We start from the raw sequence: 56,894 nt of genomic DNA, 5'->3' as shown, positions 1-56,894 counted from the left end.
TCTATATATGCCCTGTTTGTGAACACAACTCCTCACTGACCTGAAGAATGAGCGAGACTCTGAAAGCTTGTGCTACCAAATAAACCTGTTGGACTTTAACCTGGTGTTGTGAGATTTCTTACTATGTAACTACACCCACAGTGCTACTGGGGAGGGAGTTCCAGAATTTTGACCTGGCAACAGTAAAGGCGCGGCTGATATATTTCCAAGTCAGGATGGTGAGTGTTCGGACATTGTGATAAATGAGAAATTTAAGAAATCCAACGTATTCTTGTGGTTGTCTTTTTAAAGCAAAAACAAGCTCTTTTCAAAATGGAAATGGGAAAAAAGACAGATCAGCTGGATGGATGGAACTAAGGCTTTGATGTGCTGATTAGGTTAGCAACACTGTGAATCAATGTTTACCAAAGACAAATTGGTAACAATAGGTATGGAGTGTCAAAAGTTAAAGTAGAGATAGTAAAACTTCAAAAGAGAAGATGAGCTGAAATTCACATTTATATTCCAAAAGTTGAGCTCATGTAATAAAGGTAATCAAGAGGGATTTCTGAGAAAGTTAGTTCAGATAATGGAAGATCCAAAGAGAAAAACAGCTAGTCAGAGGCAAGTTCACCCCTATGTAAGGGAGCTGTTTTGAGCCCACAGCAGGAGGAAACTGTGCCCACCCCCAACAGGCTATGTCTGAAAAAAGCCTGTTTTGAGAAGCAAATTGTCTCCATCCTAAATTGGAAGCAACACCAAAAGATACTTGGTGCCTGGTGTGGTATCAATTGCTGGATTTTGCTTATAGTTTTAAAACCTTTTGGATGTTGTTTGGGGAGGCTTAGCTCTGAGGCTGGGAAAATAGAGGGGGTGGGAACAGGGTAAATTTAAAGATGTTGTGGATAACCATGAATGTGTATTTTAGTTGACTTTCTTGTGTGTTTTTCTATTTAATCAGCACTTATTTTTAAAAAATTATCACAAAAGAGTCTGGGACAGCTTTCATTGCCGTTTACATTTTTACTCCCATTATACCAAATTGCGAAATACAACTGAGGGCAGGAGCTCGAGTTCCCTTCTGGGTTTTGGATTACCCAAGCATTTAAAATCACTGTGCTTTTCACAGTGAGTGGCATGGGGGGAACCTCCAGGTGGTTGTGTTCCCATGTGTCTGCTGCCCTGGTCCTTCCAGATGGTAGCGGTTGTGGGTTTGGAAGGTGCTGTCTCATAAGCCTTGAGGAGATCCTGTGATGCATAATTTTTTACAGCACTGAAACAGGCCATTCGGCCCACTTAGTACCTGCTAGCCCAGAATGGAAAATCAGCAAAACTTTGGAAATGGATGCTATTTGTCTGAACTGGTCTTGTAAACCTTGAACTGGACATCCAGTTTGAACCAGCACCAATCATTTCACAAGTTTTACTGGTTTTTCCTTCTGGGTGCTTTGGTGCCTTCCACTTAATCCTTTGCCCACCCTTCCTCAACTCACCCCAACAACAACTCCGATTTATTTTTCCCTCGTGTTTATCTAACTTCTTCTTAAATGTATCTCAACTATGCACCTCAACCATTCCCTGCAGTAGCGAGTTCCACTTTCTGGGTAAGGACGTTTCTCCTGAATACCCTACTGAATCCCTTAGTGATTATCCTTTATTATGGCTGCCAGGTTCTGATCTCACCTATAAAAGGAAACACCTTCCCTAGGTTTACTCTATCAAACCCCTTCATTGTATTAAAGACCTCGGTGGGATCACTCCTCAGCCTTCACATTAATCCCCAAGGTTTATGAGACAGTACATAGAACATAGAACAGTACAGCACAGAACAGGCCCTTCGGCCCACGATGTTGTGCCGAGCTTTATCTGAAACCAAGATCAAGCTATCCCACTCCCTATCATCCTGGTGTGCTCCATGTGCCTATCCAATAACCGCTTAAATGTTCCTAAAGTGTCTGACTCCACTATCACTGCAGGCAGTCCATTCCACACCCCAACCACTCTCTGCATAAAGAACCTACCTCTGATATCCTTCCTATATCTCCCACCATGAACCCTATAGTTATGTCCCCTTGTAATAGCTCCATCCACCTGAGGAAATAGTCTTTGAACGTTCACTCTATCTATCCCCTTCATCATTTTATAAACCTCTATTAAGTCTCCCCTCAGCCTCCTCCGCTCCAGAGAGAACAGCCCTAGCTCCCTCAACCTTTCCTCATAAGACCTACCCTCCAAACCAGGCAGCATCCTGGTAAATCTCCTCTGCACTCTTTCCAGCGCTTCCACATCCTTCCTATAGTGAGGTGACCAGAACTGCACACAATATTCCAAATGTGGTCTCACCAAGGTCCTGTACAGTTGCAGCATAACCCCACGGCTCTTAAACTCCAACCCCCTGTTAATAAAAGCTAACACACTGTAGGCCTTCTTCACAGCTCTATCCACTTGAGTGGCAACCTTTAGAGATCTGTGGATATGGACCCCAAGATCTCTCTGTTCCTCCACAGTCTTCAGAACCCTACCTTTGACCCTGTAATCCACATTTAAATTCGTCCTACCAAAATGAATCACCTCACATTTTTCAGGGTTAAACTCCATTTGCCATTTTTCAGCCCAGCTCTGCATCCTATCAATGTCTCTTTGCAGCTTACAACAGCCCTCCACCTCATCCACTACTCCACCAATCTTGGTGTCATCAGCAAATTTACTGATCCACCCTTCAGCCCCCTCCTCTTAGTCATTAATAAAAATCACAAAGAGCAGAGGACCAAGCACTGATCCCTGTGGCACTCCGCTAGCAACCTGCCTCCAATCCGAAAATTTTCCATCCACCACCACCCTCTGTCTTCGATCAGACAGCCAGTTACCTATCCAATCGGCCAACTTTTCCTCTATCCCACACCTCCTCACTTTCATCATAAGCCGACCATGGGGGACCTTATCAAACGCCTTACTAAAATCCATGTATATGACATCAACTGCCCTACCTTCATCAACACACTTAGTTACCTCCTCAAAAAATTCTATCAAATTTGTGAGGCACGACTTGCCCTTCACGAATCCGTGCTGACTATCCCGGATTAATCCGCATCTTTCTAAATGGTCGTAAATCCCATCCCTCAGGACCTTTTCCATCAATTTACCAACCACTGAAGTAAGACTAACCGGTCTATAATTACCAGGGTCATTTATATTCCCTTTCTTAAACAGAGGAACAACATTCGCCATTCTCCAGTCCTCTGGCACCATCCCCGTGGACAGCGAGGACCCAAAGTTCAAAGCCAAAGGCTCTGTAATCTCATCCCTTGCCTCCCAAAGAATCCTAGGATATATTTCATCAGGCCCAGGGGACTTATCGACCTTCAGTTCATTCAAAACTGCCAGGACATCCTCCCTCCGAACATCTATTTCATCCAGCCTATTAGCCTGTAACACCTTCTCTTCCTCAAAAACATGACCCCTCTCCTTGGTGAACACTGAAGAAAAGTATTCATTCATCACCTCGCCTATCTCTACTGACTCCATACACAAGTTCCCACTATTGTCCTTGACCGGCCCTAACCTCACCCTGGTCATTCTTTTATTCAGTAAGAAGTTTGACAACACCAGGTTAAAGTCCAACAGGTTTATTTGGTAGCAAAAGCCACACAAGCTTTCGGAGCTCCAAGCCCCTTCTTCAGATTCACCTGAAGAAGGGGCTTGGAGCTCCGAAAGCTTGTGTGGCTTTTGCTACCAAATAAACCTGTTGGACTTTAACCTGGTGTTGATAAACTTCTTACTGTGTTTACCCCAGTCCAACGCCGGCATCTCCACATCGTGACTACCATCCCCGTGGACAGTGAGGACCCAGAGATCAAAGCCAAAGGCTCTGCAATCTCATCCCTTGCCTCCCAAAGAATCCTAGGATATATTTCATCAGGCCCAGGGGACTTATCGACCTTCAGTTTATTCAAAACTGCCAGGACATCCTCCCTCCGAACATCTATTTCCTCCAGCCTATTAGCCTGTAACACCTTATCTTCCTCAAAAACATGGCCCCTCTCCTTGGTGAACACTGAAGAAAAGTATTCATTCATCACCTCGCCTATCTCTACTGACTCCATACACAAATTCCCACTACTGTCCTTGACCGGCCCTAACCTCACCCTGGTCATTCTTTTATTCAGTAAGAAGTTTAACAACACCAGGTTAAAGTCCAACAGGTTTATTTGGTAGCAAAAGCCACACAAGCTTTCGGAGCTCCAAGCCCCTTCTTCAGGTGTGAAGAAGGGGCTTGGAGCTCCGAAAGCTTGTGTGGCTTTTGCTATCAAATAAACCTGTTGGACTTTAACCTGGTGTTGTTAAACTTCTTACTGTGTTTACCCCAGTCCAACGCCGGCATCTCCACATCATTCTTTTATTCCTCACATAAGAGTAAAAAGCCTGGGGTTTTCCTTGATCCGACCCGCCAAGGACTTCTCATGTCCCCTCCTAGCTCTCCTAAGCCCCTTTTTCAGCTCATTCCTTGCTAACTTGTAACCCTCAATCGAGCCATCTGAACCTTGTTTCCTCATCCCTACATAAGCTTCCCTCTTCCTTTTCATAAGTACCTTCCAAACCCACAACCGCGAGCATCTAGAAGGACCAGGGAAGCAGATACATGGGAAGACTCCCACCTGGAGGTTCCCCCCAAGCCACTCACTATGAAGTGTACAGTGATTTAAATGTTTTGGTGTTCCAAAACCCAGAAGGGAACTCTGGAGTTCCTGTCCTCAGTTGTATTAATAGAAAACAGCCTCTGCCTGTTCAGTCTTCCCTGATAGTTGCAACCTCTGAATTCTGACATCTTTCTTTCCTGATTGGCATAGCCTTAACATCCCAGTGGCTGTTTCATTCCCCCTCCCTTCCTTTCTTTATTTATATGTTTGTACATCATCATGAGGGTGTCATTGGCTGGGCCAGTATTTGTTGACCCTTCCAAATTGCCATTGAGAAGATGCTGGTACCTGTACAAAACCATTGGAGTCCATGTGGTGTAGGAACTCCCAACACACGGTCCTGAAGGGAGGTACAAGAGTTTGACCCAACGCTCATTAAGGAACGTCTGTTTTATTTCCAAGTTGGAATGATGTGTGTGAGAGGGATTTTGCAGATGGTGATGTTCCCATTGTCCAAGCTAGCTTGTCCTTCTGGGTGGTAGAGGTAATTGTTTAACAGAGAAATGTAAGTTGACAGTCAAGTGGAACAGTGTGAAGAATCGTTGATGGCGCCCCTTCGCTTTGCAAAAGGAATATATTTGTGTGGAGTCTTTCCTGTGCCTCTCGTGGAGGAGGTTGTTTGGGTTGGCTCTGCTTGGACTGGGCGTGAAGGTCATCCCCTTGCTTTCTGCTGATGACGTGCTCCTCATGCTCACAGACCCAAGTGATCAACTGGTGAAAATGTTTCGGATTCCCAGTCAGTCATCGCTATGTAGGATCTCAGCCCTTTTGCCTGGAGCGTCTGCCATCTCCTTCACTTAGGTGGGCGGCGCAGGAGGGAAGCGGGGGGAGGTGCAGTGGGGGGGAGGCTATCTTCCCCTTGCTGAGGGATCCTGGTCAAGAAACTGGCATGAAATTGAGGCTAAAGTTACCACTTGCTCAGGGTGCTGGATTGGACTTCTCCATTGAGACCCGACAGGGGCTGGGCGCTGGTTATAAACCAACTGATTGCCATAAAGTTGTGGTATCAGTTGCTCACTTTGATCCCTCCCCCTGGAGAAGCTCATCAACTTTTTCTGGGACAAAAGGATGCACTGAATCGCTGCTGAGGTATTGAGACTCCTGCTTCAGGAGTCTGGTCAGACTCTGGTATGCCTTCGTACCCAGGGGGTGACTTTCCACCTTCAGACCCTGCAATGATACCCCCTCTCCAATCGTGTGTCCTGGTGATGCATTTCTTCCGCCAATTGCATGGCCTCAAATCTGACCTGCCCTTCCTGTTTATAGGCCTGTGAGGACACCAGGAAACCCATGCAGACACGGGGAGAACACGCAGACTCCACACAGACAGTGATCCAAACCTGGGTCCCTGGCGCTGTGAGGCAGCAGTACTAACCACTGTGCTACCGTGCCACTCATCCGGACCTCTTACCATCGTCTGAGAGCCACTGCTCAGGAATCTGCAACTCCGTCAGTATGGAATCAGATGGCTGGCGAAAGGAAGGCTTGGGCCTGTGGAGTGACCGAAGTTGGAAGATGTGCAGAGGAACGGAGGTTGGACGACGCTGCAAGAATCTGCTAGGTGCATGTCTGTTAATGTGCAAGTCTCAGCCAACCCCATCCACAGCCTTAAAACCATGGTGCACAGCCCCAACTGCACTCTCTAGATGTTAAGTCTGCGGTGGACTCCCAACTGAACTGACCCTTTCCCCCACCCTGTCCAGAGAGAATTTCACATTGTCCCTGTGTCTTTAAAGATCCCTCGTGAACCCCACAATTTGAGCTGAATCATGGAAATTATCTTTGCATGTTTCCACTCTGCATGGTGGAGTTCCCTGAACAGGCTGCTGCTGTACACCCTTCACTCTCTCGCTCTTGTCAACCACCCAGACACAATGTGGTGTTCCTCCCTGCCAACTGGGAGTGGCAGGGGAGCCTCCAGTGGAGGGCACCCTACGTGGGAGTCTTCCCCTTTACCATCGGGGATTTGGTGTGGAGCATCTCGCGGGCAGCCGTCCCATGCAAGATGCGACGAAGATGGTTCAGGGACCTCCCAGTCTGCCTGTCTTTTCTGCGGCCTTGAGGAGTCAGTGCCCTTGTTTATTGAGGTTGCCAGCAGTTGTGGCCCCTTTGTTTTTTTGACTATTTGAAGGGGCTGCTCCTCAGGTTTTGGTTGCACTTCAGCCCCATGTGTTGGCCACCTGGTGTGGAGAGAGAAGGTGGTGGGACGACCTCCTCCTGGAGCTGGCCAAGGTGGCTTTAACAGATCCAGACAGCAGGCTGTGGAGGGTGCAATCAGACCTGACTATCTGCCCCTATTCTGTGGTTGCGGTCACACATGGGTGTCGCTGGACAGGGAGCATGTGCTTTTGCCCATACACTTGAGGCCTCCAGCCATTGGTGGACACTGCAGGGGCTGAACCAGCCCTGAAAACATTAAAGAAAACTTCTAAAATTAAATTGAAATAAAGTTTTTTGTCTTTTTGTGACACAGCACAATAGGAGCTCCACAATTTTATATCCAGATTATATTATGTGAAGAATCTTTGCCCTCTCTGCACTAAATTGATTTTGTGTTTTTTTATGAGGTAAGTGAAAAATGCAGTGAAACATCTTGGAAACATAGAATAAAACCTTTAGCATGATCCAGAGTATACTGTTAAACATTGACAATTTATTGCAGAGTATATACTTACAGATTACAGCAAAGTTTACCGATTCCCATTCTGATTGTGATTAATATCCGATAATTGAATCACATTTATATATTGCAAACTGAAATAATCCCAAACTACAATCTCCAGTCGGAATGATTAATGGAACTCATGTACAGTATCTGGTGACAGACTGAACGCACCAACTTCCTTTTCCAAATCTCAATCCCTTACAGCATTTTCACCTCATCAACCTGTGTCCACAGCAGATCTAATCTAGATACTGAAGAGGAGGCAGTGGTGTAGTGGTATTGTCCAGTGACAATCCAGAGACCCAGGATAACCCTCAGGGGACCCGAGTTTGAATCCCACCACGGCAGATGGTGAAATTTAAATTCAACAAAAAATCTGGAATTAAAAGTGAAAAGGTGATTTGAAACCATTGTCGATTATGAAAAAATCCATCTGCTCAACTAATGCCCTTCAGGGAAGGAAATCTTACCTGGTCTGACCTATGTGTGACTGCAGACTCACAGCAATGTGGTTGACTCAAAAAATATCCTCAGGAAGAGCAATAAATGTTAGCCCAGTCAGTGACATTCACATCCCATGGATGAATGAAAAAAGCACTTTGGTGAGACCCAAAGGCAAGTTCCAGTTCCAGAAAGAGAGATGAGATAATGACAAGAAAATCTGTTTTTGTGATGTTGGTTGAGGGACGAAGACAGTGGGGAGAACTCCCCAATTCACTTTTGAAGAATCTTTTATCCATCTGAGGACAGGTTCGGAACCAGTTTAACCTTTCATTTGAAAGACAGAATCTCTGACAGTGCAGCACTGACCCTCTGACAGTGCAGCACTCTCTCAGTACTGACCCTCTGACAGTGCAGCACTCCCTCAGTACTGACCCTCTGACAGTGCAGCACTCCCTCAGTACTGACTCTCTGACAGTGCAGCACTCCCTCAGTACTGACCCTCTGACAGTGCTGCACTCCCTCAGCACCGACCCTCTGACAGTGCAGCACTCCCTGAGTCCTTTACTGGTTGCGTAACCCTTGACTTTGTGCTCAAGTTCCAGGAGTGGAACTCAAACCCACAACATCCTGACTCAGAGCTTAAAGCGTGACTAAGTGAACCATGATGAACATGGGGGAATATCAGTGCAGATGGTGGCAGACGCAGAGAGGGATTATTTTGCTGGACCAAGTAGAAGACAGGAACTTGATCCATGGATGGGTCTGTACAGAGATTCTATACCAAGAAATATCATTGAGAGATTCGAACCAAACCAAATATGGAGACCTAGAAATGAGATATAGTTTGGAATTAGCAAGGGAAGTCACCCCCTTTTATGTCACAGATCCCGACAGATCATTATCTTAGAGCACAGAAAGAAGCCATTTGGCCCATCATGTCTCTTCTGGAAATTCCTAAGTGTCATCCAGTTAGTCCCACTCACCCATAGCTCTGTGAATTTCTCTTTCTAAAACAGTTATCCAATTCACATTTTCAAAGCTCTGACTGAACCTGCTTCAACTGCTCTTTCTGTGAGCGCACCCAACATCACAACATCGAATAAGAGAGAAAAAAATTTACCTCACCTCCAACAGAATCTTCTAAAAATTTACTACAGCTAAGACTGAATTTTTCAGAGCCCTGGTTAAAACAGACAGAATATCAGACCGAATATTGTCAGGATAAGGAGGGTCATGGTATGAGCGGGTGTAATCTATGTTGCACTGCTCCCTGGATTGATACTCCAACGATTACACCCATTCCCTGTGCAGCAGTAGAAGTCTTGCTTCGATTGGATGTTATAAAAGCTCAGCACACTTGGGTTGTTGCAGATACTCTCAGAAGCACAGCCTTTAATGAAGCCATCCCTGGAATTCTCTAAGAAAGTCAACATTAGGATGAAGTAAAATTGATGGAGTAATGTTGCCAAAACATTGTTGTTAATTTGGTGTTGCACTGATGTTCTGCCATTGTTACATTAATGTTCTGTCCGTGTTACATTGACGCTGTGTCGGTGTCACATTGACGCTGTGTCAGCGTTTCATTGATGCTGCACCGGTGTTACATTGACGCTGTATCGGTGTTGCGTTGGTGCTGTGTTGGTGTTACATTGACGCTGTATCGGTGTCACATTGACGCTGTGTCGGTGTTACATTGACGCTGTATCGGTGTTACATTGACGCTGTGTCGGTGTCACATTGACGCTGTATCGGTGTTGCGTTGGTGCTGTGTTGGTGTTACATTGACGCTGTATCGGTGTCACATTGACGCTGTGTCGGTGTTACATTGACGCTGTATCGGTGTTGCGTTGGTGCTGTGTTGGTGTTACATTGACGCTGTATCGGTGTCACATTGACGCTGTGTCGGTGTTACATTGACGCTGTATCGGTGTTACATTGACGCTGTGTCGGTGTCACATTGACGCTGTATCGGTGTTGCGTTGGTGCTGTGTTGGTGTTACATTGACGCTGTATCGGTGTCACATTGACGCTGTGTCGGTGTTACATTGACGCTGTATCGGTGTTGCGTTGGTGCTGTGTTGGTGTTACATTGACGCTGTATCGGTGTCACATTGACGCTGTGTCGGTGTTACATTGACGCTGTATCGGTGTTGCGTTGGTGCTGTGTTGGTGTCACATTGACGCTGTGTCGGTGTGACATTGACGCTGTATCAGTGTTGCGTTGGTGCTGTGTTGGTGTTACATTGACGCTGTATCGGTGTCACATTGACGCTGTGTCGGTGTTACATTGACGCTGTGTCCGTGTTCTATTGCAGTTATAGATGAATTAACATCTTAATCATACCTATTGTTGAGGAGTGGAGGCACCTCGTTTGCTTCCCGACACATTTCACCAAAGTGTTGGGATCAAAACAATTCCCGGTTGAATATCGTGTGCATCCATAACATTGAAGGCCATTAAAGGCGTTTGGTTGCCCTGACCAACAAACAGGAAAATTCTGGTCAGATTCCTTCAATTGCTTCTAAACAAATCAATTTATACATGCAGGGGTTGGAGATCTACCTTGGACAGCCGTACTGATTGTATTACATTCGTTGTGACATATAGCATTTCCGCACCCTTAACCTCCCGAAATTCTATTCCATTGATCTTATCTGGACTAGCACAGTGGTTAGCACTGCTGCTTCACAGCTCCAGGGACCTGAGTTCGATTCCTGGCTCGGGCCACTGTCTGTGTGGAGTTTGCACATTCTCCTCGTGTCTGCGTGGGTTTCCTCCGGGTGCTCCGGTTTCCTCCCACAGTCCAAAGATGTGCGGGTTAGGTTGATTAGCCAGGTTAAAAATTGCCCCTTAGAGTCCTGAGATGCCTAGGTTAGAGGGATTAGCGGGTAAATATGTGGGGCCTGGGTGGGATTGTGGTCGGTGCAGACTCGATGGGCCGAATGGCCTCCTTCTGCACTGTAGGGTTTCTATGATTTCTATGATAGTACACGGACTTTGACCCAGACCATCGTAAGAATTCTCTATTCAGTTTTAGTGATCTGGAATTTTGATCCCCTCCCAAGAAGTTCCAGGAGGGGTGCGGAGTCTACATATTGTGGTACAAAAGGATCACAATTGTGTGGGACAGGCTGGGTGAACAAAAGGCTCATAATTTCTCATTTGTATTCTTTTCTTTTACTGACCTTACCTGCCTAACCCTGTAACTACCTCCATCCCTTACAACCCTCCCTCTCTCTGTAACCTCCTCCAGTCCCTACAACCCTCCTTCTCTCTGTAACCTCCTCCATCCCCTCCCTTACTCAATAACTTCCTCCAGCCAGTCCAACCCTCCCTATTTCTGTAAACAGCTCCAGCCCCTCCATCCCTCCCTAACTCAGTAACTTCCACCAGCCCCTCCAACCCTCCCTATTTTTGTAAACTCTTCCAGCCCCTACATCCCTCCCTATCTCTGTAATATCTTCCAGACCCTATATAACTCTCACTATCTCTGTAACCTCCTCCAGTCCTCCAATCCTCCCTAACTCTGTAACCTCCTCCAACTCCTACAACCCTCTCAATCCCTGTAACTTCCACCAGCTCCTACATTCCTCCCTATCTCTAACCTCCATCAGCCCCTACACCCTTCCCTATCTCTGTAACCTCCTCCAGCCCTTACAAACCTCACAATATATGTAACCTCCTCCAGCTCCTACAACCCTCCCTATCTCTGCAATCATCTCCAGCTCCTCCCACCCTCCCTATCTCTGTAACCTCTTCCAGCCTCTACAACCCTCCAAGACCTATGTGGTCTGCCATTTCTAGTCTCTTGAGCATCCCCCAATTTTGATTGCTCCAGCATTGGAGGCTGTGTCGTCAGCTGGCTGAGCCTTAAGCTCTGGAATTCACCCCCTATACCTTTGCAAAGATTTATCCTCCAAAGGCTGTATAAAAGCAACCTCTTTGACCAAGCATTTTTGTTACCTGGCATCATGTCTCCTTAACATTGACACCCCGTGCCAGATAATGAACTGCTTTGGCACATTTGACTGTATTAACATTGGCATTATGGGATCTGGAGATAGGGTGGAATAGTGCAATTGAGTTAGACCATCAGAGAAGGATTGAATGGCGTGCTCCTATACTGTAGAAAGTTTCTAATCATTTGACATGGATATAAAGTTGAAACTTCCTATGCATGTGTTTGTTCCATACCTGTGATGGTGCCAGTGTTGCAGTTGTCAGATGTGCAGCAATTATCAACTCTTTCCACTGAGAATTCACCAGCGTTAAAGGACAGAGTTCCAAAACAATTTCCGCAACCCTTAATAAGAAGCTCTTGGGATGTTCCACCTGTGAAAATTGAACCATGAAATTGTATTCAATTACAGACTGGGAGGACCGTGCAGCCTGGTTTCTGCCTTGTCCTCCTGAAGACAGTTCATTCATGCAGCACTCCACCATTAAAGGCAGCCTTCAACCATCTTCCCCATGTTGGTGTCCTTCCGGACTAACACAGAATTGATGGAGACAGACCATTTGGCCCATCGTGGTGCTTTTGCTCCAGACTAATTTCCTCCTCCAGCCCCTACAACCCTCCCTATCTCTGTATGCTCCTCCAGTCCCTACAACCGTCCCTATCTCTGTAATCTCCTCCAACCCTGACAAATTTCTCTTTCTCTATAACCTCCTCCAGCCCCTACAATCCTCCCTATCTCTCTAACCTCCTCAAGCCTCTAAAACTCTTGGTATCTCTGTAACCCCTCCAGCCTCTACAAATGTCCCGATGTCTATAACCCCCTATAGTCACTACAAACCGCTCTATCTCTGTAACCTCCTCCAGTCCTAACAACCTTTCCCATTAAAGGACAGAGTTCTCCAGATCCTACAACCCTCCTTATCTCTGTAACCTCCTCCAGGGCCTACAACCCTCCCTAACTCTGTAACTTCCTCCAGCCCCTACAACCCTCCCTAACTCTGTAACTTCCTCCAGCCCCTACAACCCTCCCTATCTCTGTAACCGCCTTCAGTCCCTACAACCTTCCCTCTCTCCGTAACCTCTTCCAGTCCCTACAACCCTCCCTATCGCTGTCACCTTCCCCAGCTCCTACAACCCTCCCTTATCTCTGATTTGATTTATTATTGTCACATGTATTGGGATACAGTGAAAAGTATTGTTTCTCGTGCTCTATACAGACAAAGTATAGGGTACGTAGGGGAGAAGGAAAGGAGAGGGTGCAGAAAATAGTGTTGCAGTTACAGATAAGGTGAAGAGAAAGATCAGCTTAATATGTTATTGGACCATTCAAGAGGCTGATGGTAGCAGGGAAGAGGCTGTTCTTGAGTCGGTTGGTATATTTTTTCAGACGTTTGTCTCTTTTTCCCAGTGGAAGAAGGTGGAAGAGAGCATGTCTAGGGTGCGTGGGGTCCTGGATTATGCTGGTTGCTTTCCCGAGGCAGCGGGAAGTGTAGCTGAAGTCAATGGATAGGAGGCTGGTTTGCATGATGGACTGGGCTATGTTTACAACCCTTTGTAGTTTCACATACCAAGCCATGATGCATCCGGAAACAATACTTTCCACGGTGCATCTGTAAACATTAGTGAGAGTCAAAGAGGACACGCCGAATTTCCTTAGCCTCCTGAGAAAGTAGAAGCATTGGTAGATTTTTACTCCAGTGTCGGCGTGGAGTGACCAGGACAGATTGTTGGTGATTTGAACACCCCATAAACCTGAAGCTCTCGACCATCTACACTTCATCACCTTTGATGTAGACATGGTCTCACTATGTTTTCTGAAGTCGATGAGTATCTCCTTTGTTTTACTGACATTCAGGGAGAGATTACTGTCATTGCAACATTGCACCAGATTCTCTCCCTCCTTCCTGTACTCTGTCTCTTCATTGTTTGAGATCCGACCCACTACGGTGGTGTCATCAGCAAACTTGAAAATGAAGTTGGAGGGGAATTTGAACATACAGTCATAAGTGTATAAGGAGTGTAGTAAGGGGCTGAGGAGACAACCTTGTGAGGCACTGGTGTTGAGGATAATCGTGGAGGAGGTGTCGTTACCTATTCTCATTGATTGCAATCTTTGTGTTAGGAAGTCTAGGATCCAGTCACAGAGGGAGGACCTGAGCCCTCGGCCACAGAGTTTGGAGATGGGTGTTTTGGGATAATAGTGTTGAAGGCTGAGCTGTAGTCAATAAATAGGAGTCTGACATAGGTGTCTTTGTTATCCAGGTGTTCCAGGGTTGTGTGTAGGGCCAGCGTTTTGGCGTCTGCTGTGGACATGTTGCAGTGATAGGCAAACTGTAGTGGATCCAGGCAATCTGGGAGACTGGAGTTGATGTGTGCCATGACTAACCTTTCGAAGTACTTGATAATGATGGATGTCAGAATCACTGGGCAGTAGTCATTAAGACATGCTGCCTAACTTCCTTTTGGTATAGGGATGGTGGTAATCTTCTTGAAGCAGGTAGGAACCTCAGATTGGAGAAAGCTCAGAGGTTAAAGACGTCTGCAAATATCCCCACCAGTTGCTCCCCACAGGATCTGAGTGCTCGTCCGGGTACCCCATCTGGGCCAGTTGCAATCTTGTCACCTCCCCCAGCCCCTGCAGTCCCCCAAGACATCTGCACTCCTCCAATTCTGGTGTCTTGCACATTCCCTGATTTCCATCGTTCTACCATTGGCGGCCCTGCCTTCAGCTGCCTGAGCTGGAAGCTCTGGAATTCCCCCCCCAAAACCTTTCAGCCTCTCGCTGTCTCCTCATGTAAGATACTCCTGAAAATCTAACTCCGCAACTAAGTTTTTGGTCACCTGTCCAAATATCCCCATAAGTACTGAGGGCAGGAATTTTCCAACCCCATCCACCTATCCTAATATCTCCATTATTGACTCGAGGTCAACATTGTTTCACAACATACCTATGAAAGACTCTTTACACCTAAAGGCATTGTCTACAGACAAGATGTTGCTGGTATGTTGTTTGAGGCTCCATAAATATCAATGTACTGCAGTAACACTGAATCTAAAGTATGAACAGTTAATGTTTTGAAAGAACAATGATACTTTTAAGCACCGTTTGCCTTGGGTCACTTACTGATGACTTGTTTGAAATAGGCTGTTATACAGCTTGAAGAGATGCATTGTATTGGAAAGGAAGAGCAGTTTCCAGGCGGCCCGATACAGGTGTGACATTGTCGTCCTTAAGTGGAAGAAAAACAGACTATTAGTCTCAGTGACTTCACACATTAACTTCAGTACCCCGTGTATCCCGTGCCTAGTAATGGGTACCTGGGAGGGTCGTGCCCTTGTTGCACCGGTTCCCCTGACAACAATGGATGTCTGAAGCGTGTTGTACTCCGAAGATTGATAGTTTGGGCAACTGGCAGGTGCTCTCTGATAGACAACCTTTGATAACAGCGCGCACCCCAACTGTTGGTAACAGAAAGATAAAAGTTATTTTTGGCCATTCTGATGTTTGTCTCTTCAATCAAATCCCAGCTCCCCTGAGGAATTCTGCAAACTGTAGAGTACTAAAGATCAAATTAAAATCTTCATGTGTTTACAAAAGAAATCCAGCTCCACAGACTGGGATTGGAATTCAGGTGAGGTTTGCACTTGCACAATGAGAATCCCCCCTCCCTCCTCTTCCCAAACTTACTCTGAATCTACAGGACAGACACAGGCCATTCAGCCCATTAGTTCAATGTCAGCCTTTATGATGCTCACAGTCCCCTTCCCATCTTACTTCATCTGAACCTATCAGTGCAGCTTCCTGTTCCTTTCCTCTCTCTTGTCCTTATCGAGTTCTGACTGTGGTGACCCACTGTAATTACATGTTGTATGCCTGGACACACCCATGCTGCATCTGGCCCGAGACTCCTCCCTTTCCACCTGAGACTCCTCCCTTTCCACCTGAGTGAGGTATAAAGGTGATGGTTCCTCCTCCTTGCCTCAGTCTGGGCCAGGTTAGCTGCAAGGGTGTGCTCCAGTTCTTTGCGATTAAAAGCCTGTTATTTCACTCACTCGCTGGAGTCCTCGTATCGTAATTGATAGTGCATCACTGACCTGAAATGAATTTGGGCGATTTTCACCTCTGGCTCAACTGGATGCAAACGTACAGATCAGCCCTGCCCCTAATTTAGCAGAAATCTCATTCTCTCTCCCCAGAAATTGGTAACCAACCTGTATGGGTAAGGATGGCAGAGGATTGGAATGTGAAGTGTGTGTTTGTTTGTAGCCTGTAAATTGCTCCAACCCTTTCAATCCTCCCTATCTCTGTAACGTTCTGCAGCCCCGATAACCCTCCCTATCTCTGTAATCTCCTCCAGCCCAAACCTTCCTTACCTGTGTAACTTCCTCAATTCCATCCAACTCTCCCTATTTCTTTAACCTTCTCTCCTACAACCCCAAGATCTCAATGCTCTTCCAATTCTGGCCTTTTGCACATTCCCTGATTTCCATCACTCCACCATTGGCTGCTGGGTACTAAGCTCCGGGATTCTTTCCCTGAACCTCTCCAGCTTGATGATACACCAAATGTTACCTGCTGAATCAATTTGATTGATTCAGTAGAAGGTCTGCAGAGAGATTTGGACAGGCTGAGTGAGTGGGCGAGGATCTGGCAGATGGAGTATAACGTTAACAAATGTGAGGTTATTCACTTTGGAAGAATTAATAGCAAATTGGATTATTATCTAGATGGAAATAAATTACAACATGCTGCTGTGCAGAGGGACCTGGGGGTCCTTGTGCATGAGACGCAAAAATCCAGTCTGCAGGTGCAACAGGTGATCAAGAAGGCAAATGGGATGTTGGCCTATATCGCAAGGGGGATAGAATATAAAAGCAGAGATGTCTTGCTGCATCTGTATAGGGCATTGGTGAGGCCGCAGCTGGAATACCGTGTGCAGTATTGGTCCCCTTATTTGCGGAAGGATATATTGGCCTTGGAGGGAGTGCAGCGAAGGTTCACCAGGTTGATACCAGAGATGAGGGGTGTTGATTATGAGGAGAGGCTGAGCAGATTGGGTTTGGATTCGTTGGAATTTAGAAGGCTGAGGGGGGATCTTATAGAGACCTATAAGATAATGAAGGGGCTGGATAGGGTAGAGATGGAGAGATTCTTTCCACTTAGGAAGGAAACTAGAACCAGAGGGCACAGCCTCAAAATAAAGGGGGGTCAGTTTAGGACAGAGTTGAGGAGGAACTTCTTCTCTCAGAGGGTGGTGAATCTCTGGAATTCTCTGCCCACTGAAGTGGTGGAGGCTACCTCATTGAATATGTTTAAATCACGGATAGATGGATTCCTGATTGGTAAGGGAATTAGGGGTTATAGGGATCAGGCGGGTAAGTGGAACTGATCCACTTCAGATCAGCCATGATCTTATGGAATGGCGGGGCAGGCTCGAGGGGCTAGATGGCCTATTCCTGCTCCTATTTCTTATGTTCTTAATTAGATACAAGTGATGGGGCAAAGTTATTTTGCTGACTCCATTCCTAGAATAGTTCATCGATTTATGATTCACTCCATCCCTACAAATATAAATGAAATAACATTTCATAACTCATCTGGAAGTCACTCCTCAATTTGATTCACATTCAATTCTCTGGGAGATCCCTTTCATCAAACGAGAGATCTCTCCTAATCCAGGATACATTTTAACTCTTACCATGATATGTCAACAGGGAAACTTACTAGTGGGTAGTTGAGTGTAAGGGTAGCTACAGCGATTCTGATTTCCTACACATTTCACGATGCTCATACTGTTGGCACAGGCAGCAACAGAATCACTTTGGCATGCATAACACTCCAGACCATTCGGTATTGTGCTCTCTTCCACTGAAATAGGAAGACAAAATATTAATGATTCCAGAAGCACTGTCTTGGGGGTGGAGATACCCAAGTTTGTTAATTTCATTGAGAAGCACTCAGTGTATCATCAGTTACATAGAACCGCACAGCACAGGAAGAGGCCATTCAGCCCATCATTCTCATGCTCGCAGCATCTTCCCCAGAGCTCTGTAATGAGTTCCTTTTTGAGTATACAATCCATTTGTGGGTTCTGACTGGCTTCACGTGCTTAAGACCTTACCTTTGTGACTGACATTGTTACATAAGTCAGAAGTGGAACATTTGGATCCTTTGAAATATGTGAATGAACCTGTGTTGAACGAAACAGGTTTGGCACAATTCCCGCAGCCTTTGGTAATCTGTTTCGCAACATTTGAACCTGGAAACATGCAGAGTTTGGTCATGTTCAACTCGATATAACAACCACTGTCCATCTATCATTCATCTATACATCTTCTTTTCCATCTACTTACTGTCTATTGGGTGGCACAGTGGTTAGCACCACTGCCTCACAGCGCCAGGGACCTGGGTTCGATTCCCAGCTTGGGTCACTGTCTGTGCAGAGTCTGCACATTCTCCCCATGTCTGCATGGGTTTCCTCCGGATGCTCCGGCTTCTTCCCACAGTCCAAAGAAGGTACTGGCTAGGTGCATTGGCCATGCTAAATTCTCCCTCAGTGTACCCAAACAGGCGTCAGAGTGTGGTGACCGGAGGATTTTCAAAGTAGCTTCTTGCAGTGTTAATGTTAGCCTACTTGCGACATTAATAGATTAAAGTTAAACTTATATTATCTGCCAATCTTTCTAACTTTAATTAATCTATCTATTTGACTATCAACCTATCATTTATCCATCTCACTGTCTCCCTATCTACCTGTCTATCTATTAGCCTGTCTTTCTGTCAATCTTCCAATTTATCTATATTTCTGTCCATCTCTCTGTCTATTTCTCTATTTATCCACTGTTGTATCTGTGCAGTATGACAAGGATTTATCAGTTATTTGGAGGCATTCTCACCAACTCTTGTTGTGTTCCTCATTGTTCCACTGGAGCAAGCAGAGAGGGAGTGATTGGAGGCAGGAGTGCTGGTGAGAGATTGATTGAATTATTTATTTATTTAATTAGTCAGCTGGTGTGTGTTTTTTTTTGGCCTCTACTTTTGTAGTAGTATTTTTCTTAAGTTTAAAGTGAAAACCGGAAGTGGGCTGCTAAGGAGTCTGGGAAGGGTTTTTATTTTTAACTTTAAAAGTCAGTTACCTGGGATACCTACATATGCAGTAGAACTCCATTCCAGCTTATCATATTAATTTTATCTCGAGGCATGTTATAGTCCAATAACATATTCTAATAGGTTTGAAACAGAAATCAAACATTCAATTGATTCCAGGCATTAGCATTTTTTCGTTGCCTCATTCCCTGAAACAGCATTCTCCTTTTCTCAAAAGTAACCATTAGACTGTGCCTGGCCTTTTCATTTTGAAAGTATCCCAACTTCGGAAAGCATGCTGCTGAGCTGGCTCCAAGTATATTTTAAACCTTTCTTTTGTTTTAGCCCAGAGAGTTGAAGCCGTTTGAAGTAATGTCAATTATTGTCAAATCTTTTAAAATAAATGTTCCCTTTCCACTTTGGGATCAAAGCACAAATCTTCTTAAGAGGTTTCTAACCCAATGCTAATCCAACTTGGGATCAGTTTTCAACATTGCAATTTACACTATCAAAATTAAAATGGTTCCCCCCTCATGTGAGAATTGTATCCTGACTTATCAACACATAGGGCGAGATTTACTGGGCCCGTTCACAATGGCCGCAAATCTCGTTATGGTCACTAAATCTCTCGAGAGGGCCATAATGGTATTTGTGCCAGCGAGCTCATTCCCAGCCCCCACTGGCGATGTAGTCAGGTTCACGGCACGATGGCACAGTGGTCAGCACTGCTGCCTCACAGCGCCAGGGTCACGGCTTTGTTTCGTGGCTTGGGTTACTGTCTCTTCTCCCCACGTCTGCGTGGCTTTCCTCTGGGTGCTCCGGTTTCCTCCCACAGTCCGAAAGGTGTGCTGGTTAGGTGCATTGGCCGTGCTAAAATTCTTGCCTTCAAACAACCGCGCAACCTCAAACAGACCATTGTCCGCAGCAAACTACCCAGCCTTCAGGAGAACAGTGACCACGACACCACACAACCCTGCCACAGCAACCTCTGCAAGACGTGCCGGATCATCGACACGGATGCCATCATCTCACGTGAGAACACCATCCACCAGGTACACGGTACCTACTCTTGCAACTCGGCCAACGTTGTCTACCTGAGACGCTGCAGGAAAGGATGTCCCGAGGCATGGTACATTGGGGAAACCATGCAGACGCTACGACAACGGATGAATGAACACCGCTCGACAATCACCAGGCAAGACTGTTCTCTTCCTGTGGGGGAGCACTTCAGCAGTCACGGGCATTCAGCCTCTGATCTTCAGGTAAGCGTTCTCCAAGGCGGCCTTCATGACACACGACAGCGCAGAGTCGCTGAGCAGAAACTGATAGCCAAGTTCCGCACACATGAGGACGGCCTACACCAGGATGTTGGATTTATGTCACATTATCAGTAACCCCCACAGCTTGCCTCCTGGACTTGCAGGCTATCCTGTCTGGAGACAATACACATCTCTTTAACCTGTGCTTAATGAACCCTCCACCCACATTGTCTGTATCTTTAAGACCTGGCTGGTTGTAGGGACTCGCATTCTAATCAGTATTCTGTAACTTGATTTTTGTGTCTCTGTGCCCTGTTTGAGAGCACATTTCCACTCCATCTGATGAAGGAGCAGCGCTCCGAAAGCTAATGGTATTTGCTACCAAATAAACCTGTTGGACTTTAACCTGGTGTTGTTAAAACTCTTACTGTCTACTATAAGATTGCCAGGCTCTGCTAGGGTATTTGTTTAATCAACTTAGATGTAGAGGTCACTTTATCAATGGGGACCAAGTTTGTTAGTAATTGTAATGAGCTGTTTTACATACTTTGTAGTTTTAAAGGTACATGTAATACATTTAATTAGTCATACATATAAATATATCTTCTGTACATTTTTAGAAGTTAAACAAATAAGTTTTGCTGCACAGTTACAGAGTGCCCTTTGATACTAAACATATGTCAGATACATTCCTTTAAAGCACCCAACTGTTGGAATCACAAGGCCATAAAGGAGACTTAATTGCCTCACCAGACACCTTATCAGAAACAATTGATACAAGAGTGAGTTTTAATGAAGCTGCCTTCACAGTTTCTAATCAAAACAGAGTCAGAAAGACATTAATGTCACAGCTATCGAAAGAGCTATGGTCGGGAATTTAGTGGGAACTGACAAGAATTAATGGTAACATGATGATGCCCCTCAAAATTGTAGGTCGCTTCTCGGCCTTTTGGCTAAGATCAAGTGTAGTGTGGTCGGCAGCCCATGGTCGGCCGCACTTGGTTGAGGTCATTAGGTTACACTGAGGCTTCATATGTTTCATATGAAGCAATTTTTTAAAGCGGCATCTCGGCCTTTTGGCTAAGATGCAAATGGGCTCAAGTCTTGGAGGAGGAACCTCCCCCTTCTCCAATCAGCTTGGCTCATGTAGATCAGGCCCAGGACAGGGTGGTTTGGTCGCTCGCCCTGTCTTGTCAGCCTGGATCTGAAATGTCTCAACTTGTTGAGACTCTGAACTGGATTTGATTTGATTGAATTGGAAAAGTATTTTTTTTTAAATTGTAGGTAGTGATAAAAAGCTCAGTCATTGAATTGATAAGCAATGTATACATGTGTTTAATTATGTTGGCAATAAACAAACTTATCAGGGCTATAATTGGGGAATATCGTGAATGCAAGTTGAGTTGACCACATCCCTTAGAGATTCAGTTAACTTCACTGACAAGGCCATAAAATACTAATGGCTTTTGTAGGCCCCTTTATCAATTAAAGGATACCCATGTGAGACTGCTTTAGTGAAGATGCTTTGTGAGACTGCTATCAAAATAGAGACATGATGTCTGACTAAGAGACTAGAGGACAGGATTAGAGATGATATATTGGGGTATCCCATGGGATATCGTGATCTCATAGGTCAGGGTGGTTCAGTATTTTTTCTATTTGGATCAATACGTAAAGTATGTCATTTGTAACACTTTTGATTGGATTGTGTCCAACTGACTGTGAGCTGCAGGATGATTTTCTTCGTCTGGCGGAGTGGTGTCTCGACCCATTGTGTCAAGACGCTCCCCTTGCTAGCAAGTAAATAAAGACAAACTGTTGGTTAAGTATCTTGTGTTAATGTGTGTTTGTGTTAAAGTCAAACTCGGAAGTCGAGATTTCGACAGTATTCCTTGGAGGTTCCACGGAGATCGCTTGCTCCTCGCTGGTGAGTAAACAGCACAGCGACTCTCCAAGGAATGACTCTAACTGGCCAGTAAAAAAAAAAGGGGCCCTCCCTTGGATGGTTCAAAGTGCAATCTGTTTGTCCCGGCGGGTGTACTGCGATATTTGACTTATTTCAGGAATGGGTTAACCTTTTTTAATCACTTCCTCTTTTTAGCTTGACGACAGAGTGGGACAGACTATTGAAATTCCATCCCTGAACAGACCGGGCAGATTGTGTAAGTGAGACTCAAGGAAAGACATCATAAGAAAGAGAGAAAGGTCGTTGTTCCCTCAGAGAGGAACAAGCCCTTATTTGATGGGGCGAAAAAGGTGAAAGGGACAGACAGGGTCCTTTTTGTGATTGGACCGATCCTTGTGTGATAGGATCATAAGTAAGATTAAGTAAAGTGCACTGTTAGAGTTTAAGATAATGTGATAAGGGCTCTGTCTGCCGTGGCGAACAACGCAGATAGATAATTGTTTATCTGTTTAGTTAAAGTATAAGTTTGTACTGTTTGTGATATTTGTTGTGAGTTTTGTACTTTATGTTCCTGTCAAGCTCTTGGGAATCAAATCACTGGGAGGTAACAGGGAGTTACACAATAAATCACCCTTAACTGGGTATCTCAGACACCCAGACTGAGGCGGAATTAAGAGCCCAAATGAGTCACATGAAGGCCAGGTGAAATGGGAGTAGAGAACACTGATTGGAGCAATGGAACTGTGATACCGTGATCTGTGCCAACTCAATCAGTTAAGAGAATGGGAGCTGGTTCGAGTAAAATCCCCCAGAAGGGAACACCAGCTTATTTTATGTTTCAAAATTGCAGTCAGTCATCAATCAGTGACCTGCAAAAATGGGTAGAATGGACCAAGGGTAAGAATAAATCTTTCCCACTTGATGGTACATTCAACCTCGATAGAATAACCTATTGAGAAGAATGCCTTTTGAACAGAGATCCTGGGAAGGAAAAAAAAGAAGGGAAATTGGTCAGCTTTTGAAGATTGGAAAAGGGGGGATTGGCAGACTATATTTTAAAAACATGGTATGCATCAGGTATTTCAGCAATCACAAAACAAATTAGTGAAAGACGTGTTACCTGTCAAACCATGAATCCGGGAAAAACAGAAAAGGTACAGGCTGCCTCTCACCCAAATCCAACAGGACCCTTTGTAAACATGCAAATGAATTTTATTGAATTACCCCTATGTATGGGATTTAAGTATGTATTAGTAATTATAGATGTATTTTCTAGATGGATTGAAGCCTTTGTGATGCTACTACTATTGCTAAATATTTGCTAAAAAACATTGTGCCACGATTTGGCGTACCTGTACAGATTTCAAGTGATAATGGATCACATTTTACCGGAACAGTTATGAAAGAAATGTGCTGAGCATTGCAAATCAATCAGCATTTTCATTGCAGTTATCACCCACAGTCAGCTGGACTGGTGGAGAGATATAATGGAATGCTGAAGAACAAGCTGGCAAATCTTTGTGCTGAGACCGGACTAAAATGGGTTGAACTGTTAATGGTAACGCGGTCAGTGACAAACAGTACAACTGGGCTATCACTGCACAAAGTCGTTATGGGATGAGCCCCCAACATTTGCCTTTTTCTGCACCACTTACTGTTAAGCAGATGGATATCAACAGAATGGAAGAAAATATGCTAAACTATTGTATTGCATTAACAAAATGTATTTCTAGTTTCCATTCTCAGATTGATCCCGCAGAAGGGAGGTGCCGCAGCTTAGAACCGGACGACTTCATTTATGTGAAGGTGTTTAAAAGAGAGAATAGTCTTCACCCAAGATTTGAGGGCCCCTCTCCAGTCTTGTTGACCACCAACACCGCGATCAAGGTGAAGGAAAGACCAACATGGATCCATGCATCTCATTGCAAGAGGGCTCCAGGTCCCAAGGAAAAGGAATCATCAGCCTCACCAATGGAGGAAAGTGGACATTAAGACTCTATTTTCTTGTGACATTTACAATACCTGAATTGCACATAAATACTTTCAGGCACATGTCATGCACCTTTGCCAACGCTTCCAGCTGTTGGATGTGTACACATGTACTGACACTGCTCGAAGGGAGGTATTCCTTTTAAGACCAATTCCTTTCAATGAATCAGAATCAGCAAAATGGTGGCTGACTCAGAAAAGGTTGCCCAAAATCAGAACAACAGTAGTACTTCCTAAGGAAGGACTAAAGGATAGCAAGGAACATTGGGAATCAGATAATATGAATAAATTTAAGGGATGGTTCCAACTTGATTCTAACCTTTCTCAGAAGTTCCCTGTCTTGTTCCTTACGAACACAACAGGATTAGGGAGACCCAATGAACAATTTGTCTGGTCAGTAAACAGACAGGTGGGTGGAATGTAGGAACAAGTAAGTTTAACCATTCACTGATCCTCACATCTGCAAACACTATAACTGAAGGAAATGTTATCAGTTTACGAACCTTAAATGGAACATACTTTGTTTGTGGACACAAAGCATATCCCTGGTTGCCATTAAATTGGGAAGGGTCATGTTACCTGGGATATGTAATACCTTATATCCATCATTGCCCTCACTAACACATCACCCCCTTTATCGGTCTAAACGAGCCCTTACAGAAACACAACAATTCTTCTCTATCCTTTTACCCTCTGTCAGAGTGGGATTTACCTCAGTCGAAATAATAAAATTAGCTAAATTATTAGAATGGGCAGCACGGTAGCACAATGGTTAGCACTGCTGCTTCACAGCGCCAGGGACCTGAGTTTGATTCTCGGTTTGGGTCACTGTCTGTGTGGAGTTTACACGTTCTCCCTGTGTCTGCGTGGGTTTCCTCCGGGTGCTCCGGTTTCCTCCCACATTCTGAAAGACGTGCTGGTTAGGTGCATTGTCCCGAACAGTAACTTCATTGCAGTGTTAATGTAAGCCTCACTTGTGACTAATAAAACTTTAACCTTAAGTGGTGCAAATGATACTACCAAAGCTATGAAAGGGTTAAGCGGTGAGATGACAGCCATAAGAACAGTGACTTTACAGAACAGGATGGCCTTAGATTATTTGTTGGTGGAAAAAGGTGGTTCATGTGCTATAATAGGATCTGAATGCTGCACATACATCCCCGACCATTCTGAGGAAAGATGTAGTTTAGTGGACCATATCCCAAAGGAGGTTAAGAAGTTTAAGGAACCAGGTTCTTGGGGAATGTTTGGTTGGGCGGGGGGATGGTTAGATGCAATAGGTAAGTCCATAGTACATGGATTAATCATATTTTTGGCTGTTATCTTTACCCTATGTCTGGTATTTGCCATGATAAAGTGTTGCTGTGCACAACTTGGAAATGCAGTTATTCCAGGAGCTGCAACCACTCTGATGATAATAACAACTCTAGAACTCTCAGAGAATGCAGTAGACAAGGAAATGAAGAGACTTTACAAGATTCGGATAGATTGAAATTGTTGTCCTTGAGAAGGACAAGAGGAGGGAATGTAGAAAGATAGAAAAGAAAGGGCGACTATAAGATTGGCAGACTGCTAGGGTTTTTGTTAAATCAACTTAGATGTAGAGGTCACTTTATCAATGGGGAGTAAGTTTGTTAGTAATTGTAATGAGCTGTTTTACATACTTTGTTGTTTTAAAGGTACATGTAATACCTTTTATTAGTCCATAAATATAAATATATCTTCTGTACATTTTTAGAAGTTAAACAAATAAGTTTTGATGCACAGTTACAGAGTGCCCTTTGATACTAAACATATGTCAGATACATTCCTTTAAAGCACCCAACTGTTGGAATCACAAGGCCATAAAGGAAACTTAATTGCCTCACCAGACACCTTATCAGAAACAACTGATACAAGAGTAAGTTTTAATGAAGCTGCCTTCACGGTTTCTAATCAAAACAGAGTCAGAACGACATTAATGTCTTAGCCAACCAAAGAGTTATGGTCGGGGACTTAGTGGGAGCTGACAAGGATTTTTGGTAACATGATGACACCCCTTGAAACTGCAGGTAGTGATAAAAAGCTCAGTCATTGAATTGATAAGCAATGTATACATGTGTTTCATTATGGTGGCAATAAACAAACTTATCAGGGCTATATCCTGATGGCAAGTTGAGTTGACCACATCCCTTAGAGATTCAGTTAACTTCACTGACAAGGCCATAAAATACCCCTTTTATCAATTAAAGGATACCCATGTGAGACTGTTTTAATGAAGGTGAGGCTGCTATCAAAATAGAGACATGATGTCTAAGAGACTAGCGGACAAGCTTAGGGATGATATATTGGGGTATCCCATGAGGTATCGTGATCTCATAGATCAGGGTGGCTTAGTATTTTCATTCTATTGGATCAATACGTAAAGTATGTCATTTGTAACACTTTTGATTGGATTGTGTTCAACTGATTGTGAGCTGCAGAATTGTATAAACTAGGATGATTTTCTTTGTCCGGTGGAGTGGTGTCTCTGGCCATTGTGTCAAGACGCTCCCCTTGCTAGCAAGTGAAATGAAGACAATCTGTCAGTTAAGTATCTTGTGTTAAAATGTGTTTGTGTTAAAGTCAAAGTTGAGATTTCGACAGGTATCCGGATGAGCACTCAGATCCTGCTGGCGGGGGGTGTCCGCAGACATCTTTAACCTCTCTTTACAACAATCTAAGGTCCCTATTTGCTTCAAGCAAACAACTATCATCCCAGTACAAAAGAAAAGCCAAGCAGCCTGCCTTAATGACTAATGTCCGGTGGCTCTGACATCCATCAGTATGAACTGCTTCGAACGGCTAGTCATGTCACAAATCAGTTCCAGCCTCCTGGACTGCCTGGATCCACTACAGTTCGCCTACCGCCACAACAGGTCCACAGCAGACGCCATCTCCCTGGCCCTGCACTCAACCCTGGAACACCTAGATAACAAAGACACCTATGTCAGACTCCTATTTATTAACTGCAGCTCAGCCTTCAACACCATTATTCCGATGAAACTCATCTCCAAATACCGTGGCCTGGGGCTCGGCTCCGCCCTCTGCAACTGGATCCTGAACTTCCTAACCCACAGACCACAATCAGTAAGGCAACCACGATCATCCTCGGCAACCACGATCATCCTCAACACCCACAAGGCTGTGTTGTCAGCCCCTGACTATACTCCTTATACCCCTATGACTGTGTGGCCAAATTCCCCTCCAACTCAATTTTCAAGTTTGCTGACGACACCACCGCAGTGGTTGGATCTTAAGCAATGATGAGACAGAGTACAGGAAAGAGATAGAGAATCTGGTGAACTGGTGCAACAGCAATAATCTGTCCTTCAATGTCAGTAAAATGAAGGAGATAGTCATTGACTTCAGGAAGCACAGTGGAGAACATGCCCCTGTCTACATTAATGGGGATGAAGTAGAAATGGTCGAGGGCTTCAGGTTTTTAGGTGTCCAGATCACCAACAACCTGTCCTGGTCCCCCTATGCCAACACAATATTTAAGAAAGCCCACCAATGCCTATATTTTCAGAAGGCTAAGGAAATTTGGCATTTCCGCTCCGACTCTCAGCAATTTTTACAGATGCACCATAGAAAGCATTCTTTCTGGCTGTATCACAGCTCGGTATGATTCCTGCTCTGTCGAGACCGCAAGAAACTACAAAGGGTTGTGAATGTAGCCCAATCTGTCACGCAAACCAGCTTCCCATCCATTGACTCTGTCTACACTTCCCGCTGCCTCAGAAAAGCAGCCAGCATAATTAAGGGCCCTTTGCACCCCAGACATACTCTCTTCCACCTTCTTCTGTCGGGGAAAAAATATATAAAAGTCTGAGGTCACGTATCACCCAACTCAAGAACAGTTCTTCCTTGCTGCCATCAGACTTTTGAATGAACGGTATGCTTTATCTATGTAGCGTGCAAGAAACAATACTTTTCACTGTATGCTAATACATGTGACAATAATAAATCAAATCAAATCAAAATGATGAGTTGTTTTGTGTGTAACTCACATATTTCTGGTTTAACTAAAATGAAGGCCTTATTGGGATGGAATCCTGCTGTGGGCCAATGAAATGATCAGAATGTCGGAATAACTGGTGACAGATAAGAGAGGAATGAGGAACTTTCAGCACCACAGAATTTTCAAAAATTCATTTACAGGGATGTGGATGTCAGTGGCCGAGGCCAGCAGACATTGTCCATCCCTAACTGTCCTGGAGGGGGCATTTCAGAGTCAACCACATTGCTGTGTCTCTGGAGTCACATGTACCCAGACCGGGTAAGGGTGGCAGATTTCCTTCCCTAAAGGACATTAGTGAACCGATGGTGAACAATTGACGATGGTTTCATAGTCATCATTAGACTTTGAATTCCAAATTTTTTTGTCATTGAATTCGCATTGTGTGATTCGAATCCAGATTTCCAGAGCATTACATTGGGTCTCTGGATTATTGATCTACCACTTTCTCTCACATAGAGACTGCCAATTGAGTGACTATCTTTTCGCTCAGAGTAACCTGAATGTGCTGAGCCAGAAATGTCCACCATCATAAAACCCCAACATTGTGAAATATTCCTTTACTCACTGCATTGAAGTGCTGCGGTCTTTTGGCTATGATTGAGTGTAGTATCTTTTCTTCTCAGTTTTTGCAAAGAGCAACTGGATGTCAGTGTGGGTTGTGCATTGAAGAAGACAGCGGGAAAGGAGACCCAGAAAAAGACAATGCTTGAGCTCTGCTGCTACTGGTGGATCTTCATGCTGGTTTCAGCCTTTGGGTTTGTATCTAATACCGGTACAGCACAACTCAGTGTTTGGGCTATGGTTGCAGCTACTTCTCGACCACCAGGCCGAGGGGTATGGAACACTGTCCTTGTGACAGTGAAGACATTGGGAGGGGACCTGCCTATGGATCGAACCTACTTTTTGAAGTGAGTGCTCTTCGAATGCTGCAGGTTTGAAGTGGCAAATATCTTCTGCCTGCAGGATTTCCCCCAGCAGTGAGTATTTTGACCTTCTTGAGTGTTGCAGGATGTATTAAGCTTCTGAAGGCTTTCAAGGAAAAAGACAAACAGGGGTCCCTCTCCACCCTGACTGCGGAGCCTCCGTCACAGCGGAACCAGGTTGTTACATTCCACATGTACAACCCCCAGTTCACCATGGTGTATGTAAAGGGCAACGACAAAGGCTTTTGGCATTCTGGCCTTCATCAGTCAGGGCATTGAGTATAGAAGTTGGGGAGTTATGTTGCAGTTGTACAGGACATTGGTGAGGCCGCACCTTGAGTATTGTGTTCAGTTTTAGTCGCCATGCTATGGGAAAGATGTTATTAAACTATTAAACTGGAAAGAGTGCAGAAGAGATTTACAAGGATGTTGCCAAGACTCAAGGGACAGAGTTATATGGAGAGATTGGACAGGCTGGGGCTTTTTTCTTTGGAGTCTAGGAGACTGAGGGGTGATCTTATCGAGATGTATAAGGTCATGAGAGGCATGCATAGGGTGAATGCACTCTGTCTTTTTCCCAGGGTTGGGGAATCGAGAACTAGAGGGCATAGGTTTAATTTAAGAGGGGAAAGAATTAATGGGAACCTGAGGAGTAACTTTTTTTACACAGAGGGTGATATGTGTGTGGAATGAGCTGCCGGAGGAAATGGTTGAGGCAGGGACAGTGACAACATTTAAAAGGCATTTGGACAGATACATGGATAGGAAAGGTTTAGAGGGATATGGGCCAAATGCAGGCAAATGGGGTTAGTTTAGATGGGCATTTTGGGCCGAAATGCCTGTCTCCATGCCATAGATTCTATGATTCTATGACGTGTTCATGTTCCTTGCCAGGTATGTTGAGTTGAATGGGAACAGCACTGAGGTGAAGGACAACTTTGGCATTTGGATCAGCAAATGCCAGGACAAAATGACCTTGAGAACAGATGTGAATGTAGGCCTCCTGTATCTCCCCCACCCCTTTTCACAAACACCCAACACCAATGCCCTTTAGGGAAGGAAATCTGTTAGCCTTACCCGTCCGACACGTGACTCCCAAACCAAAGCAACATGGTTGACTCTTTAATGAAAAGGAATGAAACTGGATGGACGATCTGCCATTGACTGAGGCACCAGAAATGACATCAGTACAGTCAGCTCTATCATGACTGGGGATTCCAGCAGTGCAAAAGACAAGGCATTTGCAACCATCAGTGCCAAGTGATCCATGTTGCCCTCCTGTTGCTGTTCCCACAGATGCCAGTCTTCAGCCAATTCGATTTACTCCACATGATATCAAAAAATGAGTGAAGGCATTGGATTGAATACACAAAGGCTATGGGCCCTGACAACAGTCCAGCAATAGTACTGAAGACGTCTGCTCCAGAACTAGCTGCACCCCTAGCTGTTCCTGTACAGCTATAACACAGGCTCTCGCCAGCAAATTGCCCAAGAGTGTTCTGTCCACAAAAAATCAGGACAAATCCAACAGGCCAATTACCACCTTATCAGTCTACTCTCGATCATCAGCAAAGTAACGGGAAGGGTCGTCAACACTGCCATCAAGTGACACCTACTCAGCAATCACTCACCAATGCTCAGTTTGGGTTCTGCCAGTCCACCCAGCTCCTGAATTCATTACAACCTTGGTTCAAACATGGACAAAAGAGCTGAACTCCAGAGGTGAGGTGAGAGTAACAACCATTGACATCAAGGCAACATTTGACCGAGTGTGGCATCAAGGAGCCCTAGCAAAACTGGAGTCAATGGGAATCAGGGATGAAAACTCTCTACTGGTTGGAAACTGTTGTGTATTTGGGGAACGACAGTCCGTGGCATGGCCCCTTTAAGAGGACGGACACGTGATTGCTCTGTGACATTATTGGGGTCTCCACAGCATGCTGGCAGTTGGGGAATTCAGGCCTGTACAGCGCACACTTAAAAATAAACCCGCCTGTTTTTATTAAAACTTACGTGGACCTCCTGAATTGAATCGATCCTATATCAACCCCCCACCCACTGACAACACAACAAAGCTGACGACGAGGCGGGATGAAAAATAAACAGAAACAGTCCAAAAGACAGTCTGTCTTTTCAGGCTGATCACGGTTGCTGCTGCACATTCGCCAAGCGTTGCTTTTTCTGCCTCTGTTTCTACAACTGGGGGCTTTCAGCGAAGCCTTTCTGCTTTTCACTTTTGCCATTGGAAACTTTTCTGTGCTTCTTTGTTCTCTTTGAAGGGCTTTCAGTGCCTAACATCTGTGACGTTAGTATACCTTTAAGAGATTTTTTTAAAAATCAGGCTCTCTGCCTTCGTTGATGTCATTGTTGCCAGGCTGTCTACGAAGATTCCTTTTATTGCTCCTTAAGTGGTTTAAATGGGAGTTGTTTATGGGATTAGTTTTATGGCCCTGCATTGTTAGGAGAAAAGGCATTGAGTTCTGGGTAGGTTTTTTTCTCTTCCCAGGAAGTTTAAGGTTTTTTTTCCTGTTTGGCTGCAGTTAGAGCTTAATTGTTTTAGAAGGGGCATCACGCTAAAGGGAAGTCTCTCTCTCTCTCTCTCTCTCTCTCCCTGGATTTGGAAATTCTGCAGGTTAGCTGAAAACCTTCCTGGAGTAGAAAATCTGCTGTTGGTGGTTTGACCAGAGTCTGGGGTTCTGGGAAGCTGTTCTGACTTCAAACTGTTCTGGATGTGTCAAGAGGTGCTAGAACTTACAAGACTGAGAGTTTTCAATTCTCCAACCAAAGGATTCAATTCCAGTATCACGTGAACATTAGACTTTGCCGTGTTGAACTTATTTAAAGAGTTTTGTCTATGGAAGCTTTTGTTTTGATTGGAACATCTTATACATTATCGTGGCTGTTTTGTTCTTGTTTGTAATTGACAAAGTTATTGCTAATGTTCTTTCCATACATGTTAACTATATTCCTAAATAAACTTTGTTTGATAAAAGCTTCCTAGTGGGTCATTTGAATCATACCTGAGGTGAAACATATCATGCTTACCCTAGCCAAATTCAAAGTGCAAAACGTAGGATCCAGGTGGGCGCCATAAAACACCTGAACCATAACACATTGGCAACTCAAAGCCAGTCCAGCCCCAAACCAGCAGCTATGTCACACCAGTGGGGTGGCAGTCAAAGACAGCAAGTGGGGTGTACCCATTGACCGTACCTTCTTCATTAAGAGAATTCTCCCCATGTCTACGTGGTTTTCCTATGGGTGCTCTGGCCTCCTCATACACTCTTAACGATGCGCAGGCTAGGTCGACTGCCCATGGTAAATTATGTATTATGTCCAGACAAATAATTTATGGTCCCAACCTTTCTCAGCACAATTGGAAGTAAAACCTTTAACTTACTCTGCAGTTTGGTCCAGCCAGAGAAGCCAGGTACCAAATCCCTCGAGCAATTGGTGAAAGCCCTCAAGGAACATTATTCGCTGAAGCCATTGGTTATCCCGGAACAGTTCAGGTTTCGAAGAAACAAACCAGAGGATGAGAATATTTCATGGTTTGTAGCTGCCTGCGCAATTGTTTGGTCTGCAGGTTAAGAAATGAGGCAATCCAGCAGCACTTGCTCCCCGAGTGCACTTTAAGCTTAAATCCAGCTCTGGAAATTGCAGTCTCGATGGAGCTCGCAGCAAGAGAGAGACTTCACAGTTGGGAACTGGCACATAGGATGGGGCGCCACCCAGAGGAAGCCTACCTGACTACAGGCATGCCAGAATGGGCCGTTCACCGGCTGATTGTTGGAGCAAAGACAGTCAGTGCAAGAATTGTGGCAAGGTTGGCCACATTGTAAGAGCATTGTTGGGAGGGATCAGGGTTCCCTGAACAGAGTGGGCAGAAAAATAACCCAGACACAGGTAATGAGAGGACTCAGACAAATCCAGCAAAATTAATTTATAACATGGCTGATGAGAATGACAGCAGTCAGGAAGAGGTGTTTCAGGAGTCGGATGAGGAGCTAAGGTTGAACATGTTTCAGTCCAAAGGGAATCTCACTGATTTTGGGTGGTCGCTACGCTGAATGGACAACTGGTCAAAATGGAAGTTGGCACAGGTGCCACTGTATCTTTAATCCCCGAGACCATATATCAACAGAAACTAAAGCATCTTCCCTTAAGGCCAGCATGTGTGATCTTAATAGGAACGCATGTGGAAGAAATTCGGCCACTGAAAGGCTACATCATCGTCAAGGTGAAGCTGAGTGCCCAAAGGGCGGGCTACCTCTTCACTTGGTCTGAGGAGACTTCCCACCTCTCTTTGGACAATCTTGGTTAGAGAAGACCAAGCTGGACTGGAGCGCTGTAAACTGATTGGTTAACTCCAAGGCGGACCAACAGCACATCCTGGACAGATGCAAGAGTGCATTCGAAGATACACTTGGCTCAATGGAAGGGGTGCAAGTGAAACTCAAGATCAAACCAAATCGCCAACCAAAAGCCTCAAGTTGAGAGCGGTGCCGAATTTGTCCGAAGTTGAATTGGAGTTAGAACGACTTGTCGATACTGGTATTTCAGAACCTGTTATCACGAGCGGCTGGGCTACACCAAATAGGATGGTACAGTCTACATTTGTGGAGATGACCATCAATCTGGTGTTGTGTGTGGGTCAGAATCCACTTCCACTGATCGAGGATCTGTTCTCCAGCCTATCAGGTGGGCCAAAGTTTAGCAAAACCATCCCTTCGCAGCCTTACCTCAAATGAAGATCGCAATTGAATCACAACCCTTGCTTACCATTGTTACCCACAAAAGCCTGTTCCACACAAACGATTGGAATCACTTCGGCCCCTGCGTTATTTCAGCGGTCAATAAACCAAATACTTATTGGTTTACCCGGGATGCACTGTTATCTTGATAGTATTTTGGTTACCGGGGCTAGTGACTGAGAACATTTGACGAACTTAGAATCCACACTGCAGCATGTTCAAATACGTGGCCTGCGTGTCAAGAAAGAGAAATGCAACTTTCTCTGAACTTTGATACAATACTTGAGCCACATTATCGATAACAAAGGGCTACAAAAAGAACCAAAGAAGATGGACGCCATCGTGAAAGCTCTACGTCCAAAGAACGTGACGCAATTAAGATCATTTCTAGGTCTAGTCAACTTTTATGGGAAATTCATCTCTGATTTAACTAACTTGTTGAAACCCCGACATAATCCATTGTGCGTTAAACAGTCTTGGCATTAGATACCCACATGTGAGGGAGCATACAAGGCAGTGAAGGACACTTTGCAGAAGTCCGATGTCTTAGTTCATTTTAACCCAAAAGTGCCATTGCAACTCGCTTGTGATGCTTCTCACATGGCGTTGGGGCAGTCATCTCACACATTTTACCTTCAGGAGAGGACAGACCCATAGCTTTCACTTCCCAGACACTGGCGACTATGCTCAATTGAAGAAGGAAGCATTGAGTATCATCTTTGGAGTCTGGAAGTTTCACCAGTACCTGTACAGCTGACATTTCATAGAATCATAGAATGTGCGGCACAGTGACGGGCCCTTTGGCCCAAACTGGTCCATGCTGACTAAAAAGCCCATCCAGGCTAGCTCCATTTGCCTGCATTTGGCCCATATCCCTCTAAACCTTTTCTATCCATGTATCTGTCCAAATGCCTTTTAAATGTTGTCAACATCCCTGCCTGAACCACTTCCTCCGGCAGCTCAGTCGACCCTATTAACAGATCACTGACCATTGATAATCCAGTACTGGCTTGCCCAAAGGAACACCATCTCTTTAACCTGTGTTGAATGTTCCCTCCACCCACATTGTCTGTACCTTTAAGACCTGACTGGCTGTAGAGATTCGCATTCTCATTAGTATTCTGTAACTTGATTTCTGTGTCTGTTTGCACTGTTTGAGAGCACATTTCCACTCCATCTGACAAAGGAGCAGTGCTCCGAAAGCTTATGGTATTTGCTACCAAATAAACCTGTTGGACTTTAACCTGGTGTTGTGAGACTTCTTACTGTGTTTGCCCAAAGGAGGCAGAGAGTGGGTATAGATGGGCCTTTTTCCAAATGGAGGTCGGTCACCAGTGGTGTGCCCCAGGGATCTGTTCTGGGACCCTTGCTGTTTGTCATTTTCATAAATGACCTGGATGAGGAAGCGGAGGGATGGGTTGGTAAGTTTGCCGACGACACGAAGGTTGGTGGGGTTGTGGATAGTCTGGAGGGATGTCAGAAGTTACAGGGGGATATAGATAGGATGCAAGACTGGGCGGACAAGTGGCAGATGGACTTCAACCCAGATAAATGCGCGTGGTCCATTTTGGTAGGTCAAATGGGATGAAGGAGTACAATATAAAGGGAAAGACTCTTAGTACTGTAGAGGATCAGAAGGACCTTGGGGTCCGGGTCCATAGGACTCTAAAATCGGCCCCGCAGGTGGAGGAGGTGGTTAAGAAGGCGTATGGTGTGCTGGCCTTTATCAATCGAGGGATTGAGTTTAGGAGTCCGGGGATAATGATGCAGCTAAAAAAGACCCTCGTCAGACCCCACTTGGAGTACTGTGCTCAGTTCTGGTCGCCTCATTACAGGAAGGATGTGGAAAAGATTGAAAGGGTGCAGAGGAGATTTACAAGGATGTTGCCTGGATTGAGTGGCATGCCTTATGAGGATAGGCTGAGGGAGCTCGGTCTTTTCTCCTTGGAGAGACGAAGGATGAGAGGAGACCTAATAGAGGTGTATAAGATGTTGAGAGGCATAGATCGGGTGGACTCTTGGAGGCATTTTCCCAGGGTGGAAATGTCTGCTACGAGAGGACACAGGTTTAAGGTGCTGGGGGGTAGGTACAGGGTAAATGTTAGGGGTAAGTTTTTCACACAGAGGGTGGTGGGCGAGTGGAATCGGCTGCCGTCAGTGGTGGTGGAGGCGAACTCAATAGGGTCTTTTAAGAGACTCCTGGATGAGTACATGGAGCTTAATAGGATGGAGGGTTATAGGTAGGTCGAGAAGGTAGGAATGTGTTCGGCACAACTTGTGGGCCGAAGGGCCTGTTTGTGCTGTAGTTTTTCTATGTTTCTATGTTTCTATCTTCAGGCCATGTAAAGGGTGATGGTGACGGAAGACTGGCCTTGGTAAGATTATTACACCTGCTAAGTGCTCTCAAGGACAATAAGGGATGGGCAACATCCATGTCCCATGAAACAATGAAAAACGATAAACTCAGGAGTCTGGTTCCTGCATTGAAGTATTTCAGCCAGTAGATGGCACTCCTCTCCAGCTAAATCGACCAATAGCAACAAAGCAATGGCACCCCCAGGTGACCAAAGGCTAATATGGCAGGGAGACCATGAAGCAACCTGGAAGAAAAGACTGGTAAAGATAAAAAATGTTTGCAATGACGGGGTGCACCTGAACCAGAGGGGCACCAATATCCTCGGAGGGAAATTTGTTACGGCTCTTCAGGGGGGTTTAAACTAATTTGTCAGGGGAGTGGGAAAGGGAGTTGTAGTCCAGAAGTCAGTGAGGGTGGTGAGGTATTGGGGAAGGTATCAGGGTCAAGGGTGGGTACTGGTAGACAGGAAGGTGGGTTGAAGTGTGTCTACTTCAATGCAAGGAGCATCCGGAACAAGGTAGATGAACTTGGGGCGTGGACTGGTACTTGGGACTACGATGTTGTGGCCATTACGGAGACGTGGGTAGAACAAGGACAGGAATGGTTGTTGGACGTTCCGGGGTATAGATGTTTCACTAAGTGTAGGGAAGCTGGTAAAAGAGGTGGAGGAGTGGCATTGTTAATCAAGGATAGTTTAACGGCTGCGGAAAGGCACTTCGTGGGGGATCTGCACACTGAGGTAATATGGGCTGAAGTTAGAAATAGGAAAGGAGCGGTCACGTTGCTAGGAGTTTACTATCGGCCCCCAAATAGTAATAGAGATGTGGAGGAAGAAATTGCTAAGCAGATTATGGATATGTGTGGGGGTCACAGGGTAGTTGTCATGGGGGACTTTAACTTTCCAAATATTGATTGGAACCTTTGTAGGTCAAATAGTTTGGATGGGGCAGTTTTTGTGCAGTGTGTGCGGGAGGGTTTCCTGACACAATATGTGGATGGGCCGACGAGAGGTGAGGCCACATTGGATTTGGTACTGGGAAATGAACCAGGCCAAGTGTTAGATTTGGTTGTGGGAGAGCAATTTGGAGATAGTGACCACAATTCGGTGTCTTTTGTTATTGCAATGGAGAGGGATAGGGCCGTACGGCAGGGCAAGGTTTACAATTGGGGGAGGGGTAATTATGATGCGATTAGGCAAGAATTAGGGGGCATAAGTTGGGAACAGAAACTGTCAGAGAAAGGAACTAATGAAAAGTGGAACTTTTTCAAGGAACAAATACTGGATGTCCTTGATAGGTATGTTCCTGTCAGGCAGGGAGGAAATGGCCGAGTGAGGGAACCATGGTTCACAAAAGAGGTGGAATGTCTTGTGAAAAGGAAGAGGGAAGCTTATGTAGGGATGAGGAAACAAGGTTCAGATGGCTCGATTGAGGGTTACAAGTTAGCAAGGAATGAGCTGAAAAAGGGGCTTAGGAGAGCTAGGAGGGGACATAAGAAGTCCTTGGCGGGTCGGATCAAGGAAAACCCCAAGGCTTTTTACTCTTATGTGAGGAATAAAAGAATGACCAGGGTGAGGTTAGGGCCGGTCAAGGACAGTAGTGGGAACTTGTGTATGGAGTCAGTAGAGATAGGCGAGGTGATGAATGAATACTTTTCTTCAGTGTTCACCAAGGAGAGGGGCCATGTTTTTGAGGAAGAGAAGGTGTTACAGGCTAATAGGCTGGAGGAAATAGATGTTCGGAGGGAGGATGTCTTGGCAGTTTTGAATAAACTGAAGGTCGATAAGTCCCCTGGGCCTGATGAAATGTATCCTAGGATTCTGTGGGAGGCAAGGGATGAGATTGCAGAGCCTTTGGCGTTGATCTTTGGGTCCTCGCTGTCCACGGGGATGGTGCCAGAGGACTGGAGAATGGCGAATGTTGTTCCTCTGTTTAAGAAAGGGAATAGAAATGACCCTGGTAATTATAGACCGGTTAGTCTTACTTCGGTGGTTGGTAAATTGATGGAAAGGGTCCTTAGGGATGGGATTTACGACCATTTAGAAAGATGCGGATTAATCCGAGATAGTCAGCACGGATTCGTGAAGGGCAAGTCGTGCCTCACAAATTTGATAGAAGTTTTTGAGGAGGTAACTAAGTGTGTTGATGAAGGTAGGGCAGTTGATGTCATATACATGGATTTTAGTAAGGCGTTTGATAAGGTCCCCCATGGTCGGCTTATGATGAAAGTGAGGAGGTGTGGGATAGAGGGAAAGTTGGCCGATTGGATAGGTAACTGGCTGTCTGACCGAAGACAGAGGGTGGTGGTCGATGGAAAATTTTCGGATTGGAGGCAGGTTGCTAGCGGTGTGCCGCAGGGATCAGTGCTTGGTCCTCTGCTCGTTGTGATTTTTATTAATGACTTAGAGGAGGGGGCTGAAGGGTGGATCAGTAAATTTGCTGATGACAACAAGATTGGTGGAGTAGTGGATGAGGTGGAGGGCTGTTGTAGGCTGCAAAGAGACATTGATAGGATGCAAAGCTGGGCTGAAAAATGGCAAATGGAGTTTAACCCTGATAAATGTGAGGTGATTCATTTTGGTAGGACAAATTTAAATGTGGATTACAGGGTCAAAGGTAGGGTTCTGAAGACTGTGGAGGAACAGAGAGATCTTGGGGTCCATATCCACAGATCTCTAAAGGTTGCCAGTCAAGTGGATAGAGCTGTGAAGAAGGCCTATAGTGTGTTAGCTTTTATTAACAGGGGGTTGGAGTTTAAGAGCCGTGGGGTTATGCTGCAACTGTACAGGACCTTGGTGAGATCACATTTGGAATATTGTGTGCAGTTCTGGTCACCTCACTATAAGAAGGATGTGGAAGCGCTGGAAAGAGTGCAGAGGAGATTTACCAGGATGCTGCCTGGTTTGGAGGGTAGGTCATATGAGGAAAGGTTGAGGGAGTGAGGGCTGTTCTCTCTGGAGCGGAGGAGGCTGAGGGGAGACTTAATAGAGGTGTATAAAATGATGAAGGGGATAGATAGAGTGAACGTTCAAAGACTATTTCCTCGGGTGGATGGAGCTACTACAAGGGGGCATAACTATAGGGTTCGTGGTGGGAGATACAGGACGGATATCAGAGGTAGGTTCTTTACGCAGAGAGTGGTTGGGGTGTGGAATGGACTGCCTGCAGTGATAGTGGAGTCAGACACTTTAGGAACATTTAAGCGGTTATTGGATAGGCACATGGAGCACACCAGGATGATAGGGAGTGGGATAGCTTGATCTTGGTTTCAGATAAAGCTCTGCACAACATCGTGGGCCGAAGGGCCTGTTCTGTGCTGTACTGTTCTATGTTCTATATGAAGATTTTGAGAATTGTTTCGTGTGCATTAGGTGCTGACAAACAAGTCTGGAACATTTTTTTTAACCTCTTCTACCACTTTCAACACCAACTGGATGTATTCCTGGACATGGCATCACATGAAGGTCTTTGTCCAATTGCCCCACCCCTAAACTCCTCCCATTGGCCACTTAACTGACCAATCACAGTGCCACACCTCCTCCCCATGGCCAATCGGAAAACAAACACTATTTATTTCCTCCAATTGGATGTTCATTAACTATTGGTCAAATAGGACTTTTCTCTCCCAGATCTCCAACAAATGTCGATCAAATGAACAAAAAAGGTTGAAAGTTTTTATTTTGAAAGATCCCTGTGGTTTTTATCCAGGGTTTAGCTCCCAGCAGTGTCCTGGAGTGAAGGGTTGTGTGATGCAGAGGGTAGTGTCTCTACGTTTGAGCCTGAAACAGGGTGTAGGGGAAGATGTGCAACAAATAGTGGCACAGGACAAGGGAAGGCCATTCAGCCCCTTGAATCTGTTCCACTGTTCAGTGAGGTAATGCTGATCTGTGACCTAACTCCATATAGAAATCATGGAAATCATAGAAACCCTACAGTACAGAAAGAGGCCATTCGGCCCATCGAGTCTGCACCGACCACAATCCCACCCAGGCCCTAGCCCCATATCCCTACATATTTACCCACTAATCCCTCTAACCTACACATCTCAGGACACTAAGGGCAATTTAGAATGGCCAATCAACCTAACCCGCACATCTTTGGACTGTGGGAGGAAACCGGAGCACCCGGAGGAAACCCACGCAGACACGAGGAGAATGTGCAAACTCCACACAGACAGTGACCCAAGCCAGGAATCGAACCCAGGTCCCTGGAGCTGTGAAGCAGCCGTGCTAACCACTGTGCTACCGTGCCGCCCCAATTGATCCTTTAACATCATTGGCTCACAAAGATCCAATCAATCTGTGATTTCAAATTAACATTGAGCAAACATCATTTATTGTTTGTATATCAAAGTGTTTCTTAATTTCACTCCGAAAGATCTGCCTCTAATTTTTAAACTCTGGCCCCCAGTCCTCGACTCCCCAACCAGAAGGAATCGTTTCTCTCTATCTGCCCCTCAAAATTTCCCTTAGAGACTTGAAAACTGCATCCCTTAACATCCTAAATTTTGGGGAATGAAACTCCATTTTGTGTAATCTCTCCCAGTGATTTTACCCAAGGAATCCCGGTGTCATTCAGTTAAATATACACAGCACTCTCTCCAAGGTCAATATATCCTTCCTGAGGTGTGAGGCCCAGAACTGTTCACAGTGACTCCCGGTGTGATCTAAACTGGGCTTTGTATAACTGTAGTGGAGTGGAGGGAGGGGAGATTTGGGGGTTCAGGAATGGTTAGAATTAATGAGTGGGGTGTGAGCTTTAGGGATGAGAATTCAGAAAGATGTGGGGGTTCATCAGTGTGGGCAGGAGTGTCAGGAGTGCGGGCAGGAAAGTTGGAGGTTCAGGAGAGGAGGAGGAGAGTTGGAAGTTCAGAAGAGATTGAGGTTCAGGGGAGTTGGGGGTTCAGGAAAGTTGGGTGTTCAGTGGAGATGGGGTTTCAGGCAAATCTTTTTATTCATTTTGCAGCATTTTGGAGTTGTTGGCTAGGCCACCATTTATTACCCATCTCTAATTGCCCCCTTGAGAAGGTGTTGGTGAGCTGCCTTCTTGAACCACTGCAGCCCCTGAGGTGTAGGTACACCCACAGTTGCTGTTAGGGTGACCCAGCAACAGTGAAGGAACGGCTGATAAATTTCCAAGTCAGGATGGTGAGTGGCTACAACCCCTAGGTGGTGGTGTTCCCAGGTATCTGCTGCTCTTGTCCTATTAGATGGTGGTGGTCATGGATTTGGAAGCTTATGCCTAAGGAACTTGGTGAGTTCCTGCAGTGCATCTTGTAGATGGTGCACAGGGCTGCCACTGTGCATTGGTGGTGGAGGGAGTGAATGCTTGTGGAAGGGGTGCCAATCAAGGGGCTGCTTTGTCCTGGATGGTGTTGAGCTTCTTGAGTGTTGTTGGAACTGTGGTCATCCAGACAAGGATGAATGCACTCATCCACTCCTGACTTGTGCCCTATGGATAATGGACGGGCTTTGGGGGTCAGGAGGTGAGTTACTTGCTGCAGGATTCCTATACTTTGACCTGTTCTTATAAACACAGTATTTATATGGCTAGTCCAATTCAGTTGCTGGTCAAAGAATGTTGATAGTGGGGGATTTAACAATGGTAATACCATTGAATGCCAAGGGGCGATGGTCAGATCCTCTCTTGTTGGAGATGGTCATTTCCTGGCACTTGTTTGGTGCGAATGTTACTTGCCACTTGTCAGCACAAGCCTGGACATTGTCCAGGTCTTGCTGCATTTGGACATGAACTGCTTTAGTATCTGAGGAGTCGTGAATGGTGCTGAACATTGTGCAATCATCTGCAAACATCACCACTTCTGACCTTATGCTGGAAGGAAGGTAATTGATGAAGCAGCTGAAGATGGTCGGGCCTGGGACACTACCCTGAGGATCTCCTGCTGTGATGTCCCGGAGCTGAGATGATTGACCTCCAACCACCACGACCGTCTTCCTTTGTGCCAGGTATGACTCCAATCGGTGGAGTGTTGTCCCCCTGATTTCCATTGACTCCAGTTTTGTGTGGGCTCCTTGATGCCATACTCGGTCAAATGCTGCCTCAATGTCAAGGGCAGTCACTCTCACCTCACCTCTGGCGTTCAGCTCTTTTGTCTATGTTTGAACCAAGTCTGTAATGAAGTCAGGAGCCGAATGACCTTGGCGGAACCCAAACTGAGCATCCATTAGCAAGTTATTGCTGAGTAAGTGCCACTTTATAGCGCTGTTGATGAACCCTTCCATTACTTTACTGATGATCGAGAGTAGACTGATTGCATGGTAATTGTCCAGGTTGGTCCTTTTTCTTGTGTACAGGGCATACCTGGGCAATTTTCCACTTTGCCCATTAGATGCCAGTGTTACAGCTTTACTGAAACAACTTGGCTCGGGGCACAGCAAGTTCTGGAATGCAAGTCTTCAGTATATTTCCGGAAAATTGTTAGGGTCCATAGTCCTGGCAGTATCCAGTTGTTTTTTTAATATTCTTTATTAGTCACAAGTAGGCTTACATTAACACTGCAATGAAGTTACTGTGAAAATCCCCTAGTCGCCACACTCCGACTAGGCACACTGAGAGGCAGTTTAGCATGGTAAATGCACCTAACCAGTATGTCTTTCGGACTGGGGGAGGAAACCAGAGCACCTGGAGGAAACCCACCAGACATGGGGAGAATGTGTAGACTCCGTGTCTGCGTGGGTTTCTTGATATTACATGGAGTGAATTGAATTGGCTGAAGGCTGACATCCGTAATGCTGGGAACGGAGGCCGAGATGGATCATCCACTTGGCACTTCTGGCTGAAGGTTTTTGCAAATGCTTCAGACTTATCTTTTGCACTGATTGGCAGCATCTATCAACTCTTTCCACTGAGAATGCACCAGCATTAAAGGACAGAGTTCCAAAACATTTCCCACAACCTTTAATGAGAAGCTCTTGCAATTTTCCATCTGTGAAAATTGAACCATGAAATTGTATTCAATTACAGACTGGGAGGACCGTGCAGCCTGGTTTCTGCCTTGTCCTCCTGAAGACAGTTTGTTCATGCAACACCCACCATTAAAGGCAATCTTCCCCATGTTGGTGTCCTTCACCAGTAATGCATATTTGACAGAAATACCACCCATCGTGGTGCTGTCGCTCTACCCAGGCCTCCTCTCACCTTTTTTCATCTGACTCGAGTGTGGGCACTATGCTCATTTGTACTTCGTTTTCTAAGCTGTTTCGCACCATTGAAAATGCTGTGTAATCAGCGATAAGAACAATTCTCTGTCTGAACAGATCCCAATGATGCTGCAGTTACTGGTTATTTCCACTAGAGGCACTGCTGCTCTCCTGTATCCTGAACCATGATTAGAATCAGCCATTGAGCAGGCTAAGAGTCCATTCAGCCCCTCATACCTATTCCAGTCCAATCATACAACTTTGTTGTGTGGTAATTTTGAATTCACGTCATTGTTTTAAAATCTGTCCATGGTCTTACCCCTTCCCGATCTCTGTAACCTCCTTGAGCTTCGATGACACTCCCTGTCTCTGTAACCTCCTCCAGCCCCTTAAACCCTCCATATCTCTGTAACCTCCTCCAGCCCCTTAAACCCTCCCTATCTCTGTAACCTCCTCCAGCCCCTACAACCCCCCCTATCTCTGTAACCTCCTCCAGCCCCATAACCTTCCCTATCTCTGTAACCTCCTCCAGCCGCTAAAACCCTCCCTATCTCTGTAACTTCCTCCGGCCCCTACATCCTTCTCTATCTCTGTAACCTCCTCCAGCCTCTACGTATGTACATCAACAGGTACATACATAAAGTCGGACACTTTAGGGACTTTCAAGCAGTTATTGGATAGGCACATGGAGCACACCAGAATGATAGGGAGTGGGATAGCTTGATCTTGGTTTCGGACAAAGCTCGGCACAACATCGAGGGCCAAAGGGCCTGTACTGTGCTGTACTGTTCTATGTTCTATACATACATTGACCAAACTAAGCATAAGTAGATTTGAGCTTTAATTCTTTGTGAGTAGATATAGCGAAAACCAATAAAACTGTGATATAAATTAAAGCATCACTAGTGATTTGCCTGTGGTTGCGGTACAGTTTACCCAACAGTTCAGGTGTCCCTGGATGGTCCCAATTGGAAGTGATTTTAAGTTACTCTGGGTTGGACCACCAAACTCTCGGACAAGGACAATTATAGTAGGAAGGGAATTTAGTTACTGCAGGACTGGACCCCTTTCAGACTACAGAGAAGTACATCCTAATCACCCAGCCTGAGCCTGAATTAAGCGGGCATTAGCCCAAGATTGAAGAGGTGACAAAGTAAATTAATGAGGGAAGGGCTACGAATGTAGTTTATATGGACTTAAGTAAGGCTTTTGACAAGATCCCAAAAGGCAGACTGGTACAAAGACTAAAATCACGTGGGATTTGGGGTGGGTTAGCGAGATGGATACAGAACTGGCTTGGTCATAAAAGACAGAGAGTAGGGGTGGAAGGTTGTTTTGCAGAATGGAGATCTGTAGCTAGTGGTGTTCTGCAGGGATCTGTGCTGGGGCCTCTGTTGTTTGTAGTATAGAATCATAGAATCATAGAAACCCTACAGTGCAGAAAGAGGCCATTCGGCCCATCGAGTCTGCACCGACCACAATCGGTGTCTTTTGTTATTGCAATGGAGAGGGATAGGGCCGTACGGCAGGGCAAGGTTTACAATTGGGGGAGAGGTAATTATGATGCGATTAGGCAAGAATTAGGGGGCATAGGTTTGGAACAGAAACTGTCAGAGAAAGGAACTAATGAAAAGTGGAACTTTTTCAAGGAACAAATACTGGATGTCCTTGATAGGTATGTCGCTGTCAGGCAGGGAGGAAATGGCCGAGTGAGGGAACCATGGTTCACGAAAGAGGTAGAATGTCTTTTGAAAAGGAAGAGGGAAGCTTATGTAGGGATGAGGAAACAAGGTTCAGATGGCTCGATTGAGGGTTACAAGTTAGCAAGGAATGAGCTGAAAAAGGGGCTTAGGAGAGCTAGGAGGGGACACGAGAATTCCTTGGTGGGTCGGATCAAGGAACACCCCGAGGCTTTTTACTCTTATGTGAGGAATAAAAGAATGACCAGGGTGAGGTTAGGGCTGGTCAAGGACAGTAGAGGGAACTTGTGTATGGAGTCAGTAGAGATAGGCGAGGTGATGAATGAATACTTTTCTTCAGTGTTCACCAAGGAGAGGGGCCATGTTTTTGAGGAAGAGAAGGTGTTACAGGCTAATAGGCTGGAGGAAATAGATGTTCGGAGGGAGGATGTCCTGGCAGTTTTGAATAAACTGAAGGTCGATAAGTCCCCTGGGCCTGATGAAATGTATCCTAGGATTCTTTGGGAGGCAAGGGAAGAGATTGCAGAGCCTTTGGCTTTGATCTTTGGGTCCTCGCTGTCCACGGGGTGGTGCCAGAAGACTGGAGAATGGCGAATGTTGTTCCTCTGTTTAAGAAAGGGAATAGAAATGACCCTGGTAATTATAGACCGGTTAGTCTTACTTCGGTGGTTGGTAAATTGATGGAAAAGGTCCTTAGAGATAGGATTTACGACCATTTAGAAAGATGCGGATTAATCCGGGATAGTCAGCACGGATTCGTGAAGGGCAAGTCGTGCCTCACAAATTTGATAGAATTTTTTGAGGAGGTAACTAAGTGTGTTGATGAAGGTAGGGCAGTTGATGTCATATACATGGATTTTAGTAAGGCGTTTGATAAGGTCCCCCTTGGTCGGCTTATGATGAAAGTGAGGAGGTGTGGGATAGAGGGAAAGTTGGCCGATTGGATAGGTAACTGGCTGTCTGATCGAAGACAGAGGGTGGTGGTGGATGGAAAATTTTTGGATTGGAGGCAGGTTGCTAGCGGTGTGCCGCAGGGATCAGTGCTTGGTCCTCTGCTCTTTGTGATTTTTATTAATGACTTAGAGGAGGGGGCTGAAGGGTGGATCAGTAAATTTGCTGATGACACCAAGATTGGTGGAGTAGTGGATGAGGTGGAGGGCTGTTGTAGGCTGCAAAGAGACATTGATAGGATGCAAAGCTGGGCTGAAAAATGGCAAATGGTGTTTAACCCTGATAAATCTGAGGTGATTCATTTTGGTAGGGCTAATTTAAATGTGGATTACAGGGTCAAAGGTAGGGTTCTGAAGACTGTGGAGGAACAGAGAGATCTTGAGGTTCATATCCACAGATCTATAAAGGTTGCCACTCAAGTGGATAGAGCTGTGAAGAAGGCCTATAGTGTGTTAGCTTTTATTAACAGGGGGTTGGAGTTTAAGAGCCGTGGGGTTATGCTGCAACTGTACAGGACCTTGGTGAGACCACATTTGGAATATTGTGTGCAGTTCTGGTCACCTCACTATAAGAAGGATGTGGAAGCGCTGGAAAGAGTGCAGAGATTTACCAGGATGCTGCCTGGTTTGGAGGGTAGGTCTTATGAGGAAAGGTTGAGGGAGCTAGGGCTGTTCTCTCTGGAGCGGAGGAGGCTGAGGGGAGACTTAATAGAGGTTTATAAAATGATGAAGGGGATAGATAGAGTGAAAGTTCAAAGACTATTTCCTCGGGTGGATGGAGCTATTACAAGGGGGCATAACTATAGGGTTCATGGTGGGAGATATAGGAAGGATATCAGAGGTAGGTTCTTTATGCAGAGAGTGGTTGGGGTGTGGAATGGACTGCCTGCAGTGATAGTGGAGTCAGACACTTTAGGAACATTTAAGCGGTTATTGGATAGGCACATGGAGCACACCAGGATGATAGGGAGTGGGATAGCTTGATCTTGGTTTCAGATAAAGCTCGGCACAACATCGTGGGCCGAAGGGCCTGTTCTGTGCTGTACTGTTCTATGTTCTAAGTCTGCTGAGAACTTCCTCCAAGTTCTGCAGATGTTCCGCCCTTGTTTTACCTGGTTGTGGGAAAACCACCGGAGTCAGACTTGGATGTTTCAACAATACAGTTTTATTTAACGAAGCTTCATGGCGAAAAGGCACTGGCACTCCGCAGTACATTAGGCAGCTACCTTCTCTCAATGATACAATAGGAGTGGTTCGTTTTTGTACTTTTCAGACAATGGATAGTCCGTATATTAGCCATTTAACACATCATTACAGTCGAGTCGGATCGATAGTTAACACATCGTTACAGCCAGACATAGGCTTTTAACATCGCATTGTTTCATAGAATGGGTACATTTTCCCTATCAATGACTTAGTTTCGGTCTATTCATACAGTAATTGGTTTTCCTGCATTTATGTATTCCCGTTCCCATCTGTGGCTAATCTCTTTATCAGACCCTATTGTCCTTAGCTTAAAGTGCCTAAAGCCCTGGCTGGCTTCCTGCAGTATCTGATTCCTGCATGTTTAACTTTAAATAACTGTCTGTCCTTCATGTTTTAATGTCAAGTAGCTGTCTGCACTAAAAGTCAGTGCCTGTTTAATGTCTCTTTCCCAGGTGACTTTTTATGTGCCAGGCAGCCATTTTGTGTGTTATGTCCCCATCTTTATGTTTTTCCCCATTTCAACCCGTAATGAGGACATCATCTAGGTAAATTGCAACCTGTGGTAACCCTTGTAGGATGCTCTCCATGGTCCTTTGGAACAAGCTGACGATACCCCGAAAGATAATCTTTTATACTGGAAGAGGCCTTTCAGCGTATTTATTGTGGTGAATTTTTGCGAATCCTCGTCCAGCCGTAGTTGCAGGTGTACATGGCTCATGTCCAGTTTTGTGAATAGGAGTCCTCCTGCCAACTTTGCGTATAGGTCCTCGATCCTGGGGATTGGGTGTTTGTCTAGCTGAGTAACGATTTATCGTCTATTTGTAATCACCACAAAGGCGCACCGAGCCGTCCGGCTTTAAGGTAGGAACCACAGGTGCTGCCCATTCCGCGAACTAGACCAGTTTTATTATTCCTTTGTGCTGCAATCTTTTGATCTCCGCATCGATCTTTTCCCTTAATGTAAACGGTACCGGTCGGGCTTTGCAAAACTTTGGGACAGCCTCTGGGTCGACATGCAATTTTGCCTTTACTCCTTTGATTGTTCCCAGGCCTTCCCGAAAAACTCCGGATATTTGTTCAGGGCCTCACTCAGGCGACCATTTCCCAACTGGAAGATCTTTGTCCAATCTAGCTGGACCTCTTTTAGCCAATTTCGCCCTAGTAGGCTCGGTCCCGAACCTTCCACTACCATTAATGGGAGCCTAACTAATTGTTTCCCATAAGCAACTGGCACAGGGGTTGTACCCATCACTTTCAGTGATTCCCGCGTATAGGCCCTCAGCCTTGCCAAAGTTTTGGTCAGGGCTAAGGGTTGGAGTCCAGTGCGTATCTTGTTAAACACGGTCTCCTCTATGACTGATATGGCTGCACCTGTGTGGGCCTCCATTAAAATTGAGCGTCCATTCAGTCTCACTGACAATTTGATGGGTTCTGATTTTGTCATCGCTACGCACAGTAGCTATTCCTCATCAGAGATAGAGGGAACTTCCAAGTTGTGCATCCTCCTGTCCCTCGGCCTATGTGTTCTTTTTGGCCATGTTGCTTTTGGAGACTTGTTTTTTCTCTGTGCCTCTTGACACTAGCAACCATAGCAATGTCATGTCGGGCGGAGCTCTACAGGAACTGCTCTGGGTTAACCTGACCTTGTCTAGGTGCGGTTCTATAGGCGGACTTAGGCACCCACGTATCCGAATCCTTCCAGAGGACCGCTATGTAGTGGCCTGCCCCATAGTGGTAATCCCCAAACCCAGTCTCCCTCGTGATGGCCTCTACCTCCATCGGGATACCTTAGAGCTCATGCGTTCCTCTTGCCGCTTTTTCTAACGACAAGGTCAGCTGTAATGCCTGTTTACGGTCCAGCTGGGCCTCCGCCAACAGGTGTTTCTGCATAGTCATATCGTTAATTCCGCACACCAATTGGTCTCGGAGCATTTCATTTAGTGTCCTCCCAAATTCACAAGCCTCTGCCAGACGTCTTAGTCTTGTTAGGAAACTGGTGATCGACTCCCCCGCTTCTCTAAATGTGGAGTAAAAATGGTACCTCCGCAGGATCAGGGTTGGTTTAGGCATAATATTCTTGAACTAAGTTTGACTTGGAAAGATTTTGTGTCCGGTGCCTCTGGGAAAGTTAAACTGTGCATAAGTACAAAAGCTGCTGGTCCACACACAGTCAGCAGGATAGCCCTTTGCTTCTCATCTGAGGCTGTGTCGTTTGCCCTGAAGAAATACTTCAGCCTTTCCACATATTGGGCCCAATCCTCCACTGCGGGGTCAGAAGAGTCCAACTTCCCAAACAGCAGCATGTTTTCTCAACAATGGCTTACCCTCAATATGTGCGGTGATTCAGCAAGTTCCTTCAAGTCACTCCTTTTTCATTGTCGCCACTGTAATAACTCCACAGAGGCAAAAGTCCCGTTACCAAGTTACTTTATTTACACCACACATCTGTACACAGCCAGCTCTCCAGTTGCTCCCTGCTGAATGAAGTCTGGGAGTCTGACACACCTGCTTTAAATAGGGACCATGAGACTCCCTGATTTAACCATCAATTAGGACTCATCAGGTAGCTCTTTCGGCACCAATCAAGTAAACGAACTCAAATTAACTTAGGGACAAAGTAAAAGGGGCGGCTCCCCAAAAGGAAGGGGGGAACAGCCCGAACCAAAAACAAAGTCGAAAGGAAACTTAAAACATCAAATTAAAATATGATTATCGGGTTTTATAATGCCCCCCAGCCCCTGCGGTGCCCAGCGGGTGCGGAAGGCGACAACTGCGCCCGTGGACACCGCATGCTCCCTCTCTACGGACACCTGGCCGTGAATATAGCCACGGTAGAGGGGCAGACAGTCAGGATGGACTCATCGGGTATCTGTTTTGATACCAACCAAATAAACAAACTCAAATTAACTTAGGGACAAATTAAAAGGGGCAGCTCCCCAAAAGGAAGGGGAAACAGCCCGAACCAAAAACAAAGTCGAAAGGAAACTTAAAACGTCAAACCAAAACGTGAATATCAGGGTCGATAATACACCCCAGCCCCTGCGGTGCCCAGCGGTCGCGGAAGGCGTCAACTGCACCCGTGGACACCGCATGCTCCCTCTCCAGGGACACCTGGCCGCGAATGTAGCCACGGTAGAGGGGCAGACAGTCAGGATGGACTCATCAGGTAGTTCTAGCAAGCCAACCTCATTAGTCTGGCTGAAGTCATCACAGTCAGCAGGTACATGCGAACATCACCACCTGGAGCTTCCCCTCCAATCCACCTGACTTGGAACTATACAAACTGTTCCTTCATTGCCACTGGCTCAGAATTCTGGAATCTCCTTCCTGGCAGGACTCTGGGTGCACTTACACCACATAGACTACAACAATTGAATAGAAATGCTCACTGCCACCTTCTCAAGATCTATTAGGGTTGGGTAACAAATGCCAGGCTTACCAACAACAGCCATTTCCAATGAATAAGTTGCAAAAGCTCCAACATATCATTCGTATAATAAGCATTGCTTTAAAACACTCTCCATATGGGAACAGAATATCATTCACATATATAATTGTGCCACTTTATTTCATGAAAATAATTAACATGGAAGTGATCACTAAGTGAACTATTGAATAAAAAGTCTCACCTCCAGTCACTAGAGCACCAATGATGAAAATTCCAGAGAACAACTTCATCTTGCTTTGATCTTTGATGTTCCTCGTGCAGTCCAGTGACACAAACCTCTCTCCTCAGTGCTCTGTGGATGGTGTCTATCAGTCGGCAAATATATCCATGAGGGGGTGTAACCAGAAACAGAATTTCCAGCTTCCTTGTGGCTTTGCCAAGCTGGTTTCACTTTCAATTAATGAGAATAACAAGGTGTTGTACTGCCTACCTCCGTTTGCCAGAATCTAGGCTGTCTGTTGTACAGCACTATTGCTGATCCTGTCTTAAGATGGTGTGATGAGGACTGTTGGGGTGAAAAGGCCCAGAGTGATCATTGCTTACAAGACATCATGTGAGGGAGTGTTGCTCGGGCTGCAGTAGAGTGTGACAGTTGGTGTCTCAGTGAGGGAGTGCTGCTCGGGCTGCAGTAGAGAGTGACAGTTGGTGTCTCAGTGAGGGAGTGTTGCTCGGGCTGCAGTAGAGAGTGACAGTTGGTGTCTCAGTGAGGGAGTGTTGCTCGGGCTGCAGTAGAGAGTGACAGTTGGTGTCTCAGTGAGGGAGTGCTGCTCGGGCTGCAGTGGAGAGTGACAGTTGGGGAAGTTTTTTTTTTTGTTTTTTGTTTTCTTTTTTTCTTGCTGGTAATGGCTTCAGGGATGGCAGTTCAGGCAGTATGCTGCATCTCCTGTGGGATGTATGTGGTGAGGAAATCCAGTAGTGTTTCAGGAGATTTTAGTTGTAAGAAGTGCATTAGATTGCAGCTTCTGGAGGAGCGTGTAAAGGAGCTGGAGGGGGAGGTAGAGGAACTCCGCATAATTCGGGAGGCGGAGGTGGAAGTTGATAGGAGTTATAGAGAAATAGTAACTCCTAGAAATGAGGCTTGGGTCAATGCCAGGAGGAGGGGTAAGAAGCAATCGGGAAGACAATCCCCTGGGGCGGTTCCCCTCCATAATAGGTTTTCGGTGCTGGAGGCTACAGTTGAGGAGGAATCAACTGAGCATAGAGAGCAGATCTCTGGGGGTGAGCCGAGTGAGAAAGCTCAGGTGGTTAGGGGCTGTAAAAGACTGGGCCTTGTGATTGGGGACTCCACAATTAAGGGGACAGATAGGAGGGTCGGAACTAAAGGTAGGGACTCAGGGTTGGTGTGTTGCCTACCAGGGGCTGGGGTCCGGGATGTGTCTGACAGGGTATTCAGGACTCTTAGGGGGGAGGGAGATAAACCACAAGTTATTGTACATGTGGGGACACACGACATAGGGAGGATAGGGGAAGGGGATATTAGGCAGGGATTTATGGAGTTGGGGTGGAAACTAAAGGCCAAGACTGACAGAGTGGTTATCTCTGGACTCTTGCCTGTACCACGGGATAGTTTAGAGAGGAATAGGGAGAGGGAAGGTTTGAATTCATGGCTGAAGGGATGGTGCAGGAGGGAGGGGTTCAGGTACTTAAGCAATTGGGGCTCGTACTGGGGAAGGTGTGACCTCTATGAGAAGGATGGTCTACACCTTAATCAGAAGGGGACCAATATCCTGGGGGGTAAATTTGCTAAGGCCATGCAGGGAGGTTTAAACTGATTCGGGGGGGGGGAGGGATCCTGAGTAGTGGGGCTGAAAGTGAGGGATGCATGGATGGGGACTGCAATGCACGGCATTGCAGAGGTGGGGTGGAGCAGGGTTTGAAATGTGTATACTTCAATGCCAGGAGTATTCGCAATAAAGTGGGTGAACTTGCAGCGTGGATCAGTACCTGGGACTTCGATGTTGTGGCTATTTCAGAGACATGGATAGAGCAGGGGCAGGAATGGATGCTGCAGGTCCCGGGGTTCAAATGTTTTAGTCGAAGTAGGGAAGGAGGTAGAAGAGGGGGAGGGGTAGCATTATTGGTCAGAGATTGTATCACAGTGTCAGAGAGGAGGTTTGATGAGGACTTATCTGTTGAGGTAGTATGGGCGGAGATTAGAAATAGGAGAGGAGAGGTCACCCTGTTGGGAGTCTTTTATAGACCTCCTAAAAGTTCTAGAGAGGTTGAGGAAAGGATTGCGGAGTCAATCCTGCTTAGGAGTGAAAGTAATAGGGCAATTGTTATGGGGGATTTTAACTTGACTAATATTGACTGGAATTGTTATAGCTCTAGCTCGTTAGAGGGGTCAGTTTTTGTTCAAAGCGTCCAGGAAGGTTTTTTGACTCAGTATGTAGACAGGCCAACTAGAGGTGAGGCTATATTGGATCTGGTGCTGGGAAATGAGCCAGACCAGGTGCTAGACTTGGAAGTTGGTGTGCATTTTGGTGATAGTGACCACAATTCGGTTACGTTCACCTTAGTGATGGAAAGGGATAGGCATGAACCTCGGGCCAGTGGTTTTAGCTGGGGGAAGGGTAATTATGAGGCTATTAGGAGAGAATTAGGAAACATAGGTTGGACTAGGAGATTACAGGGACTGGGAACGTCCGACATGTGGAGTTTTTTCAAGGAGCAGCTACTGCGAGTCTGTGATAGGTATGTCCCTGTCAGGCAAGGAGGAATTGGTAGGGCTAGGGAACCGTGGTGCACCAAAAAAGTTTCTTTGTTGGTTAAAAAGAAAAAGGAGGCTTATGTTCGGATGAGACGTGAGCACTCGGGTAGTGCACTAGAAAGCTTTAGATTGGCTAAGAGGGAGTTGAAGAGCGAGCTTAGAAGGGCTAAAAGGGGACATGAGAAGACTTTGGCGGATAGGGTTAAAGAGAATCCTAAGGCGTTCTATAGGTATGTCAAGAACAGAAGGTTGGTTAGGGCAAGTTTAGGGCCAGTTATAGATGGCAGAGGGAAGTTATGTGTGGAACCGGAGGAGATTGGTGAAGCATTGAACCAATATTTCTCTTCGGTGTTCACGCAAGGGGACATGAATATAGCTGAGGAGGACACTGGGTTGCAAGGGAGTAGAATAGACAGTATTACAGTTGATAAGGAGGATGTGCAGGATATTCTGGAGGGTCTGAAAATAGATAAATCCCCTGGTCCGGATGGGATTTATCCAAGGATTCTCTGGGAGGCAAGAGAAGTGATTGCAGAGCCTCTGGCTCTGATCTTCAGGTCGTCGTTGGCCTCTGGTATAGTACCAGAAGATTGGAGGTTAGCGAATGTTGTCCCATTGTTTAAGAAGGGGAACAGAGACTTCCCCGGGAATTATAGACCGGTGAGTCTCACTTCTGTTGTCGGCAAGATGTTGGAAAAAATTATAAGGGATAGGATTTATAGTTATTTGGAGAGTAATGAATTGATAGGTGATAGTCAGCATGGTTTTGTGGCAGGTAGGTCGTGCCTTACTAACCTTATTGAGTTTTTTGAGAAAGTGACCAAGGAGGTGGATGGGGGCAAGGCAGTGGACGTGGTATATATGGATTTTAGTAAGGCGTTTGATAAGGTTCACCATGGTAGGCTTCTGCAGAAAATGCAGATGTATGGGATTGGGGGTGATCTAGGAAATTGGATCAGGAATTGGCTAGCGGATAGGAAACAGAGGGTGGTGGTTGATAGTAAATATTCATCATGGAGTGCGGTTACAAGTGGTGTACCTCAGGGATCTGTTTTGGGGCCACTGCTGTTTGTAATATTTATTAATGATCTGGATGAGGGTATAGTTGGGTGGATTAGCAAATTTGCTGATGACACCAAAGTCGGTGGTGTGGTAGACAGTGAGGAAGGGTGTCCTAGTTTGCAGGAAGACTTAGACAGGTTGCAAAGTTGGGCCGAGAGGTGGCGGATGGAGTTTAATGCGGAGAAGTGTGAGGTAATTCACTTTGGTAGGAATAACAGATGTGTTGAGTATAGGGCTAACGGGAGGACTTTGAATAGTGTGGAGGAGCAGAGGGATCTAGGTGTATGTGTGCATAGATCCCTGAAAGTTGGGAATCAAGTAGATAAGGTTGTTAAGAAGGCATATGGTGTCTTGGCGTTTATTGGTAGGGGGATTGAATTTAGGAGTCGTAGCGTTATGTTGCAACTGTACACAACTCTGGTGCGGCCGCACTTGGAGTACTGTGTGCAGTTCTGGTCCCCACATTACAGGAAGGATGTGGAGGCTTTGGAGAGGGTGCAGAGGAGGTTTACCAGGATGTTGCCTGGTATGGAGGGGAGATCCTATGAGGAGAGGCTGAGGGATTTGGGATTGTTTTCGCTGGAAAGGCGGCGGCTAAGAGGGGATCTTATTGAAACATATAAGATGATTAGAGGTTTAGATAGGGTGGATAGTGATAGCCTTTTTCCTCTGATGGAGAAATCCAGCACGAGGGGGCATGGCTTTAAATTGAGGGGGGGTAGTTATAGAACCGATGTCAGGGGTAGGTTCTTTACCCAGAGGGTGGTGAGGGATTGGAATGCCCTGCCAGCATCAGTAGTAAATGCGCCTAGTTTGGGGGCGTTTAAGAGATCCGTAGATAGGTTCATGGACGAAAAGAAATTGGTTTAGGTTGGAGGGTCACAGTTTTTTTTTTTTTTTTTTAACTGGTCGGTGCAACATCGTGGGCCGAAGGGCCTGTTCTGCGCTGTAATGTTCTATGTTCTATGTTCTATCAGTTACATTAAAAGCTACAAAAAAAAACAGGGCAGAATGATTGTTTTGGTATTTATGATCCAACCTTTTTTTCCTTTCACGGGATGTGGATGTCCCTGGATGGACCAGCACTTGTTGCCCATCCCTAATTATCCTTGAACTGAGCGGCTTGCTAGCCCACTGCAGTGGGAGTCACATGTAGGCAACTCCAAGCAAGTTTGGCAGATTTCTTTCCCTTAAGGGCATCAGTGAACTGGATGGGTTTTTTACAACTGTGCTAACACCCACAAGGTCCATGGGGAATCACTGACTGATCTCCCTGTGGGGCTCAGTGAGTATCAGTGTCCCTGGTAACAGGCAGTGGCCTGCCCAGCTGGAACTCATTACCTAAGCCTTTTATAAGGCAGGCCCAGGACTGGGCCTGCTGAACAGTAGTCCAGGCAGGGACTAGTGTGTGTACACCATGGAAATGCTTTTACTTTGCAATAAACTTTGTTCCTTTCCAGTCGGGCTTCCTGAGTCATTACAATGACAATCAATGCCAGTTTCATGGATCACCATTACAGAGACTGACTTTTAATTGAATTTAAATGCCACCAGCTGCTGTGGTAGGATTTGAACACATGTCACCTGAGCATTAGCCTGGGGTTATCGATTAGTAACCCAGCACTAATTACAGAATCACTGTGGCACCATTCCCCCCTGCCCCCCCCAAAAAATTATAAAGTCGACACAAGAGATTTACCGGAATGGATACAGAATTGAGGAAATACAATAATCTGGAGAGTCTGGAGAAGTGGAGCTCTGTTCCCTGATGGTAGAGGAGGTGAAGAACAGATTTAATCGGGACATTCAAAATGTTGAACAGTTTTTATAAGGGAAAAACTGATTCCAGTGTGTCAAAGATCAGTAACTAGATGGCAGAGATTTACCATGGTTGAGAACAACCAGAGGTTGCAGAAGGAAACGCTTTTTCAGAAAATCAGGAACAACGATAGCTCTTCTGAAATTTACATTACCCATCAATGGTGGATTCAATCTAATTCCAGCAGTCTGATCCAGCCAGACTCAATATTTCCAGTGAGGGTCAGTGAGTGAGGGTCAGTGAGAGTCAGTGAGTGAGGGTCAGTGAGTGAGGGTCAATGAGGGACAGTGAGAGTCAGTGAATGAGGGTCAGTGAGTGAGGGTCGTGAGTGAGGGTCAGTGAGTGAGGGTCAGTGAGTGAGAGTCAGTGAGTGAGGGTCAGTGAGTGAGGGTCAGTGAGGGAGTGTCAATGAGGGACAGTGAGAGTCAGTGAGTGAGGGTCAGTGAGTGAGTGTCAGTGAGTGAGGGTCAGTGAGTGAGAGTCAGTGAGTGAGGGTCAGTGAGTGAGGGTCAGTGAGGGAGGGTCAATGAGGGACAGTGAGAGTCAGTGAGTGAGGGTCAGTGAGTGAGGGTCAGTGAGTGAGGGTCAGTGAGGCTCAGTGAGTGAGGGTCAGTGAGTGAGGGACAGTGAGTGAGGGTCAGTGAGTGAGGGTCAGTGAGTGAGTGTCAGGGAGTGAGTGTCAGTGAGTGAGTGTCAGTGAGTGAGGGTCAGTGAGTGAGGGTTAGTGAGTGAGAGTCAGTGAGTGAGGGTCAGTGAGTGAGGGTCAGTGAGTGACTGTCA

At 45.7% G+C, this 56,894-nt stretch overlaps 1 protein-coding gene across 1 annotated transcript; it reads right to left on the bottom strand.

Moving 5' to 3' along the window:
- Positions 1–6,987: 6,987 nt before the first annotated feature.
- LOC144508744 (uncharacterized) lies at positions 6,988–50,840 on the bottom strand. The gene is made up of 7 exons (XM_078237053.1): positions 50,705–50,840; positions 17,470–17,613; positions 15,063–15,203; positions 14,869–14,973; positions 11,981–12,118; positions 10,130–10,261; positions 6,988–7,082 (listed from the first exon to the last, which is right to left on the bottom strand). Exons 1-7 carry the CDS (start codon positions 50,751–50,753, stop codon positions 6,988–6,990), a joined length of 804 nt encoding a protein of 267 aa, XP_078093179.1. The 5' UTR covers positions 50,754–50,840.
- Between the last annotated feature and the right edge of the window lie 6,054 nt (positions 50,841–56,894).

The sequence above is a fragment of the Mustelus asterias genome, chromosome 20 (genome assembly GCF_964213995.1).
Source record: "Mustelus asterias chromosome 20, sMusAst1.hap1.1, whole genome shotgun sequence".
Lineage (NCBI taxonomy): Eukaryota > Metazoa > Chordata > Chondrichthyes > Carcharhiniformes > Triakidae > Mustelus > Mustelus asterias.
The sequence above is the reverse complement of the archived record's forward strand: the minus strand, read 5'-3'. Positions and strand labels throughout refer to the sequence as shown.

Coding starts and splice junctions, on each gene's coding strand:
- LOC144508744 (XM_078237053.1), bottom strand. CDS start 50,753: ATGAAGTTGTTCTCTGGAATTTTCATCATTGGTGCTCTAGTGACTGGA. Junction 15,204..17,469: donor TTACACTCAACTACCCACTA/GTAAGTTTCCCT, acceptor TGTTACCAACAG/TTGGGGTGCGCGCTGTTATC. Junction 7,083..10,129: donor CCTCCACTCCTCAACAATAG/GTATGATTAAGA, acceptor TAATGTTTTCAG/GGCTGGTTCAGCCCCTGCAG.